This window comes from Citrus clementina, unplaced genomic scaffold (genome assembly GCF_000493195.1).
Source record: "Citrus clementina cultivar Clemenules unplaced genomic scaffold, Citrus_clementina_v1.0 scaffold_7, whole genome shotgun sequence".
In the NCBI taxonomy this organism is placed as follows: domain Eukaryota; kingdom Viridiplantae; phylum Streptophyta; class Magnoliopsida; order Sapindales; family Rutaceae; genus Citrus; species Citrus x clementina.
The window spans coordinates 2,346,261-2,417,713 of NW_006262075.1; the positions used below are offsets into that span (position 1 = coordinate 2,346,261).

Here is a 71,453-nt window from a genome sequence, read left to right on the forward strand (position 1 = left end):
TCCACTCTTAAGAAATAAACTCTCTCCGTCATTAGGAAAATTCAAACCCTTTACTTTAGAATTAAATGGAGCACGTATCAAGGAGAAAGGTGCATATTAGATTGGATTGAAGAATAAAAAATAATTGTTAGAAAAAAAACTAGAAAATATTGTTATTAATTAGAGTAATGAATAGGAACAGCAGAAAGTTGTGGTCCAACGTAGCTGACATGAACTTATTGAGGTAGAGCCAATTTCTTCAAATATTAGGGTACTACTAGATGAGCTGGAAAATACTTCTCTTCCTATGTAGTTAAGAAAGTGGAGCCCGTACACCAAGTGTTAGAAAGAAGCACGAATCTGGCATTTAATTAGGTTATTAATAAAATTACCAAAGTTCTTTAGCTTAGGAATTATGTAGGGCATCAAAATTGTTGCATTCGCTACAAGTTTTGCAAGCAGTTCCTGCATCGAGGTTGATGTTAAGAATCACACATTCAATCAGCAGTTGGCTCCACCCTGGACAATAAAACGATTAAATTTAAGACTACGGTAATTCCAAAATAATAATAAATAAATAAATAAATAAAGACTACAGATTCAAAAAGAAAAGTAAAATTCAAAGTCAAATTGATAATATAACCCGACCCTTCAATTAAGCAGACGTCTTTGAACCCAACCATCAACATGATGTCGATGGTCCTACCTATAATTGTATCTTACAGTTATTAATTTTCGATGGACTTTCCCTGATAACTTACTGATTTATGTAATAATATACCCGTCCACCACCAGTACCGGCCACTTTTGTTTAGAAGCTGAATTTAGTATTTAATTACTATATGTAATTTGTTCTACATTGACCACATGAAGATATTAAAATAATTAATTAACTGCACAATTTGTCAGAAATTATTTGCAATATCCGCAAGTATAAATTATCTGTGCTTCCGTTTTTACATTGTATGTAGCCATATTCGTCAAGTTTCTGTTAATTATATAAAGGAAGGAATCGTTTATAGTAAAATTATTGTAATTAATATAGTGTATTGGTGGTGCTAACGTATGTTTATATTTAATTAATAAAAAAAAATATGTCTATTTCCCCCCCTTTTTTTTTTCTCTTTTAAATAACGTCGGTTTTGCACAACCATTTGGCTATCAGCTCTGCTGACTCGTGATTATCTACTGAGAAAAATAAACAGTTTTCGTCTGAAGAAATAAGATGAATATAGATAATACATTTTGTATTTCATTAATTTCATACATACATCCTAATTGAATAGAAACACAAGCCCTGGAGTGATAATGGGAAGCTCAAACAGAACAGCGTGTATGTATAATAGCTAGCACAACAATAAGCAACATTAATAATTATTTTGATTATTCATGCACCCATGACCTTGGCCATTAAGCCTTGCAAGCTCATCTCGCATTGTTTTGCAACTTGCGACAGTGCATTGTATGAGGAACCACCCTTGGTAGAAGCCTTTTTTGCGCTGTGTTTTAGTTCCTTGACTCTACTTCTTAGTGCTTGCCCTTCTTTGTCCACCAAGATCCTTCTCACCATCATCTCTATCTCCTCCCTCTTCACTAAATTTTCTGTTGGCATCTCATTTGGTCGGACGGCCACCCCTAGCTCCTCTGCTAGCATGGTAGCGTTCATTTTTTGCTCGGCATACAGTGGCCATACGATCAGTGGTACCCCATTGACGATGCTCTCGAGAGTTGAATTCCACCCGCAATGAGATAAAAATCCCCCAACTGACGCATGACCCAGAATCTCCGCTTGTGGGGCCCAGTCTGGGACCACCAATCCCATTTTTGCATTACGTGTCAAGAACCCATCTGGCAAGTAATCTGGCGTGCCATCGGATGATCCATCCCCTACTTTGAAAAAAGATCCGGACACATCATTGTCCATGGGAGGGCGTACCACCCAAATAAATCTCTGTTGACTTAGCTCCAGTCCCCACGCCACCTCGATCATTTGATTGGCTGAGAGGGTGCCACCACTACCAAAGGACACGTAAATTACTGATTCAGTAGGTTGCATGTCCAGCCATTCCAATAGGCTTGAATTCTCCGACATATGCGATGATCCCATTGTTCTAACCATCGGACCAATTGGATAAATGGGCAGTAGCTTGCTGATTCCATCTCTCAGGGAAGCAAGTGTTGTGGGTTCCAAATCCTCCCATGTGTTGACCAAAATTCCATCAGCTGTTACCATCTCAAGCCCTATACGTAAGTACTCGTCAAACAACTGATCCTTGGGGTCCGTAAATGCATCAAGGGTGTCCTGAAACCGAACCGATCTGCAACCTGGAATCATCAGCGGCTGTTTCCGGCCATAGTGCTCTTCTTGCAGCCTCTTGTCGATGGTCGGAAAATATATTGTCGCTGCAAGAAACCATGCATTAGAAGCAATGTACACGTACTTCAACATTTCGAACTCATCAGCGATTTGAAAGGCTTCTGTTCCAAACAAGTCAGCGAACAGAGCTGTTGGACGAGGCTTCAATGTGGAGATTGAAGACCGTAGGGCTGGTAAGGACTCACGCATCATGAAGATAATTTTGATAACTATTGATGCATCGGCGTCAAGGAGGGCGGAGATGTCAACGGGCGGAAGTGAGACGATGTTAAACAGATGAGGGTTTGGTAAGTTGCGTAGCTGGGACTGAACAGTAGAAGTATCAGTTGCCACGACAAAGATTGTGACTTGGAAGTCATTCTGAGTGGCAAAGCGTTTGCCTAGCTCGAGGACTGGGATGAGATGCCCCATGCCAGGGCTAGCCAGTAGGGCTACGTGAGTTTTTGTGGTTTGCATTGGATTATGTAATGCAACAGCTAGCTAGCTAACTCGAAATTATTACTTTCAGAAGATGCAGTAGTACAGTTTGGAAGAAGGGTTAATTTGGAATGGCCTCGTTTTAGATGCAGAAACTTAGGCAAGGTATTTATAGGGAAAGTCTAAGATGTCGCGGCTCATCACTTGTACTGTATAGAGTGAACGCTGTATTGTTCATTAGACATTTAAAAAACAAAACAAGCCAAACCAAACTTCTGTAGTTTTTATAGTTGGAATTTTATGGCTTTTATTTAGGGCCGGCTGAAAAGGTAATAAAATCTTACGGCGAAAATTTTAACAGTAAAAGTAAATAAAAAAGGATTTATTTATTTGATACGAATTGTCGATAGGAAGTTTATAACCTTAGTTGTCCTCACTGGCTTGTTTGAGTAATTTTAAATAAATTTTTATTTAACCGATCACTCAAAAGGTAGGAGGCTTAAAAATTAATTTTGAGCTTTACCCTCCCTCCTATCTTTTTTATGGTAGGAGGCTTAAAAATTAATTTTGAGCTTTACCCTCCCTCCTATCTTTTTTATGGTAGGAGGCTTAAAAATTAATTTTCAGCTTTACCTTCCCTCCTATCTTTTATACATAAAAGAAAAAGTTTGCAACCTTAATATGCAAAGAATAACACGCAATAAGCAATGACTTTTAATTAATTATAATGTTTAATTTAGAAGGAATGTTAATTACTTGTGTAAATAAATTAACTTTTAGATTAAGAAATCTGTGTTTAATAATTTTTTTTGGATAATAGCAAAACCTTTATAAAGAAAATCAAAATTTAGGTGCTGTTTGTTTTTAATTATAAAGTCTGAATTTATCCTCTCTTTTTTTTCAAACATTTACTTATTTTAGATTTGTTTGTTTCCTTAACCTATTACTTATTGTCAAACAATTTTATTTGAATAGAAAAAGTAGGAAAAGTCCACTTTTATTTGAAGTATGAAATCTAAATGGAAATTTTAATTTTAAATCTCAAATCTCAAGAATACCCTTAATAATTCATGATTTTTTTTATTATCCTTGAATTTATTTTTCTTAAGTGCTTTAAATTTTTATTCACGTGGTAACATTAACTAAACCAAAATGTTAAAAAAAATCAGATTATGTTTATTGTAATGAATTAAAACTAAAACAACGATGTTGACTTTATAATGAAAGTTGATAATATAATTACATCTTTTATTACAAAATTAAATAAAGAAATAAAAATAATACTATCAAACTAATTAACTTGTTAAATTTATATATTATGAAGAGCAAATATATGTACCACTTCAAAGGATATTATGTCAAACTACTAATTTTTTAATTTTTTTAATCAGATATTAAAAAAGAAAAACATACATACTATTTAAACATTTCCATTCAAATCTATTTAAATTTCGGCTAAATTCAAACACATGTAGATTTCATACAAAAAAATAAACTCAAACCTTGGACAATTTGAACAATTTGATTATGGTGCCTTATGAGAGATAATTTTGAAAAAGGAAGATATTCATCGAAAATTTATGTTGAACAGCTGAAGTGAGATCACTTTAGGCAAGTAGGCAATAATGTCAACCTTTGATAGAGAGAGCCTGAGCTATACTGAGTGAATGTACAATCAATCAAAATCATAACATTAGTGATAACATACAACAACACAAAAATAATTTCTTTATAGCTCTAATTAAGCTGTTGTCGTTCAAACAATTTAGAAAATAATTTTAAATCAGTTGTAAATTATAGTTAATATAACTTAGCAGCTAGCTGTCGTATTTCATATATAAACATGATTACATTAGTTGATAATACATACACTCAATATATAAATAATGTACACAATTTAATTAATGAGAGATTCCTCCCAATCGATTAACAGTTACGGGCGCCTCCTTGGCGTCATTGATATTTTAATTATTTTAAATCTCGTATTTTATAATGAAAGTCAAAAATAAGATTACGGAAACATCCGATTCCGCCAGAGTGTTTCTAGACAATAATTTGAATTTGTTGATCAGAACAGTTATACATTTAATACGACGGAAACTCATGGAAGAAGCAAATTATATTATTAAAATACGAAAGTCAGTGACAAAGCACCCAGAGGTTGGTCCTTAAAAAATAGGGAAATGTGATTCAGGATGCTAAAAATAATATTAGTATAACAATTTTCTTTTTTCAGTCTATGTAATTTGACCTTGTGAAACCTTTTTAGGCCTGTTATTTCTTGCGAGCTAGCTAGGCAATCGTCTTTTCCATTGGTCCTTGAACTTGAGAGATTGGAGCTGTCCTTTATTCACAATTTTTAGCCAACTAATCGAGAGAATACTAATTAAAGAATTTAACTAATTAGGATTAGAAACAAATGTAGGGGATTATGATTAAAAAAATAAGAAATTAGTTTCTCAACCATCCAAAGAAGCTTATCGAAAAATAAATAAATAAATAAATAAAATCATCGGTGCCTCTTCTCTGGATACTTGCATAATATTGGTTAATCCAATCTTGATTAAAAGAATTTAAATAAATGCCCGCGTCCCCAATTGAGGGAGGCCAGTCGATCGTTTAATAAACAAATATTTTGTCAGCCGCCTTATTAAGAATTCAATCTGTGCTAAACTCCAATGAAAGTCAACTAATGATAATTGTCATATTCTAATAGTTGTTGCTGGTAGATAAAAGAGCAGTTTCAAATTTTCTTGTTCTCCAATTCTTTCATTTATAAATATCATGACATTGTATTAGGGACTGCAGTTATTTATAATAGATAATGAGGAGCTAGCTGACTGAAAATTTAATGAAACTCATACATACCAAGATATTAAAAGTAGTTATTACCCCCATCAACTATATATTGTCACATCCGTTTGAAAAAAAAAAAAAACTATATATTATTACAAATGCTAATGCAAGTCGGCCGGAGAAATTTTAAAATTTTAGACCAAAAGTAAGCACCCAACAAAAAGAGACACTAATGCAGTAAAAAAGTGAAATTATATTGAAGATTGGGGCTGCTCATGGTGGAGGCAACTGTATAATTTATCCTGAGTACCTAAATTTCTAATTATAAAAGTTTACCGATACTCCCAACAGGGCGTTAGAGTCTAACAACTAGAAGATATTAACTGAAAGAAAACTATGGTCTGGGTTCTCCATATTTGACTGTTATTGGTAAAATATAGAAGAAAAAAAATTATTGATTAAGTTCCTATTTATCGTAACTTAAGGTCCCGGTCTCCTTTGGTCGCTTGAGAGAAACGAAACGACCATTTGGAGATAGAGAAAGAGAAAAGAAGGGAAAAAAAAAAAAACCAACAGCAGTGGCTTGACAGAGTCCCCATATAATTAAATATACAAGTCATATCTTTCGCACGTCACAAATCGGTTAAAACTCTGCTGGCATGATTTAAAGACAACGGAGACGTTTTAGTTTCTCTATTAAAATTTGGTAAAAATTACCCTATAAAACAAGGAATTGGTCATGACTGATGATAGAACTCGTGGGTTGAATAGGTTCTGAAACCCCTTTCTTCTTCTTCTTCTTCTTCTTCTCATCTGACGATCAACTTTAAGATATGAGTTATTGTGTTTTTAAATGTAATTAATAAAATTAAGGACCCACGTATAATTAATTTTTACCTCTCTCTTTCTTAAGAAATTTTATAATATATTAGAAATATTATATTAATCATACAATAAATAAATAATATTATAATATGTGTGTATTTATTTTTAAAAAACCACCATACAAATGGTGGTTATATTAAATTTAATTACATATATCATACATGTATTGATTAGTTGTATAACCTCTAATATATTTCGGATTTCTCCTCTTTCCTTTATTATATATTCTTTTTTTTTTTGTTTCTCTCTCTTCCTCAAAGTTTTTTTTAGTAATTTTATTTGTGAAAATTTAGATTAAATGGTAAGAGAACTAAATGAAAAATTTCCTAAAACAATTAAAAAGGTTGAAAGAGATCTGTTTCTTCAAAGATTTACTTCAACAAGATTTAAGTTCGATGCGCAAATTTTTTTTGTCAAAAAAATAATCTGGAAGTAACCGGCGAAGTAATAGATCGATTTAAGAAAAGGAATCTATTATATATATGGCCGAGACAATGTCAAGGCAAATACTTCTTTAATTGCTTAACAAAAGTTTTCGTTTGAGAGACCAATAGCATATATTACGAAAAACTTCTGACCAATTTAGCCATCTAATGGCGTAGTAATTAATATTGTTTTAAACAAAACGGAGAGAACAAGTCCCGGACTAATTATTGTAAGGATAAAATTTAAGACTAAATAAAAGACTACATTAAGGGTTTGCTTGTCAATCGTCTGAATTTTAAAATTTTATTAATTTTAATTTTTTAAATTTATTTATTAATTTGTTCTATATAACTTAAGTATGATTTTCAAATATTTATATTTGAATAGATAAAGTAAATTTTTATAACTTTTATCTGAATGAGAAAAGATTAAATGAAAAGTAAATATTATAGCAAAAAAGTACCTCTAAATACATTTATTTTCTGAACTAATAAATTAATATCTTTTTTTGTTTTAATTTATAAAGACGTAAATCTCAAAAAAAATATTTAATTTTTTAATAAAAACAAACAAGATATTACTTAGATTCAAATATTAAAAAAAATAAATATGTTATTAACTTATTTATATTCAGATCATTCAGATTTTAGACTAAAAAGTAAAGGTTACCTAAGTCTTTATTCTTCAATAAATATCAAACCAGAACAATAATATTCAAACAATTGACTAAACATAAATAAGATGAAATTGACGCTAGTTTACTCACTTAACCGACTATATTCCATTAGCCACTCGGCCTTTGGTCGAGTGGTCAGAGCTGCTGCCCTCCAAGTTGGAGGGTAGCAGTTCGAACCCCACAAATGCATTGTGGGGGTATTTCCTTCCTCAATTAAATTTGAGTGAAGGCAGTCTTTTCCGTTATCCAAGTATGAGGAGTAGATATCCTTCGAATATTTGTGAGGGTTAAAATCTGGGCAGCGCTCCATTAGCATTGATGTAAGTTGGTCCCAGTAATAATCTGATTTGTAAATATCAGTTATAGTCTCATGTAATATGAGTTGTAGTTTGAGCAATAGTTTCATGTAATAAAAAAAAACCGACTATATTACATTGTTCACTAATCGAGACATTACAGATCTCAAGCATGCCACATTTACTATCAGGTGCGGCAGGGCTATTCATAATTGCACTCCAAAGTATTCTTTCAAACACTATTTTACTCAAAACATTAAATTAATAAATCTTAAAAGTCAAATTTTACCATACATAAATTTTAAAATGCCAAAACAATCCTCAAATTAAAAAGAAAAACAATTGATACCAATTTTTTGCCATAAGAACTTATTTAAGGACTATCTCTATCCTTTATAGCAAAGGGATAAAGATTTCTATGAGCAAGAGTTGCTACATCTTCTAAGGATGCGACTATGACTATCAATGCACAAATCCGCGATGACTGTGCACAAAGAATTCAATTTTATAAATTTATTTAACACCACACAGTGAACAGCTCCCGATAAGATCCAAGTTGTTAACTCGTTTCTAATTAAAAAAATGCTCCATCAATTAATACTTTTATTTTATTTGTTTACCTGCTATTAACCGGTTTGGCTGGTTCACACATATGCCCACATGTCCACTTATTGGCCTTCATATTCAAAACCCTCAAATCTAACAGCAGTTTCACTAAAAAAGAAAACAATGTTCGGGATACGTTACCCCTGTAGGTATGGCCATCTTCTGAAATTGAAGCCTCTTTTCTTTTTTTTGGCACTTTTTTCCAATGAATCTATCTTTTGCAGCAATAATATCCAGTATCATTAAAGAATATATTAACTCTTTGTACAAATTTTTATTTTACAAATTAATGTTTTATTAACTCTTGAATGATTTTTACATGGCCCACTTCGTATTTTTTTGAATAAGTAGACCTCTCAAAGGAGGTGCTTATTAATAAAGAAAAAAAAAATAAAACAAAGACATATTAAATTAATTACATGCTTCACTTCATTAATTATATTAAATTTTATATTTTATTCAATTAATAGTGTATTGACACATTGGTCATAGCACAAAAAGTTTGTATGCTGAATTTTGTTGAAAAAATTATATCTCTCTATGTAATTCATTAATCTTATTTTTAAAAAAAACTTTCAAAATCATTAAAAAATAAATACTTTCTACTTTTGAAACTCAAAGTAATAATTTACTGTACACTTAGCTATTATTTTTGTTTAATAATTTATTTCGTCAACACAACCAAAAACAGTTTATTTATTATTCAAAATAATCTGAAACTAACCCTAACTCTAGTTATCTTGAAAGCGAGGTCAAAATCAAGGCAAGCCTATGCGATTTAAGCTTTCGCAAAACTGTTTTTTTGGGAACCTGCAGCTAGGAGTTTTATCTTTAACAGGTGGGTCAAATTTTATTTCATAAATCATACCTGTTCTTACTGATTGTTTTGATTATTACATAAATAATTTTATGGGATCCTCTTTTCTAAACTGATGGCGGGCGGTGACCGGGACATGTTAATTAAATAGGGACATCATATGATCTAGACACGAACGTAAATCCAAAGAATGTAGTTATCAAGCATATATAATATCAAATTAATTCTATAACTTGTACATTATTTTTTTCTTATTGTATAAATCCATTGAATGGAAACAAGAATCCATCATCATTCATCTTTCGTAACTATCGTCCTATCACTGGAAAAATAGCATTGTTAATGCCCACGAAACGCCTGTTCATAATTTGTTATTGTTATCACCCTCATTTACTCATAAACCTGAAGTGTCCGTCTCCTAAAATTATGTTTATGTAGGATTGTTAATGTGTGTCTGCACCGACTCTATATATGTATGTATGTATTTGCATGTGTGGGGAGATTGTCAATTTCCTATACTAAAATCAATATATACCGCTTACCCCTATAGTTTTCATAATAATTAATAAACCTCTTGGTAACATAATTTACAGTATTATCTTTATTTTTAAATACACTTTTATCTAAATTTATTATAAATTAAATAAATTATATTAATAGAAATTAAAATTAAAAAAATTGAAGTACTAAAAATAAGAAAATATATATTTCGGAGTGAATAAAAAATTAATAATATGATATTTTTATAATTTATGTTAATTTTTAAATAATTTTTTATAATAAGTATATATTTTATATTTTCAAGTTAAATTACTTATTTACTCCTCTTTTCTTTTAAATATTTGGTGTTAGAAATGTTATTAGCTATTATGAAAATTATAAAAGAATAAATGGTTTATACTAATTTTAGTTGGAGAGTAATCTCCTTATATATGTGTGTGTTGGCTGGGAGTGGATGGGCCACCCCAGAACTAAGGCCCCCACTAGGTTCCTATATATATGTTAGGCCGGGAGTGAATGGGCCCTACGGAGCTGAGGCCTTCACCAGACCGCCGCTGAATATATAAATTATAAAATTATAAACGATTGAAACGGGAGCAATTGTAGTTTTCAAGAACCGCTTATCGTTATCAATTAAAGATTGGCATTTCAACTTTATGTGACGGGATGGAAAAAAGATAGAACACATGGGAGGCGACTTTAATTGGTGTGCGCGCGTGTGTCTTGGCTGGGAGTGGATGGGCCCCCCGGAGCTGAGGCCGTCACTAGCCCGCCACTGGATATATACAAACAATCAAAATGGAAACAATCAGATTGGCATTTCAACTTTATGAGACGGAATGAAAAAAGATGAACACATGGAGACGACTTCAATGGTGATGTAAACATTTCTCTTTGGACTTTTGTGTGATTGATTTTTTTCATAAATTTATTGTGAATCATAAAATTTTGACTCTGAACCCACCACATCGCCGTGAGTTTGATATTCTAGACGTTGCATTTAAAAAAGAATATTACAAACCAACAAAACAAGATGAGACAAAGTAAGCAAAGCACGAAATACACAGTGAAACAGTGAAAGGCCATCACACAATAATGGTTACACGAAGGGACGGACTACGAGTGCCACACCGATGAAAATACAAACTGTGCAAATATATATATATTTAATCGATAATTTATTAATCGTTGGCGTTGCGTTTGGTCATCATCCCGCACTCCTTAGCCAGCCGAGCCAATGAACTATAAGAGGAACCACTCTCACGAGTCCATGCTTTCTGTGCACTACGTTGCAGCTCTTTTACTTTGGCCCTAATCTCATATCCTTCTTCGTCCACCAATATTCTTCTCACCATCGTCTTTATTTCTTCCCTTCCCACAACTCCCTTGGATGGCAAAACCTTCGAACGAATAGCCACGCCCAGCTCCTCCGTGAGAATTGTAGCATTCATTCTCTGCTCCGAATAGAGCGGCCAGACGATCATTGGCACGCCATTTGTTATGCTTTCTAGCGTTGAATTCCACCCGCAATGTGATAGAAACCCTCCAACTGATGGATGGGTCAAAATGTCTATTTGCGGAGCCCACTGTGGAACCACCACTCCAATGTCGAGGGTCCTGCTTAAGAACCCATCAGGCAACAAGCTTGATAAATCATCATCACCGGCCCCGCTCCCTGCAGTGAAAAACGAGCCGTCTCCTGTTGTCTCAGTAGGCAGGCGCACCACCCAAATAAATCTCTGCTGGCTCAACTCCAAGCCCCAAGCTAGCTCAGTTATTTGCTCATACGTCAGCGTGCCTCCGCTCCCAAATGATACGTAAAGCACTGACTCACTTGGTTGCTTGTCTAGCCAATCAAACAACTCGTTCCATGAACCCGCCGGTCCTAGCCGCCTAATTATCGGGCCAACCGTATAAATCGGAACCTTGGTGATTCGGCCCAAAGATTTATCATCTCTTAGTGCTGTCAGTGCTGTTGGCTGCAAATCCTCCCACGTGTTAACCAAAATCCCATCACTCAATGGGATTTCCTCACCAATGCGCACATATTCAAAGTATTGTTGATTAGTCCGGTCCAACATCGGGTCAACCACGTCTTCAGGTCGAAGGGGCCTGCAACCCGGGATGTTAAACGACTCGTTTTGAACAACATACTGTCCTTGCACTGTCTTATCTAGAGTTGGAGCATAAACAAAGAGTGCAACACACCAAGCATTGGTGCCCACGTACACGTATTTAGGAATCTGAAGCTCTTCAGCAATCGCCAAAGATTCAGTTCCAAAGAGGTCCACGATCAGAGCAGTCGGGGTAGTCTTCAGAGCAGATATTGCAGAGCGGAAAGCTGGCTTTATTTCGCGCATGATTACTGAAATTATTGTAACCACTGCAGCGTCTGGGTCAACGAGGCCGGAGATATCTGGTGCTGGGATTTCGATGACGTGGCAAAGCTTTGAACTCATGGCTGACTGGAGGATTTTTGATTCTGCGGCTGATGTTTGAGAGGCAACAACAAAGATTGTTACGTCGAAGTTGTAGAGAGTGACAAGGCGTTTACCGAGCTCTAAGACGGGAATGACGTGGCCCACGCCGGGACTTGCTAGTAGTACTGCATGTGGCTTTGAGCTTGAGCTCTCCATGGCTTTAGATCAGAGAACAAGAAATATATAACTAATTACAGAACAAGATATATAGAACTAATTACAGGATTTGAACTTTGAAGGATACCCTTACCAACTTCGGAACTTGAGCTATTATGATAGAGTCTTTTCGATCTTCAAGAAAGTTCAGTAATCTTGTTTATTTATACAGATTTGTCCTGAAAGGGATTGAGATTCCATGGCCCGGCCACTCCTCGTTGAATTCAACTATGGACTCTCATTTTATATAACACACACACACACACACACACACACACACACACACACACATATACATATACACGTACACATATACATATACACGTACACATAGATACACATACACACATTCATATACATATACATATATATATCTATATATGTACATTCACTAATAAGGATGTCAATAAAAAATAAAAAAAACACACATTTTTGTATATAAATAGACAAAAAAAATAATTTCTAATCTATTAAAATAAGTTTTTTTTTTTTTAAATTTTATTGATATCCTCACTGGATCTCCTCACTAAAGATATATATAAAAAGTAAAAACTACCTAGTTAGAATATTTTATAACTAGCGTTATTGGACTCCTCATTTTGAGAAAAACATGTCGGGACCTCTACTTGTTTTTTCTTCTATACTTTCTCTTTGTTTTTCAAATCTAATTAAAAAAGTGGCTTATTTATAAATAAAGTGAAAGCTATCTTGATTATCAACATTAAAATATAAGAATCAATCTTAGCCGCTCATTTAATTAGGAGAGACTAGAAGTTAAAATAATAATAATAAAGAGAAAATCCTTATCCAATTTGTTGAGGGTAATATGCCCCTCAATTTCTCCCTTTTGTTTTTCTTTCGTGTTACTTTAATTCGTCTTTTCAATTTTTTCTTTTTTATCATTGAATTTTATCATCCAAAGATTAAATTAGAACAAGGAAAAAAATGCAAATTACCACTGATATTAATATTCCCCATAAAAAAAAATACAATATTTGTTATACAATAATTGTGGGGGTCAGATAATTTATTCAATAAAAATTCTTAGATTCAGAACAAGAGTTCAAGAGGTCTTGAGTTTAAATCTCATTCACATAGATAGAGAGAAGATTTGTTTGCAATTAATAAAGGGAGATTGTCTATTTCTCTCATACTGAAATCAATATATACCGTTTACCCCCTATATTTTTCATAATAGCCAATAACCTATTGGCACCCAATATTTAAAGAAAAACAAGGCTAAATGGGCCATTTGTTTGATAATTAACTTAAAAATATAAAACATATATTTATTATAAGAAATATTTAAAAATTAATAAAAGTATAAGAAAAATATCATTTTATTAATTTTTTATTCATTAATAAGATTTATTTAATTCATATAATTAATATGAATATAATTAAAAATAAACTAATATTATAAAACTATGTTGTCATGGGGTTATTGATTATTATGAAGACTGTAGAGGAAGAAGTGGTATATAATATTTCAATAGGGACAAATTGAAATTCTCCCTTAAAAAAAACAACAACTATGTTCCTGGACTAGATGGCTTTCTTGTTCTTTGTCACCTTCAATAATGTCTCTCGTCTCCATGGAGATTTCTTAATAAAATAATACAATAATTTATCATAACTCAATGACCTATGTTTGAAATGTTTGTTGGTCTCTTTTTTGTTCTTTATTCAGTTCTTTAACAACAACAACAACAACAACAACAACAACAACAACAATAACAACAACAACAACAACAATAATAATAATAATAATAATAAAATTTATGTGTATTAGAACCGACCGCCAACTATTTAGAAAATAATAATATTACTGGGGCATGTAATCATTATTTTTCTATTTTATGAGATAGTATTTAGCCGTGGGTCTTTATTAGTTTGGATCTTCTGAATCTCTCACATATTTTTTTGGAAGTAAAGTAGGCAAATGGCGTAAAAGTTGAGATTCCATGTCAAAGAGTTTAATCAAGACAGTAACTTTGTGAACATTAATATCTCATATTTATGGAATATCAAAATCTTTTGGAAGCAAGTCCATTCCTATTCTAGGGTTTGTCGTAAAGCTTAAAGGTAGATGCATAAGACATAGAAGCTGAGACACTTTGCGTATTTCTATGTATCGCAAGAGGAGAAAAAGCACCAACTTGAAGATTTGTTATTTATCGTGTCTTCTTCAACTCGTCTTTCAACATACATTTGTTTATGATCACTACAATGTTTTTAAGATTAATGGATAGTTTGTTGTATATCTATGATCTTAAAGAAGCAACAAACACAATTAAAAATGAGTAATGCTCTTTAAGTAAGGTTGATTAAGTTGATGAAACTAAAATGGTAACAATGATAGAAGCGAGTTTGAAATTGTGTAAGATCCAATAGATTTTGACCTTCCATCACATAGTGAATTGCTTAATCTTTGAATATGGTCCTATAGATATAAGATTTTATCTAAATCATGGAAAAAAATCTCTGTATACTTTATTTTATATAAAAGTTAATATTCAAATAACGTACTTAGATAGATCTAAATTTTTAACACTAAAATTGATAATTGCAAATATTTAAAAATATTTGTTATGAATTTCATTACTCTCATTGAGAGCTTTTAAATGATATACTATATGTCTGAATGCAATATAATTTACTTTATTTAATCCTTACTGAAAAATGTTCCACATCATAATCTTAAATTTCAGGACAAGAACAAATTGCCTTTTCGTAAAGAGAATTTCATAAAAATTCCTAACAAAATTAATGATACTATCTAAAAATTTTATTTTTAGAAATTTCGAGTACAAAAGTGGTATATTTCAAAATTTTCTAATATTTTTAAAATTTTAAGAGGAAAATTAGTAATTTCTTATTTAATGAGTACATATTCATTCCTATCGAGTTCATTAGTTTCGGCCTCTGGCGAAGGATAATACGACATATTTATTGTTGTCTGGCATCATAATGTAAGATACTTCACTCCCAAAAGATATCAGATAATTTTCTTCTTCTCATCATTATTTTTATTCAATATTTATCATAAAATTTCAGGTACCAAAAATTCCGTACATGGTACTAATCCAAAAAGGTCACCTCTACCGCCATAAAGGGGTGGTGGCGCAGTTGGCTAGCGCGTAGGTCTCATAGCATCTTGAGTTATCCTGAGGTCGAGAGTTCGAGCCTCTCTCACCCCAATCATTTTTTTTAATGCTGTTGTAGAATGAGATGCGATGTTTCTACAATATTTAAATCCGTCCTTTTTTTCTCTCTTGAGCCTCCATTTATAAATTAGTTTCCAAAACCAAAAACAAAATTCTTGCAGTCAAATATCTTATTTATTTATTTATTTATTTTTGTTTACAAAAAAGTTTGGCTTAGTTTAAAGAGATCAATTTAAAAATAGTTTTCTAAATTAAATGAGTATTCGTTTGCAGTATTAGTTGAGTAAACACACACCAAAATCACTTAGAAGAGAGCGATCGATTCTCAAGAGTTCGTCGTTGCTTTGAATACCAAACTCTGTCACGTTGAAATCACAATCATTCTTCTATTTGTCAGTTGGGAACGATTATCCTTGACTTGAAAAAATAACCAGAATTTTGAACATAAATTTAAGAACACTTTCCGCTTGCGTAACCTATAAATATCGCTTGAAATAATTCAATGTCTTGCAAAGTCAAATAACAGTTGGCAAGAAAAAATTAATTAATCAATTTTGGATATAAAATTTTATCGGTTAATTTTTACGGTAAAGAGAATTGCAATTAAATAAAATTTCCTAGTTTCGATCTTTTTTTTTTTTTTTTTTTTTCAAAGTGTTCTTAGTTCTGAGAAGTTCATTTGGCCCATCTTTCATTTCTCTGTCCATTACGGTAATTTTACTTTGCTAAAAAATATGGAATAAAAGATAAAATTAATGAAAAGGGGCTGGAGAGACAAAAAGAGGGTCACTACACTACTCTATTTCAATAAATATTGGGTCTTAGCCTACACAAAAATTCCACCCAAGAGTCTGAAATTATACCGAGCCCCATCTGAAATGAACTCCAAAGCCCAAAAAACTTACGGAATGCTCCTAAAATTATCCGGAAAATTATTGATTCATCTCTCAAATATTAGTTAGAAACACTCACATGCAAATGAAAGTATGTTGTGACGCTTACGCCCTCCAAATTCAAAAACGATACAATTAACCTCTATACGCTAATAATTTAAGTTATTTTATAATAAAAAGTCTATATTGCTCCAAACCAATTTAACTTATTTTACAAATAGTAAACATCCATCAACATGAAATATTTTTTGTGTGATATGACAAAATTGTCCTCGATAAATTAATTGCATAATTTTTTAATTTAAAATTTTGGCATAAATTCAAGTTGTCTGTATATTGATTTTATTTTATTTTTGTTTTATTCTATAACAAGATGATTTCATTTTATTTTATTTTCATCGTATCGTGGATTATATACTAATTTTGTTTCTTACCGATAACACATTCTCTCATAGATAACACATCAAATAATCTTCACCAAACTTTTAGGTACCGCAATTTATTTTCATTTTTTGATTATTAAGTAAAAAAAACATAAATTGGGTAATTAACTCCACTTATTAAAGATAATGTTGTCATAACACATATTATAATTCATTTTGATGTATGCTTATGATTTATAAGATAATTTAAATTGAGTAGGGGTAATATGAACTTTTTATTATAAAATAACTTAAATTGTTTGTGTTTGGGGTTAAATGTGTTATTTTTAAATTTCAGTGATTCAACCTATTTAAATTTGGAATAATGATTCAGTGCTGAGCTGAGTTTTTGCTAAGTACTGAATTAATGGTTGTTAGATAAGATAAATTAAAAAAAAAAGATTTAAAACAATTCTAATCATTGATTCAGTGCTCAATAAAAACTCCGCTCAACACTGAATCATAATTCTTAAATTTGGGTATAATTATTTCTAATTCATATTTGAGAGAGAAATCTTTAATTTCCCGTTATTTCCGAACGTTGTTACTTATTTATAAAAGGGGTAGTGAAATTTCCACCCAAATTTAAGAAATAATTACAATAAGTTCATAAAATCTTTTTAGCGCTGGGTACTTGGCACAGTCAATATGAGCCTTGACTAGGATTCTAGGAATGACGTGCTGTCTGTAGATCAGCTCAGGTCACAAGCATGAATGACATTGAAGCCGACATTGTGGAACGCATAAGCAAAAGAATTGCTTTCATATGATTGCTTGAGCAATGAGCATTTGCCAATTTGGCCGCACCCATTTTAGGCTGAGACTAAATCAAGGTCCCACGGGGATGAGCATCCAAGAAACTGACTGAGAAGGGAGTAGCCCTTGAGAATTGAGAGAGATAAGGGTTTTCCTAGCCAAGCTAATAGACGACGGTAGCAAGCACTATGGAATCTGGATGGATAGTTATAATAGATAAATCTCGTAGAAAGCTAAATAATGAATTTAGACACGAAAGCTTTAACAACCAACAGGAACTGCGAGCGAATTTCTTGTTTATCTAGTTGGACTGATAGCGGTTATCTGCTCAAAAGTGACGATTAATAATAACTCTGTAAATGGAAGTTATTGAATTGGTTGGGTTATATCTTAACAAAACAACGCGTGACTTGGGTCACATGGAACCATTAACTACATCTTGCATCGCATGTGAAGGGACCCTCTTGGCGTATATGATGCTTTTTGACTCGCACAAGCCTACGAACTGAAAGAAAACTTATTAGTGGGTATATGACAAAAAGAGTACAAGAAACAAAAACCTTGAGACAATAGGAACCTGCTCAATTTCTGGTCTGATACATAAATCACTTTCTAATTTACGCATTATTCTAGCTAATTTCTCACCGGTCACCGCATTGCCTTGTTCTCTGTGTTTATGAGCATTGCAGTATGCTAATGAACTTCATTACTTTAGTGTCAAGAAATCAATCTAAACTACCGTCTGTGACGGATGACAACATTCGAGGGACAAATACAACTATAAAGAAACATACATCTAGATTCGTCTGGCTAATGGCTCTAATAAGTTGTATATTAAAAATGAAATAGACAGCATTTGCTTGCCAACGTGATAGAACTGCCATCAAATTCCTTCACAGTTTGCCAAGGATATATATGACAAATCAGATAAAGAACACAATTTCACTACTTGAAGCATGATAAATGATGATAGAATTAAATTCTACTTACTACAGGAGAATAATTTGTTGAAAAAACAATGCGGTAAACATAAACAGAGGAGGGCAAAATATAATCCTCCCCAATGCTTCAGTAGATTTCACAAATGAAGCTCCGGCTAGAAGCCTGCCTGGATATTTTTCTCTACAGAATTTGATAGGCTTAAATTCCTGATATGGCCCTTAAGACTGAAAACTATACAAAAGGAAAATACAGGATGCAAAAAATTTGAAATCAATGTCTCTGAAGTAACAGACGTCAGATCAGACCCCAGATTTGAGAATCAACATACATTCCAAGCTCTTTCCTCTCAAGCCATGCTTCAGTGGATGTTTATCCACGTGCCTTGCCACTTCCAAGTGTAAGCTCAAGATCATCAACACCTACCTCGTGAATTCTCTCACCCTCCCAAGGCTTCACTCTCTCACTCTCAAATTCAAACTCCGAAACTTGCCCCCTCTCTGCTGCCATTCCCCAAGCTAGGCCTTTATGCCCATCAACTGCCTTTTGAATACAATTCTTCTGAACCACAGGTTTGACAAGGTTAAAAGTAGGCGAAGGAGGGGCTGCTAAGGTTGCTACTGTCTGGAAACTGACCCAACGACCAGAATCCACAGTGGATGCATCAGACTCGTCACATTCTGGTATTGTGGCAGGTGTAAAATGTTGGCGACGAGTAGGGCTTGAAGGAGCAGATACCGCAAACAGGGGATGGCGAAATGAGCTCAAGGTGCCATTTGAAATGGATTCCCAATCAGTCTTTCGTTTTGGACCTCTAGAAGTTGGAGATGAAAGAGGTGGGGTTACTGGAGCACTATTGGATATTCTAAGACGAGGTAAATTTGTAGGAACTGAAGCAATGTTTTGAAGGAACGGGAGAATGTAATTTGAGGGATTTCCCTCGAAACGAGTGGGACTAGGAAATGAGGATGAAGTTGGGCTGGCCTGATAAGAGGGCACAGGACTGGGGAAAGCTGAGGATTGAGGGCTTGGTTGAACAGAGGAACATGTACTGATGTTTGCTGAACCGCCTGTAATTTCAGATGGGGTTCGCGGTGGCCTGCTTCCCTGAATTAGAAGAGATTGTAGCAGAAATTTCAGCAAAAGATAAGACAATCCATAAAAATTTTACTTGACAGAATAAAGAAGCAGCAAGAATACATTGTTTATACATGAATTTTCTATCTTTTTTCCCTCCTAATTTACGTTGAACTGGCCCGGGGACTGTGAATCTATGGAGACAAAATTGCAAATTGCTTATTAGTACCAGTGAAAACTGAAGGAAAAAAAGGGTTTTGATAGATCAACAAGAAGCAATTTGAAGAGGAAAATAGCTTTCAGGGCCCATCTTCTTCACGAATACTAGTCAAAATAAATTTACCCATTTAGCAGTTAAAGAAAAAAAATCTTTAATCATCTCATAAAACCATATCTCCTCCATCTTGCCTTTTCTTTCTGATAGAATCAATCAATACCTCACAAAAGTTTTCAAGTTTTATTATCTCAACATAACTATGAGACAAACAAAACTCAGAGCCAACATAAACTTCCTCAACTTCTGACGAAACAAGATTCCAAATTCGAAAGTGAAAGTATCATAACCTCGGAATCCAAAGCTAACTAAAAGTAACGCTTGCATGTAGATCTATCAAAACAAATTGAAAAAAAAAAAGAAGAAGAAGAAGAAGACTAAAGAAGCTTGATTGAGATTCTCAAAAGTCCAATCATATAATATAAATGACACAGATCTTGCAATATAGTAATTAATAAAACAGGAGATCATGAACTGAAGAAGCAATAATAAACCTTGCGATAAGTGGTACCATCTTCTTCAACGATCCAGCCAGCCTCAGCACAGAGGGCTTTCAAAACCTCGTTATTGTCACAATGTTTTGGTAGCTTAAAGTTGCCCTCAGCTCTAAGCCCAGAAAATATCTTAGCGGCTATGGCTCTTCTCCTTCTCTCCCTCCTCTTGTTGTTCTCTCTCTCCTTCCACGTCGGCAGCCTCCCTGATGAGCCTCCCGCTGTCATTGCTCCAGATGCGTCTCTCTTTTGAAAAAAAAATTAATTCGATCTAGCTGTGAACTTGGTTTGCACTTGAGGGAATCGAGAGATAGAAAATGAAAAGACTTTTAACTCTCTATCTCCAGTCTCTACTCACGAACCCAAAGCTTCCAGCTTTCAGCTTTCAGCTTCGTTTATTTTAAGTTTTGCAGAGCAGTCAGTCGGTCATGTTATGTTTGTTCAAGTCTGTTGTTGCTTGTTCCATTAGGTTCTTCTCTTTCTCCCTCCTCTGCCCTTTTCACACGTTGGTGCATATAGAGAGATTTGATGTGGATTGTGCAAAAGGGTACTCTGGAAATTTTAAGTCATTTTTAGGATATTATAAGTATTTCAGGGTTTCCTATTTTTGTTCTTCAATCTTTATCCTATCCTAAGCCATTTAAGTGGTAATCATATCTCCTCCTATCATGATTTGAAAGAATAAACTTTTACCAAATGGTTGTGGCTCAGTTGGCGGTTGAGTTTGTGGAAATAATTTTTGGGTTCGATTCCCACTAAACACACCATTTGAAAATGGTAAAGAGCTTTAACTGTGATTATTCTCTTAATTCGGATTAATCGAGACCTAATGCGGTCGCAGCCCACCGGATGGTTTATAACCTAAAAAAAAAAAACTAAACTTTTAATTAACTTTTATTTTCTAAATTTAATGACTGCTAGATTTTTACCCACAATCGCTTTTTGTTTTTTAAGGAATCCATCCCGTTAGATCATCAATAGATAATTAGATATATAGACTCATCATGAATTTTGTATTTGACATGTTGATTGTTGGTCCATTACTTATTGACCTTATGTTAATTATTCGTCTAACACCATATATTATTTAGAGATATTTATTTGTACTAAGAAAAATGGTAAGTGAATTACTTTTATAAATTGACGATAATTTTAGGTTATATTATAATATTCCACAAAAGTCTTGTATATAAACAATTTTTAAAAAAAAAACAAAGGAAAGAAAGAAAGAGAGAGAGAGAGTTTGGCTTAGGTATTCAGATGGAATCCCTTTAAAATGTTATGATAAGTGTACGGACATTGCTCATCGAGATTGTCTGCGAGTATTTGGGTCCATTTTTTCAGGCCAGGCCACGTACCATTTATTCCTTAATTGAGTTAAGCAAAGCCTAAGCAGCAAATAGCAATAAAAGACTCTGCCAAACTGGATTTTTGTTACTGGCCGTGGCAAACAAAGGGCCAGAGATGGCGAATCTATTATCTCACTCGTACATCAACATGAAACATGCATGTCAGTGATCCGCGAAAATGAGTAAAGCCTTGGTAATGTGGAATCTACGTTACTGACCCTCCGATGGTCTGACGCGACTTACATTGTAGTTCAAACAGAAGAAGATCAAAGTGATTCCCGGACACTGATCGCATAGCGCTTCCATTTACGAAGCAATCGACAGCTTTCACATTGGGAAATAAAAGAGAGAAAAAGCAAATGGGAAGTTTGTACCTTCAAAATTTTCATTTTCCTTTTAATTTCACCGATCTTATGAATAAACCGAAAGAAAAAAAAAAATCCTAAAACACGGACATGTTTTCATATTTTTTATTTGTTATAATTTTTTATCTTTTATGTAATTATTTAAAAGGATATAAATATTAAATAACTAAAAAATAAAAATAAACGACTTACATTCGTTATGTCTATTATTGTTATTTTCGAAATCCAAATTTAGAGACAAATTTGGTTGGATTTGATGATAATGGAGCACAGTAGGGACGCAATTCTGATGGGACGGGGCCAGCGATATGGGCGCCTCTGATCTCCACTATTGACAAGTTGTTCGGTGTCAATCGGCATTACCCAGCCTACCACATTAATTAAGCACTTGCATTAATGAAGACTCGCATGGTCTTGTTTCATAATTTCGTACTTATCATAATACAGTAAAAAACTTACACTTATCATAATAATAAGGACCATTTCAATGACAATTTCGACAACTGGTTTACGGTCAGTCCATATAATATATATTAGAAATCAACTATTTCATACGAATTCAAAACAGAAAAGATAGAAATCATATTTTTAAATTGTTATTAGTATAAAAAGTATTATGATTTCGTCAAAATTGCAGAAATTATGATATTTGATATCCTGAAAAAGACTTTCATTGGAAAAAAAAAAATTTATTAGATTTGCCTAATGCAAATTTGATACTAACATATTTATTTCAAAGTGTAATATCATTTGAGGAGTGCTACAGTAATAACATTTGAGGGGACAACTGACTCTCTGGCTCCCCCTCTGTTGGACATGTGTATTTGTATGAATTCTGTCAGCAAAAATTAATGTAATAATACGTGTCTTTTATTTTTTAAAATAAATAAATAAAATAAAATAACAGCGGTTAATGTGAAAAAACTTTGTACGTTTGTGTTAGTTACAAGCAATCACAGTGGTAAACGAAAAAAAAACGAATTAAAACACATGAGGAGAGTTAAATGAAAATGTCTGAATAATACATCACATGTAAGTAAGACCTTTTGTACTCAAAACTGATCAGCACCCATTCTGCCCGCCCGCCGTGTGATCACATCTTGAAGGGAGTGTTGCTTCGTAGCATGTAGGGACGCACGGCACATTCAGAAAGAGCAATTTGAATAGTGCATATATAAAAAAACAACAGGCTCCGAAAAGCCCGACCCGGCGGACCACCTCCAACATTTAAAATGTAATATTATATTTATATTTATGAAACACTCACTACACGGTGCGTTTTGCAAATAGTTTTTCTACACAGCTCGATTATTGTTAGTTAAATAATTAAAGGATAATAAAAGATTAATTATGAATTTATGTGTGTGTGTGTGTGTGTACCGCTGTCCGAAATTCGAACGGCACTACACGTGCAAATAGGGGGCAAACAAATAAAGTAACCTCAGCACCGGCTCGTGGGGACAACGATCCAGCTTTGACGTGTCAAGCGAAGCAACCAACACGTGATGTGGACCCGTCATTATTTTTTTCCAGAGGAATCGCACGGCTTCCATTGTTTTGCCTTTGCGTACCAGACGGAGCTACACGCTGGTCTGATTTTACCTCAACAACTACCACGGTGACGTTATCAACTGCCATCTAAGCATTCGTCATTAATATTTTAATCACTGACATTAGGCATGGCATGGTAAATGAAGATTTAAGATGGATGGTTATGACTTGTAAATCTGATAGTAATTAAAAGCATGTCTAGTTTCAAATTTTTACATACATAAAGTAGTACTTTAAAAGAGTAATATTATGTCTCAATTGAAAAACAAAAGTAGTAGTACAAATGTCGATAACACTTGTTAAATAACGCAAAATACGTCTGAATTCAGTGGCTGAGCAGTAGATTGGCCTCGTGCTGATCCAGCTAAACTGAAGCGGACGGGACAGCTAGGCTGGCAAAGTTGTGAAGGGTACAACACTAGCCGCACGTGTGGGCGTGCGTCGTGGCCAGTATGCGGGGACCTGGTGGACCTTGTCTTCTTGTTCCGAGAACCAAGAACGAACTCTTTTGACTGGTCTTCATAGATTGAAGAAGCCACGTGGGGTTTCATTACACCGAACCATTCTTTAGTTGTTGAACGACTTTAATTTAATCACCCCGTCTTAAACGTACTCTTTTACCCCCATCTTATAGTGTTGTTGCCATCAACCAGAAAAATCGTGTTACGAACAATAGAAAACTAGCGGCGACTGTGCGGTGCATGGTCGTAAGACCCACTTTTATCAAGTCTGGCTATCTGTGGTCTCTGGACATGGACTCTGGACCTACACCCACGTGCATATGACTTTTCGTAATGCACACAGTCAACTTCCACGAGGCTGACAACAGATTACGACCCTGTGCTATCATCTTGTTGTCACCTCTAAACTCAGTCTGTAAATTCAGAATTAAATAGCCTTAGATTCTTAATCGAGATTCGTTGTTCTTCATTTATTTAATTTGATTAATAGAATAAATATCTATTTCATTTCATAGGGTATACTTGCCAGTTATGGATTAAAATCGTTCCAGCACTTCTCAGAATTTTGTCGGTCGGAGCCTCGCCATTAACTAAAGAAATATGAATGTGTCTAAATAAAGGTTAGGTTTAGAAAAAAAATAGTTACCGGAGCCTTTTTTTTTTTTTTTTCAAAATTCTTTCTTATACTTTTCGTGAATCCTCATTTGTCTGCTAGTTATCTAGTGTTACGAGTGATCTAACATTCTAAATTTATGGTGTGTTTACTTTTTAGATTAAGGAATTAGAATCATTGACAATGTTAACTTCACAAATTAAGAGCGGAAATTGAAATCAAATAAGTCTACCCAACCTCAATTTGGGTTTGAAAAATGGAAGATCGATTCCCATCGCCCTTGGGAACAACAATAATAATAATAACTCTGTAGAAAAGATTAATACATAATAACAATTATTATAATAAATAATAGTAATACTAATAATTGAAATAATTCATTCTGATTCGTAGTTAAAGTAAATACATTTATGGTAATACAATCCAATCTAATTTTGATACTTGCAATCGAAGTAAACAACTTATTTTGATTCCTATTCTTATTCTCATTCCAGCTCATTCTGATTTTATTTAACCCATTCTGTAGCCATTTCATGCCGATTACTAATTGATAAACATACCATTAAAGTATTGGTAGTAATGTACTTGAAAAATAGAGGACTTTTCATCTCCAAAGTAAAATTTTACAACGATTTTTTTAATAAACATTGACTACTAAATGTTTTTTAGGGGTGGGCGACTAGTCGGTTCAATTTAGTATTGAATTCTAAAGAACTGATAATAATAGAACAAAACAAAAAAGGTGTCGAACCACAACCAAAATTTTTAGGCAAATCCTTCAAATATTTACAATTATGTTAATTTTCTTACAAAATTTAAATTTTTATTTTTTATTTTTTTTATGTCTTATTGAATCATGCTGACTAACACTATTTTAATATAAAAATTTTTCAATAATTTTTTCTATTTCGACTTGGGTTTTAAGGAAAAAAAAATATTGAACTAGAACCTGAAATTTTACCTACCCGATTTTAAAACTTATCGTCATACCTCAGTTAATTGATAAGTTAATAATAACAACAACAATATTTAACTAATATCACTTTAGTACCTTACAAGAATTCTTTCTTATTTTAAAATAAGGTAAACACTTTAATGACAATATAACTCATTTTGATTCTGAATTTTATAGGTAAAGCAAACATTTTATTCTAATTCCTATTCCCCATTCCGATTCTAGTTCATTATGATTTTAGTCCATTTCGATTATCAATTGGTAAACGCACCATAAATATATGTGGTATAGCATAAACAACGTTCAATCATCAACATTTATCAGCTTCATACAAGAGAAGTGCTTTCAATAACAAAACAATATTCACTCAACCGAGCAAACTTAGACGTGTGGAAGCTAACAATTACAAGAGGTGAAAAAACGCACCGTTTATAGTGTTGCTAGGATAAACAAGACAAAAAAAGCATCGGCTCCAAATCGGTTACACCCTTTCATTTTCACTCTCATCATCAAATGGCTGAATAAGCCAATAGTCTTCAGTTAATTGCATCTACTTATTCTAATATTAGTCATTGGATTATGTAAATTTCACAAAATGACAAAATAGCATGGTATCTTACCACGTAGCAACACAGTGGACCCAAATAAATGGGCCTATTTTAGAAGGAGAAGAAAAAAAAAAGTGAATTCGGGTGCCAAATTAATCTCATAAAACCCCTCCGACCTCTACTTTTAAGTTTTTAAAAAATAAGATCACAGTTAAGTAAAATAGTTGCGACCGAAATAGATAATAGATGAGGTATTTGTCAGAAATACCAGAGAGCAAATGTAAATAATTGTGGTTCAAACATATCTAGAGAATGAATCAATGATGTTTTATTTTTTATCTTATATTAAAACAGATAGCATAGATTAATTAAAACAGAAAAGTTGATATTCGAAGACAAGTTGACACACAGACATGTTCGAGTGAAAGGGGTAATTCTAAATATATACGGGGTATACAAAGAAATGGGATCTAGTAAGATAGAAGCCAGGGTTAAATAGCTTTTCTTAGTCCACATTCCTGCTTATCCACTTCACTCAATTCTATAGTTGTGCCCATAATGAACCCAACAATTTGTCCATGAAATTGGAAAGATGGCCTTACTAGGTTGGCCCATTTAGATCCATGATTTTGATCATCATGAACTCTCTTACGGCTCAGATGAGATGTTCATTGATCATGAATTTTTTAATTTTGATGAATCCGAGCACACTGCGTCCGTATCACCCGAACAACGGCCGCTTTAAACTTTTGGTCTCAACTTATCTAAAGTGAGAAATCATAACCATTAGATGACTCATGCCGATATTCAGCGACCAAAATCATGTTTGGATGAATTGTTGATTTTTTATTTATCATTGGCACATAGAAATTTTATAGGTGTCGAAACCTTGCCAATGCAGGTTAATTAGACTCCTAAATGTTTGTCAATAACTCATTATGGATCACAGTTTTAGGAGAGTCGTGTAACTGACATATTTGACCTTAATGGCTGGTGACGATCGAGTGAGTAAATGTTTGTCAATAGCTCATTATGTCAATTTGAAAAACATTAAAGATAAATTTCAATTAATCATCTTCAATCAAACCATGTTTAAATTATAAAATCAAAATTTTAAATTGGTATTTGCACTGATTATTCTTTTTGAAAGAGAGAGGAATTTTGTGTTCTCAAATATTCCTTCAAAAAGTCACAAACCAAACGATTTATTAATGTTTATTGTTTTACATAAACTCTAGGAATTGAATAATAAAGACATAATTTCATCTTGTGACACAACTTTTTTTTTTTAAACTCACAAAAAATATTTTCGATATACCATGTATGCAACTACAAGAAACCGTTTTATCTGTAAATATGCTCATCAACTATCTTATTTTTAATATCAAATGAAAAAAAATTAAATTGGTTTAAATAGATGGATATTGAAATATGAAGTAGTTTTGATACTGACATGTTTATATAAGTAATTTTATCAAATGTTATTTTAGAGAAAAAAATATGTTGACTAAAGATCAACTCTAGTTGGTTAGTTAATATGTTCATTCTTTTTAATAGTAAACGAGTTAAATTTGATTTTAGAACTTTTTTGAAAAAAAATTGATTACTAAATAAAAATGAATTTAATTTTATTAAATATTTGTATATTTTATTGTAAAAATTAACAAGTTATAAGAGATATTTTACCCGATCAATTTAATTCAATTGAGGGGCATGATAAGTTTTTAATTTAATAACAGAAAAGTTAACGGATTGGGTGTGTGGTTGAACATAAAAAGTTGATGAGTGCATATTGAATTATTTTAAAACATTTGGGTGTGCATCGAAATGGACCCTTCTGCATGTTAAATATGGCTGTCCATGATTGATTTCTATTATGGCCTTTAATCCCAGCCATCCAATTTCATTCCCTAAATCTAACGAATCAAAGATGCATGGCTGTCGCGTACAGTTTCTGTAACGTATCAAGATCCAACTCTGAAAACTATATATCAATATAACCCGAGAAAAAATATCCTCTCCTTATATGATTTCTTTTAAATTTTTAAAAATTTTCTGTTATGTATTTTTTTAACAGTAATATATAAATAAGGTTTAATTTTTTTTATTTTTTATTTTTTAACTACTAATTAATAATTAAATTATTTATTTAATATATATAATCATTGCATGAAAAAATCGTAATCCTCGCCCGAGACCATTTTCCATTAAGGTAGCGTTTACTTTTTGGATTGAATTGGGAATCCTGAGCAGTGTGAATTCTAGGATTGGGAGTGTGGAGTGGGAGTGAGAGTAGGTTGTTTACTTACACTGGAATGAAAGCATGGATTAGAGATCAGAATCCAATTTATGTGTTTACTTTGTCTTGGATTGGGAGTAAATAGTTTCAAATTACAATTTTATCCTTATTTAAAGAATTATACTTTTTAATTACAAAACTAATAAAAAATATATTTAATGAATAATATTTATTTTATTATATTTGTAAATTTATTATAATTATTAACATTCTTAATTATGAACAATAAATTATTAATTTTAATACAAAATGAAACCTTATTTTATTTTATTTAATATAATTATATTAAATTTATTATTATATAAAATAATAATATAATATTATTTAGTACAAAATTAATATTTTCTTATAATAAACTATTTATTATTATTAATATTAAATAAATATAGTACTATTATTTTTAAAATAAATATAATAATATTATATTTATTAATTCTCTATTAATATAATAATATTATTTTAAAATAATTTTAACTTAGAATGAATGCAAATTATTATTTAGTTAAATATAATATTATTATTCAAATAAATATAATAATATTTATTTTATTTTATTAATTATAAAATATTAAATTAAATTACATTAAAAAAATAAAAGGATAAAAAAGGGAGAGGTGGGAGTGGATTCCCACTCCCACCTCCCCCAATGGGAGTCCCACTCCCACTCCCCACTTTAAAAATGGATGGGGCCCACGGAGTGGGACTCCCACTCCCTTCTTATTTAGAGGAAGTAAACACTGGAGTGGGAGGAATCCACACTCCTCACTCCCACTCAGCAAGTAAACACAACATAAATGTAGGCATACGTCAGAAGTCAGAATTTGTAAATTCTAAATTCCATGTCATCAGTTCTCAACGGCTAAACAGGTTACAGTACGTGATAAGATGCGGAAAAGTCATTTAAGCTAAAAGTCACAGAAAAGGACAAACTGAAACTGCTGTATCTTTATTCTTAAAAAACTCCCTCCCACACGTAACACAAGACACATGGACGCAAACGGTGTTAAGATCCGATGATCTTGACTCTCTGCCCAATCACAGTAAAATAACAGAAGCTGGAACTTTGAAGAAAAGAGAAGACATAAACCCTTCGTGGTCGCGGCGCGCACGTTTTTGAGAGCCAGCCCTTCAAACAAAAAATGAAGTTTCAAAACGATCAACTTTGTTGTCTTTCTCGTACCTCACTTCGGTGAAATTAAAAGTTCGAATTTTTCACCTTTCTGTGTTGGCTCATTTGGCATATGCTACTAGAATTTAGAAATAAATAAATAAATTTCGTATTTTTGATGTTTTTTTTTTTGGTTCTGGGATGGGAAGAGTTTATTGGAAGAACCAGAAGTCAAGTGGGTGTCTGAGATCGGGCGTGGATTCTGGGGAGCTGTTGTTTTTGCGATTTTGTAAGAGTGGCCCTTCGTTCTTCATTCATGGGTAGTTATCGGAATAATCTTAATCTTAGATTTGGTTCGGGTACAGATTCAAGATTCAAGCCTCCTTTTCTTAGACGTCTCGAAACCATGAAGTGAGTTTCTCCAATACATTTTTACTGTTTTGTGTTGTAACGGTTTTATAATCCGAGTTGACCCGATTACTATTTTTGACTTAATTGTGTTTTCTCTCTTTTAAATTTTAATCCATTTCATGAAGGGACCTGATGGAAAATGAATGCAAAGGAAGTTCTTTTCAATGGAGATTAACTTTGGATTTGGAGAAATTTTCCTCATTTTCCCATATTTATATTGAGAGAATTTCTTTTCATCGAAGAGAATTAAAAGTAGATTCTCTTCATGCACTGCATGGACGCATTATAGGCTTCCTACACTTTATGCCCTCTATGTATTAATACACTAGATCTTTTTTTTTCCCTTGTTAGTTAAAATTTCTTCTAGATAGTTAATTCAGCTTAAACTTGAAGGATTTTATGCTTGTAAAATGTGCTTTGTAGTGATTCATTCACTGGGGGCATTTATTCTGTTGAAGAATTCGTTCTTCAATCTTCTTTCGTCTCACCATCTTATTGTCTGCTTGCATGGGATGGATTGAAAATTTGAACCAGAGCACCCAAATCAGATTCTTAGATCATACATCTGAGGCCCTTCAAATAGGATTAAAGCAGTAATAGAGAAAAAACAGTTGTTAAGGGTTGCATCACTTTTTGTTTAGATGGGCAATATTCATACAACTAAATTGGATACTCATTGGGTAGTGATAACTTCTCTAGACTATGCTTGAGCAACTGGTATCATCTCTCAATTTTTTGTCTATTTATATTTGGGACAATAAAAACTTTGCTTCTCTTTAAATGTCTTCGACAGTTGTCTAATTAGATAGTCTTATGGTTGTAAGTATAGCATGTGTTCAAGTTAGTCTTTTTTGTCTCATATTTTGTTTTGACTTTCTGTGTAATCTTAGTATTATTTATATCGTTTAATTCATGATTTTAATGCCAACAATATTAGTAGAACTCAGATAATGCCAGCTGTTCCTTTTAACATCTATGATGATGGTTTTCTTTAAATTTAAAACTTCTTTCCCAAACGAAAACATACTTTTGAGAGGACTCATGCAGCAGATCATACAATGTTTATGAATTGATTTATTGTTCCTGTGTTGGCCAGCTGATCCATGAACCTTTAGCAAGCTCTTATGCCCTTGTTTCTTCCTCTGTCATGTGAACCGGATATAGTTTATATCACATGCTTTTTTGAATCCATTTATTTCCGCTATGTTGAGGAGGCATACTCTCTGCATTGACTCTGTCTTCTGACCCTTGGCATTATGTACACTTTTCACAGAACAAGAAAGGTTTTGGGGATTTCTCTTTCTCTCATTCTCATCAACCTGGCTGCAATAATGGAACGTGCTGATGAAAATCTCTTGCCATCTGTTTACAAAGAAGTTAGTGAAGCTTTCAATGCTGGGCCATCTGATCTGGGGTATCTCACATTTATAAGGAACTTTGTGCAGGGACTGTCATCACCCTTGGCAGGCGTACTTGTTATTAACTATGACAGGCCTGCTGTCCTAACTATTGGGATTTTATGTTGGGCCTTTTCGACTGCTGCAGTAGGTGCAAGCCAGCATTTCCTGCATGTTGGAATGTGGAGAGCAGTAAATGGCTTTGGGCTGGCAATTGTTATACCAGCACTCCAGTCCTTCATTGCTGATAGCTATAAAGATGGTGTGAGAGGTGCTGGGTTTGGGCTGCTAAGCCTTGTTGGCACCTTGGGTGGCATAGGAGGTGGGGTTTTGGCAACGATCATGGCTGGTCATCAGTTCTGGGGTGTCCCTGGATGGCGCTGTGCCTTCATTTTGATGGCTACATTGAGTGTGCTGATTGCATTCCTTGTACTCATATTTGTTGTTGACCCAAGGAAAAAAGCTAGCACCTTTCATGGTACTGGTGAAAATTTTGACAGGTAGGTCTTTTGCTTGATGTGTCATCCATTGGTGTCTCACTGCCATTTATATTCATTTATTGTATTATTTTACCTTCTGTTACAGATAATTTCATGATAGTCTGGTTGGTTATAAACTTAATAGCACACTGAATAGCATTTCTTTCTGCTGCAGAGATGAACTAGTAGAAAAGGGCAATACAAGTGTATCATCTGTTTGGCTGGAGTCTTGGATGGCCACAAAAGCCGTCATCAAAGTGCCAACATTTCAGATAATTGTCTTGCAGGGCATTGTTGGTTCACTGCCATGGACTGCCATGGTATTCTTTACCATGTGGTTTGAATTAATTGGTAAGCACTAAGCAGATGTGAAATGTTAAATGGCTTAACGCACACAACTAATAACATTACTTTGCAATGAAATGGGAAATGATACCCAATAATTGCATCTAAAGTACATTCCAATAACGTTAAAAGGAAGACAATCATTCTCTGACCATTACAGAGTTGTTATTGCATCGTTACCATTTAGTTTCCCCATCTATTATGATGTCTGTCTTTTTTTTTTTTTGGGTAGGTTTTGATCATAGTAGTACGGCAGCCCTTTTAAGTCTTTTTGCCATTGGATGTGCTGTGGGGTCCTTCCTTGGTGGAGTAGTAGCAGATCGAATATCACAAGCCTATCCCCACAGTGGCCGTGTTATGTGTGCTCAGTTCAGTGCCTTCATGGGCATACCATTCTCATGGTTCCTTCTCACGGCAATTCCACAATCTGTTAGCAACTATTACACTTATGCTGTCACCCTTGTTCTAATGGGCTTAACCATCAGCTGGAATGCCACTGCTGCAAATGGCCCCATGTTTGCTGAGGTAGTCCCTGCCAAACACCGGACCATGATTTATGCATTTGACCGTGCTTTTGAAGGTTCGTTCTCTTCTTTTGCCGCCCCCTTGGTTGGAATTCTTTCAGAAAAGATGTTCGGCTATGATTCAAAGGCTATTGATCCAGTTATGGGGTCTCCGCGTGAGGCACTTGCTTTGTCCAGGGGGCTTCTGTCAATGATGGCTGTCCCATTCGGCTTGTGTTGCCTGTTTTACACGCCCTTGTATAAGATTTTTAAGCGAGACCGTGAAAATGCTAGACTGGCCAGTTTCAAAGAGGCCACTTCCAAAGACGAAGAAATGTTTTGAAATTGGCACTTGCCAAGAGTACTGATCAGGTATATAGTATGATGCGACTTTCTGAGTTTAGGACATTTACTGAGAATTTGTTGAATTCAAACTCTCTTCAGTTGAGATGTTTGCTTACTTGCACGTTGGTGATTTGGCATAGGGTTTAATTTATCGATACATTTACTTGATGCAAATAGGTATTTACCTTGTACTGTGCTGAAGGTTCGAATATGACGATTTTATTCTTATGTGACGATTTCAAATCATCTTAGTTAGGTCACAAAGAAAAACTTTATATGTTGTTTAATTAGAACAATAATGGTATATAAACTGTAAAGAGCATGTTCAACAAGAAAGCCGAGTGGCTGAGAGAGAGACCCACGAAAAGGAGTAACGTATCAACTCACAGCATAACATCAGTATACTTTTGTGTAGGTTATACAGTTGGCGTTTTCAGGAGTTAAACCCTCATTTTAAGATCACAAGAGGAATGAATAGAAAGTACTAAAAGCTTTCAATAACTTGTGCAAACCACGAGCATTCAAGTTACCAATAACATTGTGTCAGTTGGCGCTGAGTTCTATGGAACAAAAGCTACATAACTGGCTCAAAATATTCGTCCCCTATATACCCACCTTGTAAAGCCATTCTCACGTTTGACTCAAAATAAGCTGGGCTATCCCTCAACAATTCAGCAGCATCATGATTAAGGGGGTCCTCATGATTTGGTTCCTGTGCAAAAATCAAGTGTCAGATGAACTAAAATGAAAAAGCAAAAAAAATGGAATGATCAAGCATTACCGTGAAAAGATGATATAATCCGTAAATAATAGTGTTTATGTTGAGGACAGGCTTCCAATCTTCTCGTAAGACGTTGAGGCAAACATTTCCTTCCAAGTCAATATTTGGGTGGTAGACCTGCAAGTTAGATTCAAATGTGTACAACTCCAACTTAATAGCATGATTAAATAACAATAACATATGGATAAAATTGAGGAAAAAGATGTCTACCTTGGTCTTACACTTAACCTTTGGTGCGTCATGTGGATAAATAGGGGGAACTTCAAAAGAGAACACAAATGTGCCATTTCTGTAACAATGTTAGAAAAGGACAATATCAACTGATCATTGCGGTCCACTACATAAAATTAAATAACAAGCAAAATATTGAGAAGAAAACAGAGGAATCTTGCTTCTGTATCGAAAGGGAAATCTAGGTAAAAACCACTCAATAAGTTGGAAAAAACTTCATTATAAAATTTTTGATTTCACAAATAGAAATTTCACCATGGGGCAAAATAACTTGTTTGAAAGCCACATAAAAGAGAAACTTCTTACTGATAATATCCTTCATCAGGTTTGATTGAGACCTCAAAATTCATTAAATCATCCTGGCCGTTGGGGAATGATATTTTGCAAGCTTCGGGTAGGTTCAGCTCAGTGATATCTGCGAAAAGTGAAATTCCAAGATTGATGTAAGACTTATAATTTATCAAGAAAAAGGATAAAAATTGGCAGACAAAATCAAGACAATTTGTTGACCCGTTTCCATCTTTCCAATTTATTATATAAATCCAGTTCCCAGCCTAAAAAATGAAGAATATAGGTATCTGAAAAAAAAAAAAAATTAAAAACGACTGTGTTTATGACCATATCATCATTGGACTTAAATCCCTATACAAGTTTAGAGAGGTTGAAAAATGCAACACTACCAACAGAATATTTATGCTCTTGCAATAAATCTGGTCTATCAGTTAGGAAACCCAGTTATGGTGTATATAGATTTGAAACCAAAAAAAACTATGAGCTCTTAGAGGTCTTTTAAACCTATTCATAATGTATTGGTTACATATTCTAATATGATCCTAGACCAAACTTAAAAGTCCTTTTAACATGAAAAGTAATCAGAGGAAGATTTTTGTTAATATAAAATCATTGTAGAGTTTCAATCCATATCCTCCACCATATACATTGCTCCTTGTTCTATGGAAATGCCATCACAAGATTGATTTCTAAAACTGCAGATCAAGCTTAGCAAGGACTGAACTCACAAACACACAAAGTTCGAATCCAGAATATCTTTTAACAAACAACCAAATTAAAAGGAAAAATGCAACCATCAAGCACAATAAAGAAACCTTTGTGAAGACGCAATTCCCCAGCGCATTGCTTTTTAACAGGTGTACCTCCTGTGTTATTCTCAGCATCTTCTTTCTGTTTTTCCTTTACTTTAAATAGTCGAATCGTATCTCCTACAACTTCAAAAGAACAATTATAAAAAAAATTAAGCTACGCATATTCATTCTGTTCAGAAATCACAAGTTCAACATTATTGCGAATATTTAGGAATACATTGTAAATCAAACAGGACCGATTTAAGCATCCAACAATAAGCAATTCTGTAACCATTTTGTGCATGTTTTGTATAAAAGGTGTATAATCCAACTAACTAATTTTTTACACTACATATCTTGCCATGAATTTTCAATCCTTCGGGGGTAGACCCAGAAAAACACCCTTTCCTAATAACTTAGGCTCTATCATTAACAAACTAACACCCCTTCACTTCAACTTGAGCAGACCGACGGCATGAAATTTATGGCTAAAGAAAGTATCAAACATTTCCAAAAAGTTGGGAGCAAAGCGATCTCTTTCGTTCCTTTATGGCGATCCACCGGATCAGGGCTTTAAAAAATTAATTATTGAGCTTTGATGATGTAGCTATCTAAAATAATCATAAATCATCATGCCCGGTTGAACAAATATAATAAAAAACTACAAAAGAATTAATATATGTATCGAGTCTTTGACCGTTTTGAAACACAAAATCCTAAAAAACTACAAAACCAAAAATCAAAACCAAGGGAAACAAAACTATAACAAGAATCTGGGCCATTAAATTATCAAAATAAGCAAGCAAAACACATAAAAAGAAAAGCAAACCCGTTTGAGCAAAAACCTGCACAAAGAGAAACACCAAACAGAGAGATTGACGGGCGGAAATGAATGAATTGATTTAACCCACCAGAGAAGAGAAGAGATTATCGGGTGGTTTTGTGGAATTTGAGGAAAGAAGAGAGAGAGAATGAGTGGCAGTGGCAGATGACAGATACGTCATACGTGGACCCTATTTCCGCAGTTGCAGCTACACCCCACTATGGTCTATACATACATGATACATACATATATATATATACACACACCACATACCATCGGAGAAGACAATTTACGGACGAACGAATATCTCTGCCTTCTTTGGTTCGATTAATAAATGAATCCTTTTACTCCATTAATTTTCTTGAGCATCACAACTTCAACTTCAAGCCAAAAAAAGAAATATGCTTTATTTGATTATGACGGTGAGCGAGAACAAGGTCGCACTGGCAAGCAGCTTATGGATATTAGCTCGCAAACTACTTTGTCGGGGGTCGCGTCGTTGGCCCTTTTTTCCAATTACTTTTATGATTTGATTATTATGAGTTCAATTTTCAAAACTCTTTCTTTGTGGGTGAGAGAGTGAGTTTCATTTTCATTATCCGTCGTGACACAAATATTATTGAGTGCTGGGATCAGACAATTTTTGTCTATCACATGTTTGGCAAATTCACAGGAGTGAGTACAAAAGCTGTGGGTTACATATGGGTCTACTTATTAATTCCGAAATAGGGTTTATTACTCATTTGTGATGTAATAATAAATTATATCATTCATTATTATATTACAAAATTAATAAATTATTTAATATCATTATTTTTAACAAATATATTTCATAAGTAAAACAATGTTTTATGAAAATTTTAATCCATCTAAATAAATTTCATTCACCTTAATTTAAATAATAATTAATCCTATTTTTTAATTGATAATAATATAAAATATGTATTTTATAAGGTTGACAACAATTTATTTATTTAAATATTATTTGTAATATTGTAATTCATATTTTTTTACATTAAATTATAATACTCTTTTAAATTATATAATTATTAAATAGTTTTATAATTTTTAATTTGCATTATAAATTAATCATTTAATTAATATAAAAAATATTTAGTTAAATTTTCATAAACTTATAAATTATTAAGTAGTGATGTTGATTGGAGTAATATAAAGTTCAAAAAAATTTAGCTTTTTAATGATAAAAATTAAAAATTATAATATAAATTATTACAAATAATAATATTAACAAACTTTAAATTATTTTTTAATCTTAAGTGAAATTCCATTTGTAATTTATAAATAATTAAATTAAATTTTAATTATTTAATTTTAATCAATTTTAATAATCAAATTATTGTTCAAATCCAATCTAATCCCCGATTGTATCAAACACAAGATAATATTAACTATATTCTAATTATATCTAATCCCATTTAATCCTATCACATCTTATCCTATCCCTTATACCAAACACGTCCTATTATAATGTAAAATAATCTAGAAATAACATGTTAGCAGGATAAACATATTGTGTTCTCGTTCTTGTATCATATGTTATTCCTTCTATTTATCCTTAAATAAGTGGAGATTATCTTAATCCAAACAATCATTTTCACTTCACTTCACTTCACAACTTTTCATTCAACCTCACTTTGAGAATAATTATATATATTTTAAAATTTTATTTCAAATGATAAGATATTTAATATATCATTCGTTAATTTGTTGATAATTTATTTACAAATTTTATATAAATTAATTACATTATATTACAATAATGCAACATAACTTACCATTCATAAGAGTTTTTCTTTTTATTTTCCCTTTCCATAAAAAAGGTTGACACCTAACAAACATCGGATTGTAATAAGTTTACATATTGTGTTGTGTGTGTGTGTGGGGGGGGGGGGGGGGGGGGGGAGAAACTTATTTTAGAGTGACGCTATTAGCACCCTTTATATCTCTTATGAAACCTATATTGTTCTTTATTTACAAATTTATCTTTTATATTTAAATTATATTAAAAATAAAACATATCTAATTAAACCCACCTATGTTTTCTTATTTTTTCTCCGTAGAAAATATAATTTTGTGAAGTTTGTTTACAAATGCCAATTTTTTAAAAAAAATTTACACACATGTCTTTATGTATATACTAAGGTTATTACCCACTAAAAAAAACAAAGACAAATAAAGATAAAAAAATGTTAGAGGTGTGCCAATAGTCCAATTCTTTATTTTATTACAAACACAAAACAAGAATCAAATATATTTATTAGTCAATATATAATTATGACGATGGGTGCGTACTCTCATCAATATTGAGGACATTGTCCTCTCTCTGTGTGTATAATCAAACATACAAAACAAAATCAAAGATAATTACACAGTTTGAGACAATATCGTGTGGGTATGACTGGTAATTTTAGAAATAAGTATAATTAATTGATAAACGGAGACTGATGAGATAATTGAGAGATCGATATTGCTAGTGAAAATTAATTCAGTGTGGGCAGTCTGACTCTTTAATTTTAGAGTTCAATATCGACACCCTTCATTAATCACATAAAATCTTTATTCTATTACAATTATATTTAAGGACAAATGAAATAAAATTAAATTTTTTTAATAGAAAATAGAATTCAATCAACGCCAGAAATAACCATCAAGTTATTTTAACAACAGACCCACTTAGATTTCGATTATCTCTCTCCCGAGTTTTCCGAAGTTTAATATGAAATTGTTATGTTGGCTTAAAAATTGTCTTTTTAATTGGAATCCTCCCAAATAAACTCCTTGCAACGATTTCATAAAATAATAACTGATAACAGGGGAATTGACGTTGTTGGACTAAGTCGAAGCTTCCCGTATCCCATATATTTTGAAACCAGTTTGACTACTGACGCTAAATAAAAACAAGAACTCTGCGAGAGAGATATGACTCATACGAGGAAGCATTCACCTTCTTGAGTTTTGTTTTTGATTAGCCTTCTTTAATCATCAAAGTATATTTTTAGGAGGGACTCATCTCATTTCTTATTAATCTTAACATTCATCTCATCTGTGACTGAAATTCTCTTAAACTTATTTTGCTCTTCACCTCCACACACACACATGTACACACACATAATCATTTCATATTGTTGTCAGATGACTTTACAATATTATGAAGTTTTAACAAAAGAGTCAGACTTTAAATCCACATTTTCAAAAACACAAACATACACATTAGAGAAAAGCTCTATATGCACATACGTATTGAAGAAAAAGGATACTTTAAGTATGGGCAGGGCTATTTGCACCCCTATAACTTTCTTAAAAAACCTCGTTTCTGCATACACACCTTATAAATATAAACTACTTTTCTAAAGTCCCTCAGTTAATTCTAAAATTACCCTCATCTCTTCACTTTTTATTTCAACTACTGATTTTCAATCTTAATATTTCTATTTTCCAATTTTAAATAAAAATCACAATTGCAATCGTTATGCTGGTGACAACGTTACCTAATAATCAATATTTCCTATTGAGGGAAGTGCTCGAAAAGAAACTACAGATGTAATGCCCTCTTCTTCTTTTTCTTTTTTTAATTGGTGCTCCCACTTAAGAGCTATTAGTGTAGATGGCAATTAAAATAATTAACTTATTTTAGCTCTTTTTGATATCATACCAATCTACCAATAATTTGTTCAGTCGCAGTCTCAGCCTTAGTATAATTGATTTGTTACCACCCAGCCTAGGCTTATTTACTATCTTTTCACGTTCATTTGAGTGTCGTCGTTTGATTCTGGCTCGTCGGATGTGAATGGTGTGCTTGATTTTGTTGACTCTCGTCGCGAATTGATCTTAGCGGCTGATGAATCTGCGTCTGATTTCATCAGGAACATTGCCGCCGAATTCGCGGTTGATTTTGACGAGGTCTGTACTCAGTGTTGATATCATAATCTACTTATTATAGGAATGATAAATTTGGTTATATTTTGCAGTTCTATTTATTGAACTTATGTGTTAGGACACACAGGCCATGGCTATTGATCACTTAAATTTTGCCGAGGGTGATCATACATTGATTGCCAGTGATGGTTTTATCCAATCCAATGTCATTATTGGGACATCACGTTCAGTGTATGCAGCTAATAGTCTGGTATGATAAACATGGCTATGTTTATATTTTATCGGTTTAAAGCATACACAGAGAGCTTGCTGAAGCTTTTTCTTTTGGCTGTGTGGTAATTGGTTTTCGTTTCCAATGGTTGTTGATATAATGTATTTCTGCAGGTTTTGAAAATGCCTTCAGCTTCTCCTTCAGCATATTATGCTAACTGGGTCAGTCATCACTCTAGTTTCAGTTTTGCAGGTAAGTTGGCACTCTCCCTTGTAATGTTTTTTGACCCATGATATATGGTGGGAGTCATTAGAATCAAAATCTACCAAGACCCTGTAGCTGGCTGTCAAGGGATCAGTGAGGCATATTTTATAATGTCTTTTATGATGTCATTTCAAATAGAAGCCAGTTTTATTACTAAAATTTATAAATGTTAGACAATTTGATTTCTCTATTGAAAGATAGTCTTCAGTGGGTTCAATTTCATTATTCTTATTGTTTTTGCCTTTTTGGAGGCTTGTTAGCAAATAAAAAGAATTATGTTATGATTAAACCCACTTTTTCCCTCGTTACACCGTTATTTTTGTTAATGAGATATTTTTATCATTAAACCAAGCCTGAAACTGATACCATTGTAATTCTGAAGTCAAGTTCTTAATAGGCAGCTTTTAAATGATGCACGCCATAAACAATGCTTGAATTATGATTGCTGGAGTTTCTTTTCTTCTGCTCTCTCATTTTTATTGATGTGAAACTTATAACTTTATGCAATACAGAGTGTCCAGATCAGGTGTGAGGAAAGCCGGGAACTCAAATAGGTAAGTGGAGCATGTTGAATTCCCCTTTAGTTTCTCCAACCTGAAAGAAAGATAAAAACAGTACTTGACTTTCTGATAACAGATTTGACAAATCAGGTGACGAACAATTTGTGACTGAGCTTAGCAAAATGGGTTTCCACGAAAGCGGCTTCTAAAGATGAGGCACACACAGTAGCGTGCTGAATTGCTTCTACTTTATGTGGTTTGTTTTAACTCAATTTCCTAGTAAAGTTCACTCGAATAGAGTCCGGTGATGACTTATTTGAGCTATAGAATTATATCGCAGTCTCAACGCAACAATTCACCAGCATTTACTTGATTATGATATTTTTTATTGACTGTGCCGCCAAAATGTATTTCATTATCTCTAGATTGTTAATGTTATACACCACCAAGTTGGGGAAAAATAAAAATAAAAATTATTTTCTTTTCTTTTAGTTATCAAAATGCATGCATAAATATTAATTTTTGTCCCTTGGGCGAGCCGTTGCAAGTGAGGGTAGCGATTCAAGATTCTTTGAGGAAATTCAATAATTTCATTCCAATTATATAGGGTGGAAGTATATATTTTTCTAATTCATGTGGGTGGAGCGGCTATCTGTTTAATATTAATAAGGGTAAAAATTTGGATGTGTGATAATAGATTCAATTTATGATAATCTCAGTAGTATTTATTTTGAAACATGAACAGCATTCTAATTGCAAAATAACCTATCAGTGTTTAAAATAATAATAATTACAGCGCCAAAGTCTCTTGTTAGAATTATTTTGGATTCTTAGGTTGACCAGGATTCCATAGGATACGGATTCTTATGGAGCTAGTGAGAACACAAAATTAGTTGACTTGACCAAGCAGCAAGATGTCTTAACATTTTGTGAAAGCCATGCCAAAGATATGATCTGATTTTTCTTATACGTGAAACGTGAGGAATCATGCGTTCACGTCCTCGTACAACGTATCAGATACGTAACTGAAATTGATCGGTTGCTTTGTTGGAGTTGTTTTGTGTGACAAAGACTAGGAACTGCAATCCTGTCTTGCATGAGGAACACGATTTTGCACCGACAGTCAGAATGCTTTGAATCCATAATTAGGTCGTTTTTTTTTTTTAAGTTACAATTTTTTGTAATTTACAATCAACAAAAATAATGTAAAAATAAATAATATATAAGTGAATATTATATGGATCAATGCTCTATTTTTACTTTATTTTTTTTATAATTATAAGTTCTATTAATTGTAATTTTGGGATATCCTATTAATTAAAAAAAGGTGCGATATATGGTGGAGCTAATGTTGCACCATAGTCTTTCAATTTACTAACATGTTGCTATCAATAACTAGACATTATATGTTATTACCATTGTTACATTTATGGCACGTTTGGTGTGGAGGATAAGATTGAAACGATAAAATGGGATGAGATAGAATTTGATTGGATTATAATCGGTGATGAATCATATTTGTTGTCATACAAGATTTTTGGTTAAATTGTACATATCATTTTTTTCACTAAAGTAATTAAAAATAAATAGAGTCTGACTAAATATTTATATATTAGTTTAAATTTAACTATACATTTATATAAAATTTTATATGCGAATTTAAAATAATATTATAATTTAATGTTAAAACAAATAAATTGCAATATTTACAGAATGCATAAACAAAAAATTAAGAATAATAAGTTGGGATAATTACAAGCCTTAAAGTATTTTTATCAAATGAATAGTTTGCGATTACATTGTAGTATTAGAAAGGAAAGGTAATGATTGGTAATCCCAAAGACCCCCTACGGCACATTTTGGTCACTATTTATGTGGTCATAATTACTTATTCCAACTTAACTTTTTGACCAAAAAAAAAAACAGATTGATATTTTTTTTTTGAATTACATGAGATTAAAGCTCGTATTACAACTCATATTATATGAGATTTAGAACTGATATTTATAATCAAATAATTACTGGACCTAATTTACATTAATTCTTATATAGCACTACCCAGATTTTACCCTTTCTAATATTCGAGGGGTGTCTACTCCACTCACATTTTGAAAGGGAGAAGACTGCCTTCACTTAATGATTAAGGAAGGAAATAAACCCCTACATGTGTCGCGGGGGCTCGAACCGCTGTCGCTGTGCTCACAGTTATGAGTGTAGAGTCCTGGCCACTGGACTAAGGCCCAATTGATTACATAGGATTGATATTATCTGTACCAAACTAATCTAAACCTATGAAATTGAAGTGTAATCAAAACGTTGTCATCAATTTCATCGCTTCAACGTTGTCATCAGTTTCGTCCACGCATCCTTTAAAAAATTTAAATAAAAAAAATCAATCCACGTAAACACATTATGCATGTGTAAAAAAGTGTATTAACAAGTATCGTAGTTTACAATTATAAAATTGGTAGAAGCAGAGCTCCTAAATCCGAATTATGCATGTGTTGTTCGGATGAAAAAAAGAATCAAATTAGGCATTTTCTACCTAACTTCGTATTTGTTTCAGTGGCGACAATGGATCGATGAATCGACAAGCACCGAAGGGTGCACTGGGTAGGGGCCTATAAAATGGGTGCTTGGTTGGTTCCGTCGTCACTGGACTCTTTTACTCCAAAACATAAAAGCTTCCTAACGTCATACTTCCTTTGCACATGTAACGGAGAGAGTTTGGACAGCTAATCCCACTTTCTAGATATTATCATGCTCGTTGTTCCACTAGAATATTATGTTACGGCTATAAAATAGATGCTCATCTCATTCGCCCACACACAACGGGGTCCCCAAAATCCAAAGTTTTATCTTTGCCCGCTGTTGGTTGGCCTCCCTCCCTCCACCGTGCATTTGCGGTTGCCGCTAAATTTCCATCTTTGGTCTAAAGAAAAAAAAAAGGAAAATGGCTTTGTTTGGTAACATGGTACAATTTGGGCATTTCTGTTTATGAGTCTCGAAGAAGAAGAAGGAATCGGGAGGATAAAGTGGGAGAGGCTTACGGCTTGCCTGCCCAGATTGCGTATTCTCGGTTGTCAGTTCTCGCACCAGTGTAATCTCCATTTCTTCTTGCCTTACCAAAATGAGTTGCGTCAATCTTGCGGCATGGACTCAAACATGCTCAATCTTTAACCAAGCTAGCAGTCGCAGATCTAACAAAACTCAGCCGTTCCGTACGCTTACAACACTGCCCGTTTCCTTGGCTTCACAGAGACCAAGGCGCCCCGTTTCGATCTCCGCAGTTCAAACTCTCGAGGAAAACCCCGCCCCAAGCCCCACTTTCAATTTCAAGTCCTACATGATCCAAAAAGCAAGTACCGTCAACCAAGCCTTAGACGCCGCCGTTTCGCTCAAGGACCCCGTGAAGATCCACGAATCCATGCGATACTCTTTACTGGCGGGCGGCAAGCGGGTGCGCCCTGTGCTCTGCCTCGCCGCTTGTGACCTCGTTGGTGGCCACGAGTCCATGGCCATGCCAGCTGCATGCTCTATCGAGATGATCCACACCATGTCCTTAATTCACGACGATTTGCCTTGCATGGATAACGACCCTCTACGTCGAGGGAAGCCCACGAACCACACGATCTACGGCGAAGACGTCGCCGTTTTGGCCGGCGATGCGCTTTTGGCCTATGCTTTTGAACATATCGCTGTTTGTACAAAAGGGGTTTCGCCTGCAAGAATTGTCAGAGCTATTGCGGAATTGGCTAAATATATCGGAGCTGATGGACTTGTCGCCGGCCAAGTTATTGATATCAATTCTGAAGGCCAAAAAGATTTGGGAATTGAGCATCTTGAATTTATACATGAACACAAAACTGCAGCTTTATTGGAGGCTGCTGTTGTTCTTGGAGCCATATTGGGCGGCGGAACTGACAACGAAGTCGAGAAACTGAGAACTTTTGCTCGCTGTATTGGGCTTTTGTTTCAAGTAGTTGATGATATCCTCGATCTGACCAAGTCGTCAAAAGAATTGGGGAAGACTGCTGGCAAAGATTTGGTGGCCGATAAGTTAACTTATCCCAAGTTGCTGGGGATCGAAGAATCGAAGAAGTTAGCTGATAAGTTGAATAAAGATGCTCAACAGCAATTGTCGGAATTTGATCAGGAAAAGGCCGTGCCTTTGATTGCTTTGGCTAACTATATTGCTTATAGGCAGAATTGATGTTTTTAATTGGGTTAATGCCTCCAGGGGAATTGTGTGTCGTTTGATTTGTAATTGTATATTTAAGCTTACCTAATCTTGAGAGATCAACTGGTGGGCTTTTTTAATATTTTATAAACATTCTTCTTATTCAGCGATGGTTAGTCAAATTGGGTTTTGTTTATTTTACTGTCCCCTGTAATCTTTATTATTTTTCTTTTTGAATGGAATTCTTATAATATATAATATTCTCTCTTGACTCTTGAGTAAGAAAACCGGAGAATGTACGATCTGCATCTGTGGAGCTGTCCCCCATAAGTTGCCTCTGAGACTATCATCGATTTGAAGGTATTTGGCATTTATAAAGTCGGAGCTTCTCAAATGTTTTTCTCTGTCTTCAAAAAATTTGCATCACATAATTTTTCTTCAGCAACATCAGTGTTGCACCGTTTTAATCTACAGTTCCCTGGTTTTAGTGGACCAACAATTTAGTTTATTGACCTCTGTTACTTTGTAATTTCTTTTAATGTTGTTTCTGCATATCTAATTGCATTATTGCCTACAAATCTGTTGTTCTGACTAAAGCCTCTGTAGAAGTCGCTGATATTCTGATGAGGTTTGTTCAACCTGTGTCTAAATATGTAAAGCCATTCAATTCTCTCTGCTGCCAGAGGAAATGCGCGTGCTAGAGATCATGAAGCTAACCTGCGGAGAAAGCATTATCTAGGACCTATTCCTGTATGATAGGGAGGCAAACTAACTTATGTTACATGAGGTCTAGGCACTGAGAAGTGACAGATGAGAGTGAAATTTGTACTAAGCAAATTTTTTGGGATGCCTATGTTAAGTAAATATTGATTGATTTATTTTCAGCAGTACTACTAGTCCCGCATTGTTACGGAGATTGTAAAAGAACAATGGAACAGATTTAGCTTCCGATGAGGCTGCATGTCAGGACTCAGGAGTAATGGCATTGGCAAATGGGTTAGTCTATTGAGAATGTGTACAAAAGGTTCATGGGATCAGCTAATGGGGTTTCACCTGAGAAGGCTGCTTCTTAAGTTCTTCTGGCAAATTACATTGCCTGAAGGCCAAGCTATTTTGTTGATCCTGCTGGCCTCGTAAATTGAGTTCCAAATAAATGCTACATTTAGATGCATTCAAGATGATGCAAATTAACAGAATGTTGGATGAGCTTGAATCAGTTTTATGGATGATAAATTTCTGTGTGAAATCATACCTTCACTTTGGTTGTTTAAAGTGCTACAATAAGATATAGCAGGCAGCACATAATCATAATCATAACGGGGCTTGCTTTTACTTTCATCATGTCAATTAGGCATGCTTCCAAGTTCAAACAACTTTTCCTTTTCTCTCTTCAGGAAAACCAAAACCCACTCTCCGATTCAGGAGCAGCCAGAGAAAATTTAGAAGAATACAAAAAAAAATGGAAATATCGCCGTTGCCGGGGATCGAACCCGGGTCACCCGCGTGACAGGCGGGAATACTCACCACTATACTACAACGACTTGTTTGCTTTCGAGATTAAAACAAAAATTTTTAATGGCTTACATATATATGTGTGTGTATAACGGCTGGAAGCAAAATTGTGGTTAAAGAAAAAGGCTATGAGTAAAATTAATTTGAATTTGTGAATAACACATAGCGGGTCAAAGTCTGTCTACCCAATCCCTTGTCCTTATAAAAAATGGAGGGCAAAGTGCTAGCTCACTTATATATTAATTTCCTTCGGCCATGGGTTTAACCAAACTGATTTTCTTCATTTGGTTGAAATATCTTAAGATCTGGACTGAAGATGAATTCAAGCCGGTCTTGAGCATCATTTGATGAATTCGAGACCCGACCCAAAACCTATATTTTATTTTTAAAAAATATTTTAAATTATATATTATTTTAAATAGTTATATTTATTTGACCCATCTATTACATATATATAAAATTTTAAACATTTAAAATTTATATTTTCATGTCTAATTTTATTAAAATAAATTATAAAATTAAAAATATACATATATAATATTTAAAAAATATATAAAATCTGGATTAAAAAGTCAGCCCTATGCTGGGTTCTGTTAAGCCTAGTCCAAGATTCTAAAATTACATTCGGGTATTGCACACCCGAACCCGAATTTTACCAACCCTATCCAAAACCTAACAAAAAAGCAGGAGGGAAAAAAAAAAAAAAACCGCTGTAGTTCCAAAAAGGAAAAGGGGAGTTGCTTTAACAAATCACAATAATAATGGCACAAAAACGTAAATTGATGTTTTAATCTCCACCTTTCATAATTAGAAAACGACATTCATACACCAATGGGCCTTTGGTCCAGTGGGAGAGCCCTTGCACTTAGAATAATGAGTGCAAGGGTTCGAGCCTCCATAAAAGCATTTATGGGGCTTATTTATAATCTTTCCTCAATTATCACATAATTGAGTGGAGCCAGTCTATTCCTCACGAAATGTGAGTAGAGTGGACAGAATTTGGGCAGCGCTTCAGAGGAGTACATGCCACGATGAAGGTCTCAAATTGTAGAATCTGTGTGTAAATATTAATTGTAATACTTACAATCCTGTATAAAAGAAAACGACATTCATACATCCAAACTATTGATTTCATTTATTAATAGTTTATATTAAATAGCCAACAACTTATTATTTGAATTTGCTAGATACTGCTTCATCTCGTTTTTATTTTTAACAACTTGAATCTCTTCGTGCACAGGGAGATTTGTTTACGTACCGTTTTATATTTTTAAACTGAACTTCGACATTTATTAATATTTGTATTTTACTCCCTATCGTAATATTAAAAAGGAAGTGCATTAATAAATGGGGCCAATGGGGCATCAAAAGTTCAAAACTATTGATATCATTATTCTTAATTAATAGGCAATCAAACATTAGAGGGCAATTTAGTCATAAAGAGAAACATCTTGGTGCCTTCCTCTTCTTGTAGGCGTCATTGACTTGTAACACCAAACGCAGCTTTTCCCTTGTGGCCTTTGTCTTTCTTCAGACCATTACTACACGCGTCGTTGACACTTCAAACTCTGTAGAAACACAACAGGGTTGAGTGTTGGCGACATTTCTTATCCTAATTTTATTTCCCATTTTCTCACATTTTCCTTCACTTTTCCTCCTTAGTTAATTCCCCACGCGCAGAAGCCAGCCACAACTCCTGCCCTTACTTCATAAAAAAAAACCATTTTGCTTATTATTTATTTTGTTGAAATATCTTTTGTCGTGTTACAATTAATTAATTGCAATATTTTCGATTCCACCGAAAAAGACCTCTTTCACCAGTGCTTAAGCTCTTTGCTGGGATTTGGACCTGCATGTTTGCTTTTATTGAAGGATCAAAGTAAGAGAAATTCTTATCACCTTTGTCGTTTCAGCAGAAATTCAGGTACTTTAAGCTCTTGCTTATTTGTTTTTTATGATTTATATACTTGCTTCTGAGGATTTCAGTTTGGATCTAATTCTTGTCACCAAGTGAGGAATTGCTTCTGGTTTCTTAAGAGCTTTGCCAAATTTTACTCCTTTCAATATAATTTTTTTATCCTCAACCCAGTTCTATTACTGGGTTTCGTTTAATTTTGACATTTTGCTAGTAGTCATTCATCCAAGCTTAAAAACAACTCATTTTTTAGATTACCGAAGCTGTAATGATAAATTTCTGATTTTGAGCATCTTGGGTTTTCCTCTGTGATCAATTGGATTAGTATGATGGGAGGACAATCTAGCAAGAAGAAAGGTGGTGATGCACCGTCGCCACCTCTTGAAGTGATCACTGATGCCCAATATTCAGCTGACCTTAGCTTGTATGAGGCTGCATGTAGACTTGATCCTGACTTGCAATCCTTTGACGCCACCATTCAAGAGCGTACTAGCCGTGTTATCCACAAGCTTTCAGCTGGTGTTGAGGTCCATTCCTTATCTTTTGACTCACTCAAAGAGGTCACTGGGTCTCTTCTTGAAATGAATCAAGAAGTGGTCAAAGTCATTCTAGAATGCAAGAAAGATATATGGAACAATCAAGATTTGTTTGGTTTGGTTGAGGACTACTTTGAGACTAGTATCAAGACTTTGGATTTTTGCACTGTTCTAGAGAATTGCCTTAAGCGTGCTAGAAACAGTCAACTAATTATTCAGCTTGCAGTTAAGCAATTCGACGAAGAAGTAGAATTACAGGAGGTGGTTGATGAGAAGAGGTATGTGAGGACATTGGACGAATTAAAGAAGTTTAAGGATGCCGGGGACCCATTTACAGAAGAGTTCTTTGTGTTGTTTCAATCAGTGTATAAGCAGCAGGTATTGATGCTGGAGAGATTGCAAAAGCGAAAGAGAAAGCTTGATAAGAAATTGAAGTCTATGAAAACATGGAGGATGGTTTCGAATGTCTTATTCGTTTCTACCTTTGTGGCTGTATTGATTTTCTCGGTAGTGGCAGCTGCCATTGCTGCACCTCCATTGGTAACAGCTTTGGCAGGTGCCTTGGCTGTTCCCATTGGTTCAGTGGGGAAGTGGTGCAACTCACTGTGGAATAGCTATGAAAAGGCACTGAAAGGGCAAAAGGAGTTAATGAGTACGATGCAAATTGGTGCTTACGTTAAAATCATGGACATGGATCATATAAGAGTACTTGTGAACAAATTGGAAATTCAGATAGAAGCACTCTTGAACAATGCTGATTTTGCTCTTAGAGAAGAGGATGTGGTGAAGCTAGCTATTGAGGAGATCAGGAAGAGATTGGAAGTTTTCATGGAAACTATTGAAGTTTTATGTGATCATGCTGACAAGTGTAGCCGTGACATAAGGAGGGCAAGGACTGTGATTTTGCAGAAGATTATCAAATATCCCAATAATTGAAGAAGTCCTTCGGTAATTATGCTGATGACTTTCCCATAATTGTTGTCTTATGTATTGTACTAGGTGAAAATCTCTAACTCTGCACTTGTGGTCTATTCATTTTGGATTGATTACAAAGAGTAGTTTGTTTATACAGGCCTATACTCAATGTTTTTATCTTTCATACTTTCTTCATAGCAGACAGGAATACTTTTGTTTCGTTTTCCATAATTGTTCATGTGTTGTCTTTTTGCTCCCTGCTCTAGCATTAGAATTCTGGTCCTGCAACTGTCATGGTTTGACAATCATTTTAGGCTCGTAGTTAACTATACATTCAGTCAAAAGATGCATCTATGACTGAAACAATTGTTGTCATAAACACATAATAGTCTCATTTATTGATCCATTGATGAACAATGGCCACTCTCTGGTCTATAAAAGATTAAGCTGAGCTTACTTTACAAAACTAAAAATTATTGTTTTGCATATTTCGCAAGTGATCCACTTGTGTGTATTCTGTCTTAGTTTAGTTGATTTTCTTAGTAGGTTGTGCAAATAGAATTGCAATACTGGAAACTGATATTGATGAATAGTCTGACATTGAATGTTACACTCTAGTTCTCCTAGCCAAGAAAAAGAAGAATGAAAGACATATCTGCTACATAAGTCAATCTGAATACAAACTGATCGAAAGGGTGTGACATATATTGCAGTGTGGAAGAGCATCTGCTGGAAGTGCATTCCAGAGGATTACTTCAGAAATCGTTTGAAGTGTCTATTAGTTCCAGAATGTGTGCTTATTTATTTCAAGGAATCACTTGAAAGTACTTAGAACTTGGATCATTTCTTGATCAAAAGCATCTCATTTACTCCATTTAGTTGTTTTGATAGTCATTTGTGTCATGCTGAGTCGTGTGTCATTTTGAATTGACGGCTTGCCAACTCAGCTTTCGAAGAGTAAGATGAGTGAACGGTTGAACAGGCATCATGGTCATTTATATAACTTCCATTTATATGGGAATATAACTCAAGCTCTAAAGTTATGTTGACGGATTTTAGATTTACTATATTGTTATTTGTGGAGTGATTTTTGCGCTACAGCACTGAACATGATGGGGGATATCATATTGGATATATATGTGTGTGTGTGTGTGTGTGTGCAGCTTAATTACAGGATCAGAACCAGACTGCTCACTATTTCTGGGCATCATATTTGCTGAAAGAGCAGATGAAAATATATGCGTAATCATACAAAATGGTTTGAATAAAATTTGTATAACAAAATAAAGATCTCTCAATTCTTCGAGACAATGGAGATGTAGGAGAGTTCAAAACACCAAATAATTCATCATTATCTTTGACCTTAAATTCATTGGCTTGTTTTAATCAGAGGCTCATAATACGATTAAACCAAAAAAAAAAAAATGAAAACATGTTTAACAGTTTCAGCTTAACAAATAATTATAAATTTTGTTAAGATATCCATCGACTTGAAGGCATAAACGTTGAGTTTTGAGTCTCCCTACTGTACATGTAAATTGTAAGGCCGTTTTCTCCCTATATTTTATTAACTACTCTTTTACTTATGACCGTAGTCTTCATCGCAGTAATAAATAAATAAAATGCGTTTACAAGAGTTTTTGGCCGTGAATAGCGTCCGATAAAATCGATCGGTTTTCTCCCGTTAATTTACTTTCTGCTCTGGAGACAGTCCCGTAGCGTGCAGGTGGTTTTGATGCTAGAGCATGTATGGATCAATTAGAAAATTTGTTCACTGCTTTCAGCCATCTTTTAATCACTGCAAAACTTCCATTAAAGGCCTGCATACCCTTCAACACTGCAATCCAAAGAAACCCGCTAGACCAGATTACAGAAAGAAAACGAAGCCCCTTAAATCATCAAATCACAAACAAAATGAAACCCCAAAAGCTTACATGAGAGATACAATATCAAACGTATACAAAATCCTCAAGTACTCCACGTGGGATTCTGCTCAAGACCTGCTAAAAAACTTGCCTATAAAATGGGATTCTTACACTGTCAATCAAGTTTTAAAAACCCATCCACCAATGGAAAAAGCGTGGCTTTTTTTCAACTGGGTTTCCAGATCAAGAGGGTTTAATCATGACCGGTTCACTTACACTACCATGCTTGATATTTTTGGAGAAGCCAAGAGGATATCATCAATGAAGTATGTTTTTGAGCTTATGCAAGAGAAGGGTATTAACATTGACGCGGTGACTTATACTTCAGTTATGCATTGGCTGTCTAATGCTGGTGATGTGGATGGGGCCGTGAATATTTGGGAAGAAATGAAACTAAAAGAATGTTACCCTACTGTTGTTTCTTATACAGCTTATATGAAGATTTTGTTTCTTAATGATAGAGTGAAGGAGGCTACTGATGTGTATAAGGAAATGATTCAGCGTGGGTTGCCTCCTAATTGCTACACTTATACTGTTCTAATGGAGTACCTTGTTCGGGCTGGTATGCGCGCATAGTTTGTTTACGATTGCATGAACGTTGTTTGTTAAATTGTCTATATGAATATTGAATTGCATGTTTTTCCCCTTTTTTTTATTAACTTTTTTAGGGATTTCCTTTAATTTTTTTTTTCCGAAACCGTCATGCATTTGTATACCCGAAGTTATATAATCAGCTTTAGCATAAGTATAGTTTGATCCTCGTATATTAGCGTTCCAGCTGCTTCCGTCTCAGAGCCTTTTAACTACAACCCAAGCTGATCTTTGTTAAAAATGGTCTCCTTTCGTGGTAATTTGGCCATGCAGTTCGATTAAAATTCTGTTTTATCCTCTGGATGAATTGCCGCTACTTGTCCTGAGTTGGAGAGGTGGTATAGACAACTGAAATAAGTCATATACCTGACTCTGCATTTTGTAGGTCTTCAAATGGTTTTCAATTCTTAACAGTCATGAGGCTATACATCCAAAAGATTTAACAGTTTTCCAAATTAATCATTGGTGAATTATTTTGTTTAACTGGCAAGTAGTTTGCTTTCACTTTTCATGACCAAATAAAGAGAGAAGCATTTTTGCAACTATACTTACAGCCAATAACGAAACTGATATTATCATATTTTCTATTCATATGAACCCTTCCGTGCTTTTGTGTTGTATCCTGTAACCATGCATATGGGTGCCACTAGGTATCAGTTTCCTGCATTGGTTGTCCTTGCTGGAATTTAGTATCTGTGGTGGAAATAACTTATCCTTGTGTTTCTTGATGGATCCAGGCAAATAAGAAGGAACCCCTTGAGATTTTCAGCAAAATGCAAGAAGCTGGGGTACAGCCTGATAAAGCTGCATGTAATATTTTGATTGAGAAGTGTTGCAAAGCTGGGGAAACTAGGACTATAATCCTAATTCTTCGTTATATGAAAGAAAACCGCCTTGCCCTTCGGTACCCTGTATTTAAGGAAGCTCTTCAAACTTTTAAAGTTGCCGATGAGAATGATTCCCTCCTCTGGCAAGTTCATCCTCAATTTTCTCCCGAATTTATCAGTGACAACGATGCAGTTGAGTTTGTAACAACTGACATTGAAGGTCCTCTATCTATTGATCAGGGGCTTGTACTAATTCTCTTGAAAAAGAAGAATCTTGTAGCCATTGACTGTTTACTTTCTGGAATCATGGATAAAAATATACAGTTGGATTCTGCCGTCATCTCTACCATAATTGAGGTGAACTGCGACCATAGACGACGTGATGGTGCTTTGTTGGCTTTTGAATACAGTGTAAAAATGGATTTAAACCTTGAGAGAACTGCATATCTTGCCTTGATAGGCATTTTAATCAAATTGAATACATTTCCGAAAGTAGCAGAGATTGTTGAGGAAATGACTAAGGCTGGACATTCTCTTGGGGTGTATCTCGGTGCACTCTTGATACATAGGCTTGGTAGTGCTAGAAGGCCTGTTCCTGCTGCAAAGATTTTCAGTTTATTGCCTGAGGACCAGAAGTGCACTGCTACTTACACTGCTTTGATTGGTGTCTACTTCTCAGCTGGTAGTGCTGATAAAGCGCTTAAAATTTATAAAACCATGTGTAGGAAAGGGATTCATCCTTCTTTAGGCACATTCAATGTTTTATTAGCTGGTCTTGAAAAACTGGGCAGAGTTTCTGATGCAGAAATCTATAGAAAGGAAAAGAAAAGCATCCAGGCTGATGCTCTTTCCAAGGATACTGTTCCTATGGAGGAAAAGATATGTGACCTTCTATATGGTGGGGATGGGGTATTGTGACACATTGGTTATGAGATAAGCTTCTTCGTATTGATGGCATGCCATGAAAAAAGGTGTAATTGCTGCTTGATAAAGGGCAGGATGACAACCAATGCTTCTCTCATGTAACACCAAGACAAAGCATCAGCAGGGAAATGGCAAAGGCAGAAATATCAACTGGTGTACAGATTCAAACTCATTGGCATTCCACTCAAATGAGATTCTTGTTTGGCATGCTTTGGTGAAATGTCCTTTGCTGATGACTCCAAAAGTCGGAAATGACAAAATTTGATGTATAGCATTGCTTATGTAGAAATATGAGCTTCCATGATGATTTCTTGTATGCCTTTTAAGCCCTGTTCTTATAAGATGGTAGACATTTGCATTTCAAATTACTAATATATCTGTTATAATCGAATTTTGGTCAAACTGGATTAGAACAAATAAATTTATATTAATGAGTTTAATTACCTAAGTATGTCTGAGGTGTGCCTTAATAATGGAAGGTTAACCGGGTAAGTTTGGTGGTGACCGATGGTCAGAAACGGGCCTGGAATCCTCCAGCCTTTAAACCTTGAATCCTGCAAAATGGAGCAATCTAATGTTAGAGGTGGAGCCGGCAGTGGCCAACGACCACAGTCTGACATTTAAGTCAAGTTTTTGTTGATAAATTACTATAGCTCTAGGGCTGTGAAACGTTAAATCCTTGTTAATGGCTAGGGATGGCAATGGGCACCGCCCGCAGCGGGTTTGCCATTACCAAACCCAAACCCGCACAAAATTTAAATTACCAAACCCACCCGCAACCCACAGCGGGTTTTAATTTTTTTATAAAAACCCACCCGCAGCGGGTTTTAACAATTACCAAACCCGCAATGGTATCTGGCAGATTTTTTGCGGGTTTCCGTATTTAAAATCACAAATGTTTAATATATAAATTTATAATAATAATCTCAAATTCTATATAACATACTCAATTTTATATTTAAATAATGTAAATGAAAAATTAAAATTTCCACATCAATTCAACACAAATTCTCAAATTTAAGTATAAATTACACAAATCCATTTAAAAAACACAAACTAGTATCTAAAAATAATAATTACATTTCATATTATCATTTAAAACAAGCTCCAAGAGAAGATATTCATTTCATTCACCACCATAAGCACCCATCCAACACAATGCCTATAATAATAATTAAGATTAATATTTTCAAATACTAATTCGAAGGAAAATGCCTTTAGTTTTCTTTAGATTATGACTTTAGAATAGGATATAGGTCACATACACACATACACAACTTTGAGCCTTTGGCTATTTGGTAATTTAATTAATGACATTATTTTCTTTATACATTTTTAGATTTAAATTAAATTTAAAATATTTGAAAAAAATATTGCGGATTTGGTGGATATCCATGCGGGTATTCACCGGATATAAGGTTAATACCAAACCCACCCGCATCCATGTGCGGGTTTTAATTTATAATACTAACCCCGCCCGCAACGGGCGGGTTTTGGGGGGTCGGTTTGGGCGGGTTTGCGGGTACAATTGCCATCCCTATTAATGGCGATCTTGAAATGGCGAACTTAAAGTTTCAAGATGATTAGTTCGTGAGCAGGAAGCAAGTTACCCAAAATGGAAAACGTGGGAACTTTCCGTTTTAATAAGTTCGGACACCTGGCGTATTCTCATTGGCCTGCCCCCTCCAGGTCGGGCTATTTTCATCTTTTTACTTACGACAGTGATTTTATAAGCGTGGAGAGCAAGTAAGCCTTTGCCACTTATTCATCCTTTGTCTAGATGAAGATAACCCGACCTGAAGGGTACAAAGGATGAATGAGTCCACCAGTAGAGCCACTGGTTTTCAGGAGACAGCTGAGTATTGTTACGTAGATCTCTCTTATTGCTTTATTCAATCGAGCCCTTCCCGCATTGGCTCCATGTTTGTACCCCAAGGGGCAAAGATTTTTGTTCTTTTCTAATATCATGCAGACACTCACGTGTGAGCTCCAACTGCTACATTTGAGTTTCAATTATGTCCCTTCATTGGAATTGTCCTTCTATAGGGAGTATATCTCTTGCCTGTCTCAGCTATTGCTCCCACCTGATCAATGACGATGACTTTCCTTTGCCACCTAAATTTCCTTCCAAACAATATCCACTCAAATTGTTCTCTCCGCTTTAGTTAGCTTCAATTACATGGTGGAGCAGGAGCAGCCTCTAGCACATTAAATTTCTAATTATTTTTGTAACTTCTTTTGGATCTCATTTACCACGCGAAGACATAAGCTTTGGAATAGTTGGATGCGCTGACAACTTAAGTGTGTGGGTTTGTATTGCAGAGAAGCTTTTCTAATTTTTCTTTGTTTTGTCAGTTGTTGTGGTGGCGCCATTAGGCCAATGATCACCTGAAGAGTCTTCTGGCGGAGAGTTTGGGTGTATTGGGGTTTTGGGAAATGAGCTAAAATACTACAATACTTGTAACTCCTTTTCACTAGTAAAATATTTCCTTCTGTCTTCGCCCGTGGATGTAGGCTAAAAGCCGAACCACGTAATTTTCTGGTGTCCTCTATTGTGCTTGTTCTTTATTTTATTTCCAATTTCATTTTAGCTGCGGTCCTGCTGCACCCACCAATTTCCTAACAGTGGTATCAGAGCTATTGGTTGTATTTTTTGGAGTCGGGAACTGTTCACGTAAGGGGTACTATTCACGTATACGGCACTGTACACGTATACGATACTATTCACGTATACAATACTGTTCACATATACGGTTTTATTCACGTATACGGTACTATTCACGTGAAACGGTGGAAGCAATCCAAGAATTTTGCAGTGCAAAGCAGAGAATAGTGGTGTGAGTAAAGCAACTGTGTGGTTTTGTACATGTCTAGGAAAGTTCTGTCACAAAGGCGATAAGAGCTTAAGGAGTCTGGGTTTTAAGTGGGACCATTGTGACCCCTCCAGTCTTTCCTAGGAACTTTCCTGGTGTGCATTCTCACACATACTCACAACTATTCAAGGTGGTACACTAGCTTGTGTGCGGTATTTATCAACAAAATGACGGCAAAGTATGAAATTGAGAAGTTTAACGGAAATAATTTTTCGTTGTGGAAAATGAAGATGAAAGCTGTATTGAGGAAAAATAATTGCTTGGTAGCAATTGGAGAAAGGCCCATGGAGATAACTGATGACAAGTGGAACGAGGTAGACGGCAACGCCATTTCTGATCTACACTTGGCACTTGCAGATGGAGTATTATCCAGTGTGGCAGAGAAAAATACAGCGAAGGAAATATGGGATACTCTCACAAAATTGTACGAGGCCAAGTCACTACACAATAAAATCTTCTTGAAGAGAAAACTCTATACTCTTCGAATGGCAGAATCTACAATGGTGACCGACCACATCAACACCTTGAAGACTCTATTTTCACAACTCACAATGTTGGGTCATAATATAAAGGAAAATGAACGTGCAGAACTTCTACTTCAAAGTCTACCAGATTCGTATGATCAACTCATCATCAACCTGACGAACAACAATCTAGTGGACAGTTTAGTTTTCGACGATGTTGCAGCCTCCGTATTAAATGAGGAGAGCAGGCGGAAAAATAAGGAAAACAGACAAGCAAGTTCGCAGCAAGCGGATGCGCTATCGGTGACGAGAGGGAGATCAACAGAACGTGGCTCCAGTGGGAGTCAAAGTCATGGTAGATCAAAATCCAGAAGTAAGAAGAATGTTAAATGCTACAACTGTGGCAAGAAAGGGCATGTCAAGAAAGAGTGTTGGAGTAACCAGAAGAGAAAAGAGGGCAAAGAACCTGAGTCATCAAATGCTCAGGGGTGTGTAGCAAGTACCTCGGATGATGGCGAAATACTCTACAGTGAGGCAACAACTGTTTCAGAAGGCAGAAAACGACTTTCTGATGTCTGGCTTATAGACTTAGGAGCTACCTGGCACATGACCTCTAGGAGAGAATGGTTCTACACATATGAACCTATCTCAGGAGGATCTGTATATATGGGTAACGATCATGCCTTGGAGATCGCTGGTATTGGTACTATCAAAATAAAAATGTTTGATGGTACAATTCGCACAATTGGGGAGGTACGACATGTCAACGGCCTAAAGAAAAATCTATTGTCTTTGGGACAAATGGATAGTCATGGGTGCAAAACTCATGTGGAGAATGGAATTATGAAGATCGTTAAAGGCGCGCTTGTATTGATGAAGGCAGAGAAGATCGATGATAATCTATTCATGCTTAAAGGAGAAACACTACAGGAGGCTGATGCGTGTGTCGCGTCAAATGGAGAAGAATCAACGATGATGTGGCATCTCAAACTCAGCCACATGTCAGAACAAGGCTTGAAGATTCTCTTTGAGCGAAAATTGCTTCCGGGGCTCAAATCGGTAAGTTTACCATTTTGCGAGCATTGTGTTATAAGTAAGCAGCATAGATTAAAATTCAGTAGATCTATTGCTAGAAGTAAATGCATTCTAGACTTGATTCATTCTGATGTTTGGGAATCACCGGATATATCCATGGGAGGTGCAAAGTACATGGTGACTTTCATTGATGATTATTCCAGAAGATGTTGGGTGTATCCAATTAAGAAAAAGTCAGATGTATTTCCTGTGTTTAAAGAATACAAAGCGCGGGTAGAACTTGAATCTGGTAAAAAGATCAAGTGCTTGAGGACAGATAATGGTGGAGAATATACAGACGGCGAGTTTCTTGCTTTCTATAAGCAATAAGGTATTCAGAGACAGTTCACGGTGGCATACACTCCTCAACAAAATGGAGTGGCAGAACGGATGAACAGAACTCTTACAGAAAGAATAAGAGCTATGTTGAGGACTGCTGGTCTACCCAATTCATTCTGGGCAGAAGCAGCCAAAACTGCCTGTTATATAGTAAATCGATCGCCATCTACAGCTATTGGGTTGAAGACGGCGATGGAGATGTGGACTGGAAAGCCAACTGATTATTCCTACCTACATGCATTTGGATGTCCTGTGTACGTGATGTACAATGCCCAAGAAAGAACAAAGCTGGATGCAAAATCTAGAAGATGTATCTTCTTGGGGTATGCTGATGGAGTAAAGGGGTATCGTCTGTGGGACCCCACTGCCCACAAAATCGTCATTAGCAGAGATGTTATTTTTGTAGAAGATCAACTGCAAAGAAAAGATGAAGATAATGGCACTGTAAAAGAAAAGTCAGAGACTGTGCCGGTATATGTCGAAAATAATCCAGAAGATTCAGATTCTTCTGAAGCAGCATCAGAGCACGAGGAACAAGAACCAGTTGAGTCCGAGGCTCCAGAAGTTCGTCGGTCAACTCGTGAGAGACGACCGCCAACGTGGCACTCGGAGTATGTCACAGAGATCAACGTTGCATACTGTCTTCTAACAGAGGATGGAGAGCCTTCAACTTTCCATGAAGCTTTAAACAGCTCAGATGTTGCTTTGTGGATGACAGCAATGCAGGAAGAAATTGAAGCTCTACACAAGAACAAGACATGGGAATTTGTACCACTACCACGTGGAAGAAAAGCTATTGGAAACAAATGGGTCTACAAGATCAAACGTGATGGCAATGACCAAGTGGAGCGGTATCGTGCGAGACTGGTAGTGAAAGGATATGCTCAGAAAGAAGGTATTGACTTCAACGAGATATTTTCTCCGGTGGTTCGACTCACAACAGTCAGAATAGTCTTGGCAATGTGTGCTACATTTGACCTACATCTAGAGCAGTTAGATGTTAAAACTGCATTTCTTCATGGAGAACTTAAAGAAGAAATTTATATGCTCCAACCAGAAGGTTTTGCAGAAAAAGGAAAGGAGAACTTGGTTTGCAGGTTGAACAAATCTCTATACGGTCTCAAACAGGCGCCGAGGTGTTGGTATAAGAGATTTGATTCCTTCATCATGAGCCTTGGATACAACAGACTCAGTTCAGATCATTGTACATATTACAAGAGGTTTGAAGATAATGATTTCATCATTTTACTGTTGTATGTGGATGACATGTTGGTAGCAGGTCCCAACAAAGATCGAATCCAAGAATTGAAGGCACAGTTGGGTAGGAAGTTTGAAATGAAGGACTTGGGACCAGCAAACAAGATTCTAGGGATGCAAATTCACCGAGACAGAAATAACAGGAAGATTTGGCTCTCACAGAAGAATTATTTGAAGAAAATCTTGCGGCGCTTCAACATGCAAGATTGTAAGTCAATTTCTACCCCACTTCCTGTTAATTTCAAATTATCCTCAAGTATGTGTCCTAGCAATGAAGCAGAGAGGAAGGAGATGTCTCGAGTACCGTATGCATCAGCAGTGGGAAGTTTAATGTTCGCTATGATATGTACAAGACCGGACATTGCACAAGCAGTGGGAGCAGTCAGTCGATACATGGCGAATCCTGGCGGAGAGCATTGGATAACTGTGAAGAGGATTCTGAGATACATCAGAGGAACCTCAGATGTTGCATTATGTTATGGAGGGTCAGAGTTTACTGTCAGGGGCTATGTGGATTTAGATTTTGCAGGAGACCTTGATAAAAGGAAATCCACTACTGGTTATGTGTTTACACTTGCGGGAGCAGCTGTAAGCTGGGTTTCGAAACTGCAAACCGTTGTGGCTTTATCTACAACAGAAGCAGAATACATGGCAGCTACACAAGCTTGCAAGGAAGCTATCTGGATACAAAGATTATTGGAGGAGCTCGAGCACAAACAACAGAAAATTCCTGTGTTTTGTGACAGTCAGAGTGCCTTGCACATTGCAAGGAATCCAGCTTTTCATTCCAGGACAAAGCACATAGGAGTTCAGTATCACTTCGTTCGAGAAGTAGTGGAAGATGGAAGTGTGGATTTACAGAAAATCCATACGAATGAGAACCTAGCAGATGTTTTGACCAAGCCGATAAATACTGATAAGTTTGTCTGAAGTAGATCCTCCTGTGGCCTAGCAACAATGTAGGCAACATGATTATGGCGAAGCAGAAAGGATAGTGTGGAGATTGATTGCTTTTCACTCTAATCTCCAAGTGGGAGAATATGGAAAATAGCACCACCTTTTCTAGAAGGTGGCACCACTTTTCCCTGTTTTGAATGCGGCTGTTGCTGCATTCTTTGAAACAAAGAAAACAAAAGAAGAATGGAGGATGATGAGTCGTAATCTAGAAGCTGTAAATGTTTGAAGAAGAAATGTGAAGTTAGAAAAAGAGATGCTGGGCCGAAGAAGGAAAAGAAAAGAAAAATTAATAAAATAAAAATAATAATTAAATATTAAATGAACAGTAGCCAATTTTTTGCTATAAAAATGCTGGCTCCCTTCATTTGTAAATCATCGAGTTCTTCAGTTCTTTTCTTTATTTAGAGAGGGTTTTTTTTTTTTTAAGAGTTATAGTGATTTGAGAGTTTGGGTGTATTGGGGTTTTGGGAAATGAGCTAAAATACTACAATACTTGTAACTCCTTTTCACTAGTAAAATATTTCCTTCTGTCTTCGCCCGTGGATGTAGGTTAAAAGCCGAACCACGTAATTTTCTGGTGTCCTCTATTGTGCTTGTTCTTTATTTTATTTCTAATTTTATTTTAGCTGCGGTCCTGCTGCACCCACCAATTTCCTAACACTGGCACCTATTCAAGGTGAAATCAAAGAGTTTGCCAGCCTCCTATGGAGGTAACGAAAAACGTAACTTCTAACAAAATTTTTACATGTTCCCAATCACTGGGCATTAAATCCTCACATGTTGCTTATCTGATTAATTAGCCAATTGTAGCTTATTTTATGTCATCCATTATTTCAGCATTCTTCGAAGACAAAATTTTGGGCGTCCCTTAGCTCTTAAACTTGAGTGTGTATGTATATATATATATATAATACAAAGATTGTACATGCTTAGTGGGGCAAGCAGGATGAGATTGGCATTGAAGATTGATGTTCTCAGATTGGTTTCATTAATTAATTACGTATTGACAGGTATTCGTATATATCCACTACGTTAGCTTCTATTAATTAAAAAATGACATGTGTTAAGACATGGCAGCGTATAGTACAGACAGCTCCCTTGCCCTGTCGTGTAAGCGTAAAATTCCATGTGTCTGACCAAATGAGATGGTTTGCATTTAGCAAAACTCAATCCAAGTACAATTTATCAGCTAGATAAGATCATTTTACTTGTTACAACTCAATCTTGTTGACATTTCTTGGTCGTGGGAGAAAGCAAGTTCATGAAACAGAGGTCGGCCATCCAAATAAATAAACTGAGTAACCGTGATGTAAAATTTTTGTGATTACAGGCAAGCCATGATCTATCCGTCCTTACTTTATGCTACCTGGATAGGCAAGAGTCCGTATTGAGACTTGGTCCGGGGTAGAAGAGGAGTCGTCATTTCTGAATGTAAAGGATGTATTAGGAATCTTGACCCTTTAATTTATCAGAAAAAGCTTTGAATTTTGATTTTTTTGTGTTGTGCCGCCTGCGCAGAATCAAAGCAGCTAGTTTACAATTAATCAACGTTAATTGGGACAGTGTTTTTTTCTTGAATAACCTCGGTCTCAGATGCCGTGCTACTGAAAATGTGGCTGTTGGGCACTACTGTCAACTAGCTGCATTTCTTGTTCTTCTCTTTTTTATGGGAGAAAAATGGAAAGTTAATAAGTTATGATCTTTTTACTGGTCAATAATATCAATTGACGAGCCTAAAATCTGTGAAAAACCAGATTCCAAGCAATAATGTCTGAAGAAATGAGCCGTATAACGTAAATTTCATGCTAATTAACAAAGAGGTCTGCGCATAAATTTATTTGCTAAAGACGAAACATGATCTATCTGGCAGTACTTTTTTATGTTTGCGTATCGTCAATCTCCAGAAGGAATCTTTTGCTTAGCTTAAAACATTCGAAGGACTAGTAAGAAGCATTGTTTTACCAGTCCATATGATTTCAAATTCAATCAAAATTTCAATTTGCATTAGTAGTTAGAATTTGGATTGTGGTTCTGCGACATGAAATCTATGGTACGAATAATTTGGGTGCTGCCTATGCATGCTATAGCTGAACCGAGACACAACCGATTCTTGGAGAAGTTGTGAGCCAGAAGCAACAGTCACAGTCCACCCACATCATGCCAGAGTCACAGTAACAATTCCCAAGAATATATGCTATTCAATTAAGTCCAAGGCAAGATGGGATTGCCAAGAAGAAAAGGCACGGGTGTTCCAAACGCAATTCTGCCTAGGCTATAGGCCTGAGCGCGGTTCCTTTTATATTTGATGTTGCATGTACTCATTCTTTAACTTGTGGGATTGCTTTTACTTCTAGTCTTGTCCTGTTAAAGCTAAACGACGTGAGCCTCTCCAGTCTAAGTCCAACTAACATGGAATATCATCATTCATCGGCACACATTTGCTCTTGGACTTTCCCACACCATAAAATTCGGTCATGACTCATGCGGTAACCATGAACTCCCTAAGAATTCTTCTCTTTTTTTTTTAATATATATGTATATTTATACCTTTACACTAATTAAAATGAAGAAACATCCAAGTTTTATTATTTAGCTTCATATTCATCAATTTGTCTATATACTAAATGCTTGCGTTGCGTCCAGCTCAATCCTTCATTTACTTCGCAGTCATTAATTTGTCTATATACTAAATGCTTGCGTTGCGTCCAACTCAACTCTTCTTTTGACTGACTAAAGAAGGATATCACTAATTATTTGTTTATGCCTTTTCTTATTCCTATGACATTTGATCTGACTTTAACTTTCTCTAATTAGTCATGTAGCGCACATTCCGAGTTCAGGATTGGACAAGTACGCACCAACACATCGCGAGGGCTCTAAATCTAAAAAGGAAGCCATTTTAGGACAATTGGATTGGAGAATCAAATCACGCTACCCATAAACCTAAGCATGGTGGTGTCCGTGTTTGCAAACGCAATCTTGGATATTGAAAATTGCCATTATGCGACACTCATTTTTCCACATCTTTCAGTTGAAATCGACTAGTGAAAGACGTCAATTTACCATCTAGTGGGGTGAGGAAGAGAATAGCGGCAATCTTTGTAACTTGTAAGCTTTTGCTAGGATAAGGGCCGGCCACAGATAAATGCCTTGTTTTTGAGCATCCAGTTCATCTTCTCAAATTATTGCACTCAATTATTTTTCTCCACGATTCTTATTGGGTCAATTATATCAAAAACCTTTCTATCCTTTCACTCGTACTGTTATTGTGCGAACCCCACCAAGATTTTCATTCAATTATATATTCTTGCAACATGCATTATCATTCCTCGATGCAGCTTTTGCTTTCTAAAATTTATATGCTTGCTACAAATTCTTTACTTAAATTGCAGAGAACCGATTAGCCTAACACAGAAACTAATTAAGCACTCAGTTTTAGCAACCCAACATTATTAGTTCGATTTTACTGAAACTGGAATTAGTAGGTTTTCATTATCCCTCATTAATTTTGTTGAAAAAGATTGTCCTTGTGATCTGTGAAGGCTTCTAGTAAATGTATATGCTCCATGACGAATATCAAACTTTTTGATAAATGATTTTAAAAATTCTATATTCCGAGAGTTGGTTTTGACAATAATCCTAAAATTTATTTGATTATAACGTGCCAACTAACTCATATATATCACAAATTCTTCAAATCATGTGTTTAATCCAAACTTATCTTTTAAAAATACAGATCAACGAAGAAATCTTATGTCTACACAAGCAATTATCTTCTTCGCTCCGACCTTTGAATATGATTGACAATATATGAACACAAAAATATGAAAATTAAACGTATAAATTTCGGGCTCGTGACAAGCAGGAATGAATAATGTAATGAATTATACCATGTGATAATTTTATTTGAATTTGATGGGGAGATTTGGAGATCAAGTCAAGAGATTTTGAAGGCAATGAAATGTAAATCGAAAATGAATATAACCCTTTTTTTCGTCTAAGAGAGTTCTTAAAATTCCATTTTAAATCTTAACAATGCGGCGCATTTGACATTACATTGACAATGAGCTGTCTATTATATAATACTTAAATCTCAGAAAGCAACGGACGATAATTAATATTGTGATGGTGCCGTTAAAAAAAAATAAAAAAATTTAATACTTTAATCTGGCAACCACAACGCTAGGGCTGTTACAATGTCATAATAGACAATCTACAAGTTGAGATAATCTAATTTATTTCATTCTTTTCTATTCCGTGCTTAGTTTAATATTTTTAAATCTAAATCTTCAACTGCAATTTTAGCTGCCATTGAATTATATTATCCGAACACATGATGCGAGATGGAAGACAAACGAGAATAAATAATTCAAAGACTGAGGAATATTATTATGCTATTCGAATATGGTTAAAAAATTTTGAACAACACATTTACGGGATTTTACTTTAATGAATTCGATCAAAATGTCTAGAAAATGAGTTTTAATTAGGGCAAGATTCTAAAAATACTAAAAATCTTTAAAAAAAAATGTAAATCAAATAATTAGCTAGTTACTCTTAGAGCCAATTTAGTAATGCTGTTGTTTTTAAAATGATTGTTGTTAGTTATACTGTAAAAATAATAAGCTGCGAAGAGAACTAATTAAACGTTTAGTAAAATTTATTTCTAAAAGTGTTGTGAGTTTAAAAAGTAATAATATGTGTTTGTTAAATCTTATTATTAAATTGTTATAAAAATGCAAATAACTAAATTGGATATATATAATGTTAAATAAATATGTATATAAAACAATTTTTGTTTTGCATATATATTAACTAATAACTCAATAAATATTGTATATTTTTACTTTTATTTTTTATTTTGTTATCTCAATATAGTTGGTAATAATAATTATCTCCTTATAGTTAATGATTTTATTTCCTAATTAATAAGGATGATTTTGAATTTTTATTATATATATGAGAATATATATGGAATTGTATTAAGTTTAAAACTGATTCTTAAATTCAAAACTACTCCTTCATACTTTTCAAAATTTATTGTAAGATGGGATAATTTTGTCAAAAGTAAATTTTTTTTAAAAAAATAATCAAATACCAAAATTAACTTTTAATTTTTTAAAATTACTTTTAAACCTCTTAAAAACAATTTCAACTGGACCCTTAGTCAATGACACGTTAAAGGATCGGTCGATTGTTTAAAATACATGTTCAAGATTTCATATGGATCGTTAATTTTAATTTTTTTAAGCATAATAATAATAGTAGTTGGATCAGTTTAACTTTTTTTTCCCTGATTTATTTGAATTATTTTAATCTAGAAATGCAGTCACTTTCTTGCAAGTAGACAATTCGCATGAAACAGTGGCAATAGCGCGGAAAAACATAATTTTGGATTAAAATTTTCCCACGCAGCACATATTTATGAACTTGACAATTGTTGCATGGGACCAACGTGATTCATTCTTAAATTATGATTTTGATTTCAATCTGATAGCAATTACAACATCTTGGCCGGTTGAGTTTTGCTTGGAGGAACAAGAAACAAATATTTTGACATTGTAATGCGTATTAGTAGGGCCGGCCTTTAGGATCTTTTATTAGACGACTTCAATTTTATTTTATATGTTTGAGTGAACGAAGATAAGCATAAAAGAAAACTAAAAAAAAAAAAAGGAAAAAAGACACGCATACATCAAATAATGCAATATTAAGAACTTCTCTTTAAACAAAATACATATATTTAATAAAATAAATCTTTTAACTCCAACTCTATTTTAAAATAACAAATTACTAATGGTTTGGTTATCTGCACTCTAAAAATTATTTTGAAGAAGAAGTAGTAGTAGTCCAAAATATATTAAAAATATTGTTTAAGAGATTAAAAATAAAAACTTTAAAAGGTTATGGCAAGAATATTATTTATTGAATAGGAAGTGTACTATATAAGTGTTCAGAGTAATTATATTATGTCAATTTATAAGAAAGAGTCCTTGTTTAATTCATATGACATGTGTTTTTATAATTAAAAAATAATTTATTAAAATAAGAGTGTTTAGAGTAATTTTTAAAGTGCAAATAACCTCACTCATTATCAATTTAAAGGTGCTAAGGGCAAAGACGCACTTCACATTGCAATGGTTTCACAGGTGAGGTTAAGTATGGCTAACTCATGAAAATTTTATTTTAAGCCCCCATTAAAAAATAATAATAACATTATTATATTAATTTTTTGAAAATTTCTTATAGCTCCTAATGATACCAATAATGTTAGTATTGGTCTTTGGCAAATTTTATATAACCTCTAATAAAGTAAATAATATTGGTCTTTTAAAAAATAAGGAATGGGTCGAATTCCCTTAGTATATTAGTTCATAATCTCTCTATATGGAAAATAAGAATTAAGAACTTTCTTACTAACTTAGATTACATAACACGTTTTTTTCATCAATTAAAGTGTTTTTGCATTTTCAAAGATATTCTCATAAATGATGTACCAAACACGTTATTGGTATTATTTAGATTTAAAAAATAGAAAATAAAATTTGAAAACAATGCCGAACACACATCCACTGCATATTTTCATCATTGCCCAATACTATTGTTGCTATGTATAAAGTAACAGTGTTTTTCTTTCTAAAATACAAAAATAGATAGGACTGAAAAAAATATAATTCGGAAAATGAAAAAAATGTTCAGATTATTTACAAAAACTGGGAATTATAACCCCATTTAAATTTAAAAACTGACCTAAACCACCCTTAACATTATTACAGTAAAACATTGTGACAGTTGGAGTGTCCTTAAGGGAGACAAAGAAGTTATTTTCTTAAACATAGTTAATTTTTGAAATTTGGTACCAAAATATTGAAACTTTGCCGATCTACATAAGCAAACTAATTTTGTCGACGTTGATGGCCATTTCATGGCGCAAAAACCACCAAAAGAAGTGGTGGCAGTGTAACACCACCATTCAATGGTGACTCATCTAGGTAATCCACCATTCGGTTTCCCATCTTCGGTAGCTGATGAGATTGATGTGGGTGGTGGTGCATAGGGATGGCAAATTTTTTTGATGCAGGATCTCATCTCATTTTGGACAGTGTTATGACATATTTTTATCCCATAAAAAAAATATAAGGATGAGAGTGAGACTTTTTTTCTTCCACCTGCATATACATGATGGGGCTGTATTGGCAAATCTCGTTTCATTGTCGACTAACGATGAAAATTTTTTCAATTGAAATGGGATCCTACATTTGGGACAAAATTAGGACATATTTTTATCCAAAAAAAAATATATAGACAGAAATAAGATTTTCTTATTTATCCAATTTACATGTACAAGAAATGACTGAAATTAATAAATCTCATCTCATCCTTCACATTGCCAACCCTAGTGGTGCACCTCATGGAGTCACCATATGGCGTATTTTTCGATAAAGTTACCCTTGTTGGACAGATTGATAAATTTAAAATCTAATGGTATGTAATTTGTCACTCTAAAATCATTTTTTGATTGTCGACGATGGCGACGTTGCAATCATTGGCGTTGGAATATATAAGAGTCCAATGGTAAGGTCTTTTAATTTTAATTTTAAATTTATAAAATATGAAATTAAACTAAATTTGTCATAAGGTTATTTTTAGAAATATATACTATTTTAAGGGTACAATTGGTATTGTATCTTATAAATTTTGGTTTTCAAAAACCACTCAAGGTAACTTTTAAAAATCAATACAAAATATGATTTTTAAAGAATCGGATTTGTTAACAATCACTTTCAAATTGAATTCAACAAACACTTTTTAAGTTTTAGATTGTCAAATAATTGATTATTTAACAATCTAAAGCAATCCCAAAACATACATGCAGTTGATTTTTGATATTTGCTAGCACAAACAAAGTGAAAATTGTAATTTTAATGAATATTTTATACAACTATTAGGATGATATATGACATTTTCTATTATCAATTTTGCCCATAATTAAAATGTGTTATTAATTTAATTCAATGACTAAGGATGTATACATAATTTTACTTGATTCATATATCCAAAATATTTAAGTATTACGGCTGATATTCTAATCAAACAATTATTTCCCCTAATATAATCTCCATCCCCATTGAGGAATATAGAATATAAATGATATTTGTAATTTGTCCTCCTCCATACGTAAAAAGAGATGGGATTTTTCAAAAACATATTTCAATTAAGCAAACCCTAGAGATTAACTAAATTTAAAAACAATAATTGCAATTAATTTATTTCCATAAAATAAGGTCTAAAATTGTTCTATTGATGGCAGCTCTATCTTAATTACAGAACGTTCCAGACATTTAAACCACCCGAACTGCGAAGTTAACTAACCGGGGAAGGTCATATCTATCTTGTCATTTATAACTAACGCCCACGCGGCAACACTACTGTGTGTAATTAATTAGCCTCTACGTAAAATAAAATCTCTCTCCGTCTTCAATGGTAATCAAACTTTGATAGATATGAACAATATGTGGCGACACGTTTGCGCAAACGTAAGACCAATCAATGACCAGTTCTCGCATAGCGGCCGTATGAGCGGCATTACACTACATGTAAACAAACAAGCCTATTATATTATATATTTTACTTTTGACCCTTCAAAATAAATAACCATCGCTCTCCAATCTCTCCCCCTCACACGTGTTAAACGTGTGATTTCCAACATCACCGGTTAGAGTCAACGTCAGTTGCCTACTCTGATCAATAAATTTTCATATGATCGGACGGTTGTGGCGGCTTTGGTTTACAATCCTCAGCCAACCACGTGTACCTTGCTCAGCTTAAGTTTACGATGTACATGTCCCCAATTTATCGAGAAATTGTAGCAGATGGGAATATTTCACAATGTTCCTTTGAGAGAGACTCAAAAAAATTGATAGAGCGAATATTCGGGAACGTGGGGCATTAATAATTTATCGTCCGTTGAAGTTGTCTCGGTTTGTCATTCTTAAAATATCGCGGTAAATTGAATATCAAAATTTTAATCTTCCTCTCGTTTGGGACAGCTATATAATGATTCCAAACAACGCTGAAACCTTCATCGGAAGACAAACGCGTCATTTTTTATGAATTCTTGGAAGCTCTAAAACGCTCGCGCTTTCTCTCTTAATTCTTTTATTTTTTTTTTAATTTCAAATTTCTTTAAAAATTTTTATTCACCAATGGCGTTGAGGAAGACATTAGCTGAACGTCTCTTCAACATAACGAAGACCTCAAGGCGGGCGCTAACCAATTACCGCATTTCGTCCACCGCAGCGGCGGCAAGCCGAATCTCTCAAAACCCGACCCGAAACAATGCTCCGGATCCGGGAGACAACGGCGTATTCCGGAGGTTTCTCCACAAGGCAGCGATGTTCCAACCGACAATCTCGCCGGTCGGGGGCGAGAATCTTATGGAGAAGCTGATAACAATCGATATTGCTAGAGATAGGATCCGACTGGACGGGTTGAGTCCGCCGCCGACGATGAAGGCGGCGGAGAAGGAGAAGGAGAAGGAGAAGGCGGAAGGATTGACGGTGGAGGAGGCGAAGAAGGTGCTTCGGGCGGTGAAGATGGAGATGGTCAAGGATAGGCTGAGGATGATCGAGAGAAATTGGATTCCGTATTCGGAGTTTGTTAGGGTGTGTGAAGAGGCTTGTTCGGATCGAGAACTAGGGTTGCAGTTTGCAAAATCGCTTGATGATGCCGGAAACGTCATCGTTTTGGGAAATGTCGTTTTTCTAAAACCTGAACAGGTAAATTTCGTTTCAATTCTTTTACCCCTTAAATTTTTAATAGTACAAATAAAGTTAATCGAAATGTAATTAATATAATTAGCTGTTATTACTTGATTATTTTTATGACAGCAATGTTTTGTTTACAGATTAAGGTTAAAATTATAGCATGCATCATGCATGGTCATGAAGAAATAGGTTCTGGATTTATGAGTGTTTTTAATTTTTAATAATTTGGGCGATGCTGAGAACTGATATGGGTTTTTGTGGTTATTTTTTTTTGTGTTTTGTGTGTTCTTTCTTCCACAGGTCAGATCTTGAAACAGGGTAGCCCGTTAGAGATGGTAAATTAGGGGCTTGAAGGACCATAGAAGCCCCCTTCTTTGTCCTTTAAATGATCAAATTCAAGATTTTTTTCAAAGTCCCTCTCGGGTTAGGTTTTGGGGTCACGCCCATG

General features: G+C 34.5%; 9 protein-coding genes and 2 non-coding genes across 13 annotated transcripts in view; 6 read left to right on the forward strand and 5 right to left on the reverse strand.

Annotated features, from left to right (window-relative positions):
- Positions 1-1,366: 1,366 nt before the first annotated feature.
- On the reverse strand, positions 1,367-2,812 carry LOC18037206 (anthocyanidin 3-O-glucosyltransferase 5). Its single transcript, XM_006425669.1, has one exon. The coding sequence runs from the start codon at positions 2,810-2,812 to the stop codon at positions 1,367-1,369; it is 1,446 nt and encodes a 481-aa protein (XP_006425732.1).
- A 7,853-nt stretch (positions 2,813-10,665) lies between these two features.
- Positions 10,666-12,606, reverse strand: LOC18037215 (anthocyanidin 3-O-glucosyltransferase 5). The gene is made up of 2 exons (XM_024180706.1): positions 12,507-12,606; positions 10,666-12,414 (listed from the first exon to the last, which is right to left on the reverse strand). Exon 2 carries the CDS (start codon positions 12,410-12,412, stop codon positions 10,958-10,960), a length of 1,455 nt encoding a protein of 484 aa, XP_024036474.1. The 5' UTR covers positions 12,413-12,414; positions 12,507-12,606; the 3' UTR covers positions 10,666-10,957.
- A 2,920-nt stretch (positions 12,607-15,526) lies between these two features.
- Positions 15,527-15,612, forward strand: TRNAM-CAU. The gene is given in 2 exon segments: positions 15,527-15,564; positions 15,577-15,612. It is a non-coding gene; the product is annotated as a tRNA-Met (tRNA).
- Positions 15,613-18,674: 3,062 nt separating this feature from the next.
- Positions 18,675-21,008, reverse strand: LOC18037216 (BES1/BZR1 homolog protein 2). The gene is made up of 2 exons (XM_006425671.2): positions 20,435-21,008; positions 18,675-19,696 (listed from the first exon to the last, which is right to left on the reverse strand). Exons 1-2 carry the CDS (start codon positions 20,657-20,659, stop codon positions 18,962-18,964), a joined length of 960 nt encoding a protein of 319 aa, XP_006425734.1. The 5' UTR covers positions 20,660-21,008; the 3' UTR covers positions 18,675-18,961.
- Positions 21,009-29,495: 8,487 nt separating this feature from the next.
- Positions 29,496-33,528, forward strand: LOC18037222 (uncharacterized MFS-type transporter YfnC). Its single transcript, XM_006425673.2, has 4 exons — positions 29,496-30,091; positions 31,365-31,988; positions 32,143-32,318; positions 32,545-33,528. The coding sequence occupies exons 1-4, from the start codon at positions 29,997-29,999 to the stop codon at positions 33,156-33,158; spliced, it is 1,509 nt and encodes a 502-aa protein (XP_006425736.1). The 5' UTR covers positions 29,496-29,996; the 3' UTR covers positions 33,159-33,528.
- A 103-nt stretch (positions 33,529-33,631) lies between these two features.
- On the reverse strand, positions 33,632-36,181 carry LOC18037223 (NEDD8-conjugating enzyme Ubc12; the record flags this gene model as incomplete). Its single annotated transcript, XM_006425674.2, has 6 exons — positions 33,632-33,872; positions 33,942-34,058; positions 34,152-34,230; positions 34,479-34,587; positions 35,279-35,392; positions 36,100-36,181. Coding segments are annotated over 6 exons (639 nt in total), but the record flags the coding sequence as incomplete, so codon positions are not given.
- Positions 36,182-43,493: 7,312 nt separating this feature from the next.
- On the forward strand, positions 43,494-45,311 carry LOC18037230 (geranylgeranyl pyrophosphate synthase, chloroplastic). Its single transcript, XM_006425675.2, has one exon. It carries the CDS (start codon positions 44,080-44,082, stop codon positions 45,160-45,162), a length of 1,083 nt encoding a protein of 360 aa, XP_006425738.1. The 5' UTR covers positions 43,494-44,079; the 3' UTR covers positions 45,163-45,311.
- A 1,287-nt stretch (positions 45,312-46,598) lies between these two features.
- Positions 46,599-46,670, reverse strand: TRNAD-GUC. The gene has a single exon. It is a non-coding gene; the product is annotated as a tRNA-Asp (tRNA).
- Positions 46,671-48,115: 1,445 nt separating this feature from the next.
- On the forward strand, positions 48,116-51,118 carry LOC18037231 (UPF0496 protein At2g18630). Of its 3 annotated transcripts, none has more exons than XM_024180733.1 (3): positions 48,116-48,565; positions 48,882-50,040; positions 50,721-51,118. In XM_024180733.1, the coding sequence occupies exon 2, from the start codon at positions 48,883-48,885 to the stop codon at positions 50,026-50,028; it is 1,146 nt and encodes a 381-aa protein (XP_024036501.1). In that variant the 5' UTR covers positions 48,116-48,565; position 48,882; the 3' UTR covers positions 50,029-50,040; positions 50,721-51,118. The 3 variants fall into 3 exon arrangements, with proteins under 3 accessions (XP_024036501.1, XP_024036502.1, XP_006425740.1); XM_024180734.1 differs by lacking the exon at positions 50,721-51,118 and adding an exon at positions 50,626-50,703; XM_006425677.2 differs by lacking the exon at positions 50,721-51,118 and having other exon boundaries at positions 48,882-50,263.
- A 512-nt stretch (positions 51,119-51,630) lies between these two features.
- Positions 51,631-54,606, forward strand: LOC18037249 (pentatricopeptide repeat-containing protein At2g01390). The gene is made up of 2 exons (XM_024180879.1): positions 51,631-52,502; positions 53,270-54,606. The coding sequence occupies exons 1-2, from the start codon at positions 51,753-51,755 to the stop codon at positions 54,266-54,268; spliced, it is 1,749 nt and encodes a 582-aa protein (XP_024036647.1). The 5' UTR covers positions 51,631-51,752; the 3' UTR covers positions 54,269-54,606.
- Positions 54,607-70,107: 15,501 nt separating this feature from the next.
- The window catches only part of LOC18037253 (calcium uniporter protein 2, mitochondrial), a 3,023-nt gene continuing 1,677 nt past the window's right edge, over positions 70,108-71,453 (forward strand). The window contains exon 1 of the mRNA XM_006425679.2: positions 70,108-71,017. Coding sequence (XP_006425742.1) covers positions 70,445-71,017 — 573 coding nt within the window. The 5' untranslated portion in view covers positions 70,108-70,444. The remainder of the gene's footprint in view (positions 71,018-71,453) is intronic.

Bases quoted from the DNA above. Each gene is read 5' to 3' on its own strand.
- LOC18037215 (XM_024180706.1), bottom strand. From the start codon at position 12,412: ATGGAGAGCTCAAGCTCAAAGCCACATGCAGTACTACTAGCAAGTCCC.
- LOC18037206 (XM_006425669.1), bottom strand. From the start codon at position 2,812: ATGCAAACCACAAAAACTCACGTAGCCCTACTGGCTAGCCCTGGCATG.
- LOC18037216 (XM_006425671.2), bottom strand. From the start codon at position 20,659: ATGACAGCGGGAGGCTCATCAGGGAGGCTGCCGACGTGGAAGGAGAGA. The intron at 19,697-20,434 runs GTTTATTATTGC...CTTCTAATTCAG, and splicing joins ATGGTACCACTTATCGCAAG to GGAAGCAGGCCACCGCGAAC.
- LOC18037231 (XM_024180733.1), top strand. From the start codon at position 48,883: ATGATGGGAGGACAATCTAGCAAGAAGAAAGGTGGTGATGCACCGTCG.
- LOC18037249 (XM_024180879.1), top strand. From the start codon at position 51,753: ATGTATGGATCAATTAGAAAATTTGTTCACTGCTTTCAGCCATCTTTT. The intron at 52,503-53,269 runs GCATAGTTTGTT...CAGGCAAATAAG, and splicing joins TTGTTCGGGCTGGTATGCGC to AAGGAACCCCTTGAGATTTT.
- LOC18037230 (XM_006425675.2), top strand. From the start codon at position 44,080: ATGAGTTGCGTCAATCTTGCGGCATGGACTCAAACATGCTCAATCTTT.
- LOC18037222 (XM_006425673.2), top strand. From the start codon at position 29,997: ATGGGTAGTTATCGGAATAATCTTAATCTTAGATTTGGTTCGGGTACA. The intron at 31,989-32,142 runs GTAGGTCTTTTG...TTTCTGCTGCAG, and splicing joins ACTGGTGAAAATTTTGACAG to AGATGAACTAGTAGAAAAGG. The intron at 32,319-32,544 runs GTAAGCACTAAG...TTTTTTGGGTAG, and splicing joins CATGTGGTTTGAATTAATTG to GTTTTGATCATAGTAGTACG.